Genomic DNA, 60,948 nt, shown 5'->3' on the forward strand with positions numbered 1-60,948 from the left:
GTAAACCTTGCCCAGTAATGAATCCAAAATAATAACCTGTAGTGGAAATAATGGTATCAATAACAAAATATTGTGTTTTAATCTATGTATGAATATATGTCTATATTTATAATATAGGCATGGGTCTACTTTTTTGTCTTATGATGAACAATCACAATTATTAATATATTCATTTGACCAAACCAAACAGATCTGACATCGCCATGTTTGATTGAACACATGCAGTGGTGAAGTATTGTTTGTTGATTTAATAGTCATAGTTTCTTGGTAATAAGGAGACCACATTTTTACATCTGCATCATTACTGACACAAATACAACTAAACCTAGTTTGAAATGTGAACCAGTTTTATTATCTTGTAAATTTCCCCACGCTCACAGCTGCAATAGTAAAAGAATCACACTGTTAAACCATAAACAAGGGTTCTGTGGGTGGCGGAATCAAATTGATTGTTCCCTATTAATCTACCAGCTATTACCAAATGTTTCACAAGAAAACAAAAATCACCTTTTGACTCTTTTGAGCTAAGAACTCAAGCTGTTAAACACACCCTCTGCTCTCAGGAGATACTTCTCCTGTCAACCTCTCATTGTTCCTCTTGACCTCAAAGACATTCCCACAGCTTCTTCACTGACTTCATTCAGTGACTCACATAGACTCGAGCTCTTCGGCCACGGGGAACCTATGTATCTATGATAGAAAGAAAGCAGAAGATCAAAGCGTAGTACATAGCACTCCAGAGAGCTTCGCTTTTCTCTGCAACGCATTCTGCTCATCAATGACGGGCTGTGACTTCAAACACTGTCAAAGAAAGACATGCAGGAAAACAAAGCACCGCTTAGGGATTTTTGATCCTGACACAGTTTTTCCACTTGGTTCAGAGTGACAAAAGCTTCAAAAGTGTTGGTTTAGTCCGAAGCAAACAACCAACACCTGAAAATTAAGGATGTCCAACAACACTGGTAATTTACTGTGGTTTTACTTCAGCCAAGTCATACTTCTTTTCTGCAGGGGAAATAGCATTAAACATGCTTTAGTCAAAATCCAGCATGAATGAATGGAAATGTTTGATTTCATTCCTGAGTAATTATCCTATTGGTAAGAAAATTACTGTGTTTAATCGCAGGAGAAAACCTATTGAGACAGGATTAGTTTCTCCTCCAAACCTCCCCCCAGATACGTGCATTTACACTGTCTACTTGTTCAACAAAGTCTATTTAATATCCTTCTGATTTTTGCCATCCCCTTGGCAGCTTGGCTTATCTAGGCTCATATTTTCCACTGTTCAGCTTCAATTTCAACAACCCCAGTACCAAACCAAAGCCATAGCACTAAAAAACACAAACAGCAATAGGAGCATTCAGATTGCACCCGATGGCAGCGTTAGAGTAAACATTTCCTCCTGTTATCTGCTTCAGTTTGATTGTCATTTCTCTACAGGGCGAGAATCAGCCCATTCGCCAGCATGGAAGATCACTTCTGGTGCTTTGCTCGGCATTAATGTGGAACTGATTCAGGAAGCAGAGCGATATGGTGGTTGACTGGTGGTGGCGTCACATTTGTGAAAGAGCCCATGGGTCTTGCGTCTGCCAACGAATCAGCCAATTAGACAAATCCAAAATAATGCTATATTAACCCTCAAAGGCCAGAACCGAATATCTGCTTCACTGTAAAATACCTGTTGAACCTCTAATCATATCAGTGCACTTTATGCAGTCAGGTCAAGTAGAGTTTATCTGCTTTTTGTCTCATTTGGATTTTCAGAGGCTCTGTGATGAATATGCATAATTTATGGAAAACATTCTGATTGATAATATAACTCTTTTTGTGCACATGTACATGGTGAATTAATAAATATAAACAAATGCCCTGAAAAGCAACCACAAAATAGTAGAATTAAAGGTATTAAGTTGCTTATGTTGCTCCATTGGAAGGTGAGAACATTGACTTTCTAGATTTAAAAAATAAAAAATTCCTGAGGTTCTGTGGGAATTTACAATGAAAACATTTTATTTTATAGATTCTTGGGGGAAATTTCACCAAAATTGTCCATTCTCAGACAAAGAAAATGACTAATGTGGACTTTAAAAGAGCCAGATGAAACATTGAGTTCACACCTTATGCTGAGTGATGCAAAATTTTTAGAAAAACAGAATAAATGCATGAGAGGCAGATGTCTGAAACATTGCTCTGGACCTGTGAGGGTTGAAAACATATTTACCAAGAATGAATATTAAACATGATGTACTTACAAGGGAAATGGTATTGTGCTTCTGTATAGCGGTAATAATGTTGTTTTTCTTTCTTTTTTGTTTCCCATATAATGCTACAAGTTAATAATAAAACAAATGAGACTCAAAATTGCTGAGTTTATTTAATGCTAATATGCCTGGACTGTCTCCATTTGAGATCTATAGTGCACTCTGTTTGCACTTACAGTATTGCACATAGAAAAATGTATCAGTGAAACAAAAGCCTACACTTAAGAAAGGTTACTGGACTTAAAAGTTATGAATGAGAAAAATAACTTTTAATGTACTTACTTGTGGATTTATCAGCAGCATCTGCCTGCTTCTGAGAGAAAACCAGAATGTGTCAGCAAATTTTGCATTCCTTTCAAGTATATGCCAGACAATATGTCAAATTAATTCAGTTTCTGCTTTCATGAAAAATGACTAAACTGCAAAATCGATATAATTGCTACCTCTGGAAAGTCTCATTTGACAAATTTCTGAGGTTTTCAGAGGTGCTTTATATTATTTGGAATTATTATTTATAACAAATAATGTGCTGATTTTTTGCTATTGCTCTTGTTTATTAATATTTCACATATACTGCATTTAGTTTTAGTAAACAATTTTTTAAATCACATTTAACCCATAAAGACCCAAACATCCACCATCAACCAAAATCATCTACTGATCTAAAATGTTTAATACCTGTTGATCCATTAATCCTATCAATCCTTGTAAATAACTGGTGTAAAATACAAGTATTCATCTTTTCATGGTCATCAGATATGACCCATTTGGACGTTTAGAGGCTTCGTAGTTACCATAGAAACACCGTCATCTTCTACAACATTGAGTGACCAGTAAAATCCATGGAGTTGGATCAATGACAGTGGATGGACACACTGGGTTTATGTTCAATTATTGATAGGTTTGACTGAAAATGTCATTTTTTTCTCAGTTTTTTTCTGTTTCTGATATAACAACCCTCAACTTTAATCTGAGCTTTTATGAACAGCTACATGATCAGAAAATTAAATGTAGGAAAATACATGATTGTTGCTGAAAAGATGCAAAGCAAAGAGGATAATATTACAATAAATGGTGATAAATCACTTAAGAAAGACAAAATATAGAGAAAAATTTGTTTGGGAATCAACACAAAAGCAGCATTGGGTCTTTATGGGTTAATATAGTATTTGCAGTTACCAATAAACTTTATTAATGCTGGGTGTGATTCCAATAATTCCATAATATTTATGTAAACAGAAAAAAGTGAATCATCCACCAGAGTGAAAAAAAAATCCATTCACCCAGCTCTACAACTATGTCTCAGAATCTACTGGTTGATATCCATTCTTTGAAATTTAAGTTTGTAAGTGAAACACCTCAGCCACCCTCTTTCCTTTAGATGCATTTGTAAGGTAATGCATGCAAATTCCATTAAAAATATTTTAAGTTTACTGACAACTTTCCAGCAACTTACTATTGACCCTGCTATATTTTTTGAGTTATTTTTTCTGTCCAACTTGCTGAAGAACCTAGAAGACAAGGCTAGAACTAAACCTGTCATTAAAAACCCACTGACACTATGTCCTGAATCAGTAATTCTCAAGCTCAGCAAGGGGGACATACTACTGATTCCACGCATGCCTTCTCTCCAGGACACCTCCTTTCACATCACTATTCCCCCTCTCGCTCTCTCTCACTAATTTAATGTTGTGTTTTGTTTTTTCTTGCCCTCTGAGAGCTTGTCTAAACGGCTGACGTTGATGAATGCATGAAAAGGATACGCTGCAGGTAGGATACGGTTACAAGCTAAGCTGTGAGGGAGGGAGGGATGAAGGGATAAGAGGGAGGAATAGAGGGAGGGATAGTTTATAGATGAGCCTGGGGGAGTGATGGGGGTGGGTGGAGGGTCAGGATGTTTGTCTTCCAATGAGCCGTGACTCTGAGAGAAAGACGAGGGAAGAGTGGGATGAGAGGAGATGAAGGCAGTGAGATTAACGGAGTTCCACAGCATCATCATCACTGACGAGACATGGAGAGGTGAGAAGTTATGAATTGAAATCTAGTGCTATATTGCATATTTACACAGTTCTAATCTTTCTGGCCATATGAGCAAAGCTTATTCCTCAATTTTCCTCTAGTTTCCGTTTTATTGTTTAGTCTCAGTTTCCTTAAGAACCTTGATAGTGAGTGATAGAAATCAACAGAAAACAGAAATAAATGAACAGCAGGAGGAAAACTTAATGTGCTGAAGGTATGTGCTGCAGCCCGGTGCAACTGTGGACATCTGTTTATTTGTTTTTCTAGATGGTTCATGAAGCACGTGCTCGTGTGAGTGCGTGCGGTGCGTGTTTCTCAGAGGGCACACACAGGGCAAAGGGAGTTCGTCCCTGTAGGTGTGTAAACAAGAGCACACCATGTTGACACACACACAAAGACATGGCCCCGTGCTGAGGTGTTTATGTAAGGGTAGAGACTGCGATCTGGTAGGATCGGCGATTTTACCAGTAGAGACTCCGATCGTAGTCTCTACTTGTAGAAACTCCGATCCTGCCAGTAGAAGGGTTAGGGTTAGGGTTAGGGTTCGGATCGGAGTTTCTACCAGTAGAGACTCTGATCGGAGTTTCTACTGGTAGAGACTACGATCGGAGTCTCTACTGGTAGAATCGCCGATCCTACCAGATCGCAGTCTCTACCCTGACATTTAAATGGCCTAAAAGTGGAGATTCCCTTTGCACCCCAAGGGCAATCTGAATAAAGACAAACTTCACATAAACCACCACTAGTGTGACACTTAATTAGGAATTGACCATTTATAATCAGCTTTGTTCATATTTTCAAGGAATCTGAGCAGTGTTGAGGATTCTGCTGAGAAAGCCTACACTATAAAACCTCTAAAACAACTTCACAGTACAACTGGAAAATATGCCAAAGACGAATTCAGCCCATTGCAGAGGCAGACCGATTTAAATAATGCATTTAAGCATTAGCAACAATAAAGTAAAACCACAACAAATTAACTCATTCATTAAACTTAATCTTCCAAAACATCCAGTGCGAATGAATACGCACACTGCAGATAAATATGCAGATTCGCTGTAGGAACAGTAAATTGAGCAATAAACAGCACATCATAACTGGCAAGCATGCAGAAACCATAAATGTCAATAATTCATGCTCATGACAAATGACTCTTAACCGCAGATTAGCAATGATAGCAAACAGCTATTGAGAAATACCATGGCTAGCTTAGTGGCATTACCAAGCACACAAACTGCTCTGGAGTAAATACCACATGTACAAAACAGCACAGCAGCAGGTACAGGCCCCTGACGAGGACCTTTAACACCAAACACAGAAAAAACTGAGATCTGAACCCAGCTGGACACCAACTCTGGCAGAGCATCATGATTATTTATTTGTTATTCAAGCCTTCTGAAATAAGATCAGATTGTCTGAAGCTGAAGCAAAGACAGCGCAAGAACAAGTGAGAGAATTAGTGGGTTTCACATCTGTGCTGTGCAGCTGTATGAGCTGAATGTATAATTATTATGGAGCATACTGCAAAAAATATCAGATGATGCCAATGAAAAATACTCAAGAGTGAAATAAATAAATTGCTCTGCCTCAACTAACATTAGGCACATCATTGAGAATACAACATACCATTAAAGAAAACAGCCGGCAAAATTTCCACACAAGACACAGAGGTTTTAAATGAGGTTTAAATGATATTGTCATCATGTCGGCTGGCAATGTTAATAGTTCTATTACCAAATTTTAAAATTTATGTGGCACATTTTGTTAATTTACAAGCAGTTACAGGGTTCACCTGTGTTAAGTAGCTGCTGCCATCATTCCACATCATGATCCCCACCTTTTCCTCTGTCCCTGTGACAGGAGAGATAACTTCATCTGAGCTTAAAAGCCTATAACACTGAAAAGCTCAGGTCCATATTTATCCTGTGTTTGGTATTGGCCTAAAACATCAGAGACGTACAGCAGCGTATGGCAGCAATTTGTATTACTTCTTGTTATATTTTTATTCATGTATTTATGTGTCTGTTGATGCAACTTGAACACATGAGGAAGAAAGTTCTTCTTTGACTAGTAGAGATAATTAGACACTGATAATATAAAGTTTGTAAATGAAGATTTATTAGAACTGTTTTGCATTGAAAATGTGAATGCGTGCAGTTGAGCTTTTGGTACTTATTTGATGATAGAAAACAGATTAATAGGTTGGAAGGAAAAGTATTTGACTTGTTTGTTTGTAAATCAAATGTTTGTAGTTAAAAATGTCTTTTAGTTGATTTGCATTGAAAACATGAGAGCATTCAAAGCTTCAGCTGCTGCAATCACAGGAAAAAATCACCAGAAAATGACGATCTTCCTTCTGCAGTTCTTGCTGAAAAATATCAATATACAGTTATGTTTTTAAGTTTACATATCCTGACAGAATGCACATGGGACGGTCTTGGATGTTCCAACATGACAATGACCCAAAACACAAGGCCAAGTCCACCTGTCATTGGCTACAGCAGAAAAAAAGTGAAGGTGAAGGAGCGGCCATCTCAGTCTCCTGACCTCAGTATCATTGAGCCACTTTGGGGAGGTCTCAAACATGCAGTTCATGCAAGAAAACCCAAAATCTTAAAGGAACTGAAGGTGTTTTGCCAAGAAGAATGGGCAGCTTTACCATCTGAGAAAATGAAGTGCCTCATCCACAACTACCGTAAAAGACTTGAAGCTGTCATTGATGTTAAAGGGGCCAATACAGAGGATTAAGAACTAGGATATGGAAACTTTAGAGCAGGGTCATTTGGATAGTTTCTTTTATCAGTATGATTTAAAAAGAGCAAGCACATTTGTTTGATAATAAATGGCTTCTCCACCCACTAGCCACAAGTGAAAGAAAAGTTTTTGTATTATCATTCATATTGTAAGGCTCAGAAATTAAAGTAATTTATGTTGAAGAAGGTTTAACAGTGAAATAAATTACAGGGAATAAGTTGATTCATATATTTGTTAAAAAAATATATTGACAGTGTTTACCCAATTAACTATTTACATTTATGTTTGCAGAATTATTATTTACACATTTAAGTATTAGCATTTGTAGTGTACAAGCAGCTAAAATAATCTACTGAATCTGCCTTTCTAAATCACTTACATTTACCAATCTAAGTACTGGTAGCTCCCAAGGGAGTAGGTTTGATTCTGACATTGGTGGGGACACAAAAGTGCTCCACAGCAGCACTCCTGAAAGTTGATGTTTTTTTTTGCATTTGCGATCATAATTTCACATCATGTAGAGCTGATCAAACAAGCAAACAATCATAGTCAGTCGGTTCTAGCCATTTTGGCACCCTAGGCGAGATATGAATTTGGTGACACCCCCCACCCCGCCCCCCTAAAAAACACACACATGCACACCAACACATACACACATACACACACACACACACACCTACACGGGGGGGGGGGGGGGGGCATGAAGAGGAGATACATGAAGCATGAGAGGAGATGCCCAACACAGCCAGCAGCAAACCATATAGAAACATAAGTAAATCAGATAGAAACATTTATAAACCACATAGAAACATATATCAAACAGCCAACTAGTAGTAAACCACATAGAAACATATACAAACCATATAGAAACATATACAAACCAAATAGAAACATATGTAAACCAGCAAACCAGCAGTAAACCTTATAGGAACATATTTAAACCACATAGAAACATATTTAAACCACATAGAAACATATATAAACCACATAGAAACATATATAAACCAGCCAACCAGCAGTAAACCAGATAGAAACATACTTAAATCGCATAGAAACATATATAAACCACATAGAAACATATATAAATCATTCAGCAGCAGTAAACCAGATAGAAACATATATAAACCACATAGAAACATTTAAACCACATAGAAATATAAATATAAACCACATAGAAACATATTTAAACCACATAGAAACATATATAAACCAGCCAACCAGCAGTAAACCAGATAGAAACATATTTAAATCGCATAGAAACATATATAAACCAGATAGAAACATATATAACCCAGTTCAGCAGCAGTGAACCAGATAGAAACATGTGTAAACCAGTTCAGCAGCAGTAAACCACACCTTAGCAGATATCTCATATCTTAATCATCTACAGTTCTATTATTAGCCAACTTTGCTTCATTTCAGTTCAGCTAGCTGTTGCTAGTAACATCAAATGTTTTTTTTATCATTATAAAAGGTTACATACCTGTATAACTGGATTACTTTTCTGCCTCCTCTTCTCTCCTCTCCTAAACTGTGCAGTTAAGGCCTTGGAAGGCCTTTTCATGGTGATAAATTCTCCATCCTTTACCTGGATGTTTAGTTCAACTGTCTGTCATTCAGCTCCACTCTGTCTCTGTCACTCACACACACAGTGAGCACCGGTCTGGGAGAGCTCACCTGAGAAGTTACAGGGGGGTTGTTGTTTTTTTCCCTCTCATTTCTTTATTTTTAAGACAATTAATGAGAAACTATGATGTTATCAGTTATCAGCCTATGCTGCAAACCGGCCCTGCACGCACGGACACACATACGCACGCGCATGCAGGCAAACAGACACATGTACAAATGTACATGTAAATGACACCTCTGATATTCAAATCCATCTAGCTGACATGACCCAGGCAGAACAAATGCAAACATGTTGACAACTTACGGTAAGTGGTTGGAGATACGAACTGCCTCCTGTCCGGTCCCACTTTTTTTTTTTTTTTTTTTCCTGTCCTGTCCAACAAGCGGGTAACTGTAGCTTTTACAAGTAGATGAAGTAACAGTGGGGTCAGCCAATCACATGTACGATAGCAAAACCGCAGAGCCAATCAGAGAGTGATAATTAGGTTAGAGGCGGGACTTCTAGCAGAGAATGACTATTAACCCTTTGTGTGCCATAATCATTGACTAAACAGTCCGAACAGTGGTTGTATTGATAGGGACAAAATAGTAGTGGCTGGATATTGGTAGGGATGTGTCCCTAGCGTCCCTTCACAGTTCTATGCCCCTGCTAGCTCCTGATTGGTTAGTTCAGTCACATGAGGAGATGTTTCAGGAAGTGTTGTGGCAGTAGCTGCCGTGTGTGAAAAGTAAAGCACTGTTTGAGAAGAAATCCGTCTCTGTCCTGGTGTCTCATTATATAAAGTATGAACCAGTAACTACCATCAAACCCTCATGTTACAATATTCTCTGAAAAATGGCTAAAGAATCACAAATTCTGCTAGGGTATGTAAACTTATGAGCAGTGGTGTAGTGGTCCCTGGAGAAGTGGGTATACTTTCAGTTTTGGGGTTCTTTTTTTTTTTTTTTTTTTTGAAGTCCAGAGAAACGCCATTTTAGAAACAGCAACATATAAAGACTACTCTAGTTTCCCCAAAAATCCATCAGTAGTATTTGCTCACTATTTTAAAATCATCATGACTTGATCTGGAGCAGTTTGTGGGTTTTACTGGTCACACAAGCAGCTGCATGAATGTAAACGTATTCAATATGAGGCAAACACAGGATAACGTTAACCTTTCACAACATTAGCCTTTCATAACATTAGCCTACTCACACAGTTGAACTATTGGCGACAAAATCTCTTCTCTAAATGTGCAGTCATATGACCAGTAGTTTAAAACAGGGACTCATTTGGAAACCACGTTAAAACTTACCTCAGAAAGTATGTTCTCTTGATATGTGTCACTCATACGAAAGACGTTTTTTCTGCCTTTCTCGTTTGTATTTCCAATAATCACACATCTCTCAAAGAGATGTGCAGTGACCTGTCAATCAACTGGGGTGGCACTGCCACCTGAGGTGTCCAATCAGGTTCCAGAGGTGGCCAGTGCGACTTAGCAATAGTTTCCTCAGCATGACCCACCCTCCTCTGCCTCTGATTGGCTCATCAGTTCTCATGTCTGATGTTAACCAATCTAATCAGTGAAGGCGCTGAGTACTAGCCAATTAGAGGCAGAGTAGGGCGGGTCATGGCTTCACCATTCTAGGGGAAAAAACGGGCAATATCGCTCAGATACTACTGAATGGTGCACATCAGGGGGATTTAGAAGTGGGTATGGTATTTGCAATACTGACTGAAAAATAAGTAGGCATACTCCGTACACCCCCGTATACCCTGGACTACACCACTGCTTATGAGCACAACTGTATATGAACTGATGCTATTTCAAAAGAATACACTTTACCAAGCTTCTATGTCAAGTCACAGAGCAGTAGCATCACATCTGACTGAATCTGCTGTCAGTCACATATAGTATTAACCCCCCCCCCCCCCCTTGTCTGGAAAAATCTGTGGTCAAAATCTGCATCATGACTTAGATTTTCTACAGCCTGATTCCACAGAAGTGAGTTCTTGCTTCTTCTAAACCACTTGAATTACAATATGCTGAACAGTAATTATGGACTTTTCGCTCAGTGATGCCAAAAATAATCAAGCAACGCTATATTTCAATATTTGCGTTTAATCACTATAGTAATCCTTAAGCTGAAAAACTGTTTTGGATAGTTTTGCCAAAGCATCCTGGCACATGTTATTAAAAAAACCCACACATTTGTTTTAGTGTATTTGTTTACCCAGTTGCTGATGAAAACACCATTGGGATATTCTTCTGCACTATGACTCCAGACTTATTTACTACAGCAGGTTTTCTTCCAAGTGTGCATTCATTCTCCGTGTGTGTTCTTGCCCGCATAGCTATAGGGTGTTAAGAATAAGATTTATGGACTAATATTCCTGTTCGGAGTTGTACTGATACAGCTGTAAAGGAAAAAGACAGAAGATAAATTGATACCAAAATAGAAACAGGATGGAGAGACAAGCCTGACAGATAAATAGAAACCCTGATGGAGGTAAAACGTGACCCAAAGCTGTCAGTCTCATCCACACTGCTCCGCTTTGTGCTGGATTCAACAAGGCTGTGTTTTTCCGTTCTCATGCAACACCTCTCTACACACCCATAAATCTCCACTACTTAACTACCAGCACTAAAACATCTCTGATTAGATATATGGAAGACAACTCCTCATACTGCAGACTGAGTGGGGATCTGTCTTTATGGCCTGTCTTTTCATAGATTTTTATCAGCCTGGATCTTGATATGATGATTATTTCTAAAAAGCTTCCTCCAAAATAACTTTGCTTGGGTCGGTTACTATGTGACGTACTAGGTTGTCGTCACTCATGTCAGAATACAAGGACTTTGTGGGTGTTGTTCTACGTGCAGAAAAATGCAGTTTCATCTTCTACATTCCTTTAGTCTCTCTAAGCTTTCTCCTGCTTTTTCTCTCCGCTTGTGTCATTCATTAAACTTTAGTAAAGTCGCAGTTTTGGAATCCAAAATGATTCAGATTTTGTGTCTTACTGTAAACTGTGAATATTAACTCAGTGGAACAACTTTTTATGACGTCTAAATACCCCAAATGGTTTATGTTTAAAAATTCCAACCTTTTAGCTGCGAGTTTTAAATAATAACTATCATCATTGGCAATGTGCAGCGATTTCACAATGAAAATAACAAATTACATCTAGGGTTTTGGTTTTGTTTTCTTTTTCACATAGAGCCATATTTGGTGTGAAAAAATCTTATTCAAACAAAAATAAAATGAGGCATCTGTACTTTACTTCAGCATTTCCATTGTATGTGTCTTTATAGTTTTACTTCACCACTTCCAAGGGTTGAATTTTTTTTTTTTTTTTACTCCACCACATTTATCTGGCAGTTTTAGTTAGTGTTTATATTTTTTTCATCCCCTCCCTGTCCAAAAAGCATGTTCCTCCACATAATGTTTAAAGGGCTCATATTTTGCTAAACCCACTTTTATTAGTCTTTGGTTCATTTATTTGTGTATTTGGACCCTGATAGTTCAAAAAGTTTGAATTTGAACCCTCCAGGTGCTGCAAAGCTATCTTTATATTCATTTTGGCAAAAATCGAGTGGATTTCTACAGCCCTTTGTAATTCCTGCTTAATTTGTAATATCTGTAACTAATTACATTGTGACATTTGCACATATAAGGTCAAGACTTCCAACAAACATTTCTTAGAGTATGACATAATTGTTTGTCAGCAGCAGCGGTTGTAGTCCATACTGAAACTATGTCCAAACTTCGAGCCGATTACCTAAAATGTTCAGTCATTGGCTAAACGGGACAGAGCAGCACAGTCAACAACCTGGAGGAGGTGGGGCGTGAAGTGGCTCATTTGCATTTAAAGGGCCAGCGCTCAAAATTACCTTTCTGGTGTCATTACTCAGAAATAGGGTTTAACATGGACCAGTGGAGTTGAATTAATGAAGAATTCAGACCCAAGCAGAGCATTTACAGTTTATGTAGACCACAGTGAAATGTTTTAAAATGAATAATTCCATTTTTAAAAAAGTAAAATATCACTCCTTTAAAGACTAACTTACTTTCTTATCCCTGTAGAAAATTCAGCCAGTGTTTTACCTATCCCCATTCCACGCAGCACATAGCATTAGCATTAGCAGCCATTGAAGGTGTTCATCATCTCCAGATCTTCATCAGTACCTGAGTGAAGGACAGTGACAAAGTGAAGAAGCGACCTATTTTTCTGAAGGTGGGAGAAACTGGAGGACCTGAGGGAAACCTGCACAGTGTAGAGAGAACAGTCTGACTGGGAATCGAACAGAGCACAGGAAGCATTACTCCACCATCTAAAAACTTTTCTGTGTGTGTGTGTGTGTGTGTGTGTGTGTGTGTGTGTGTGTGTGTGTGTGTGAGTATGTGTAGGAAATGTGGACATTCTGAATAATTATGTGTTTAGAATAAACTGAAGGAGTGTAGAAGTGTTTCTTCAAGGCTTGAGAAATTTCTAGCCCTTCATAGACTAAATAAACCCCTTTAAAACCCTCTTGGATTAACTGGAAAAAAGAATTTCCACAAAGCTGAAAACAGGTCTTTTTTTGTTTTTTTTGCTCATAAAAAGTCAGCCTTTGCGAGATAAATATTTCTCACAGGATGGTGACTCTTCAAACATATTTTGATTTTACAGAGTATGATGTAGTAGACTGAACTAGCCAACTAAATGGGCTTATACCTTAGAGTTGTAATACCTCTGATGGCTACAGGTGGCCTCATATTGTCCTGGCTCCCTAAAACATACACTGAACTTCTTTAAAAATAGTCAGTATTTTTAAGGACTCCTTTCAGAATAATCTGTTTCATTTGGAGCCTCTAATAAGTGAACTGGTCCATCTTTAAATTACTCCTCCATTATGTAGAGCTTAGGTCAATTAGAAGGAGTTGACATCTACGTGTCAAACCTCTGCAGTTGCTATTTATTTAATAAGGCAGTTCCACAATAATTATTTGCAAAAGCTTCCATTAATAAGACTGAAAAGTGTCTTTGCTACACAATGTATGATGGGGATGCATGAGTAAGCTAGAGCTTAGCATCAGTACATTCATAAATCCTCATACATGGCTCCACCCCTTTTGTCCAAATATAGGCACTTCCTGCTCCAAAAACGCCAAGACAAAGATGACCAAATCAGAAAACTATTGTGGCACAAATTTATAGATCTACAGCACAAAATACAACAAGCACATTGACACAGCAGTAATATTAATCTGAGAACTGCGTTTTACTGCCTAGTGAGAACTTTTATATTTTATACTTTAAGAAAAAGTTTTTGTTTTATTTGTAGTGGAGAATTTTCACATTATCATATTAGTATGCTCATCTAAGTAAAGTATACATACTTGGATTTGTACTTCTTTCACCGCTGCAAATTGCTGTAAATCTGTTTAGAAGCCACTGTGAAGGCAACAGACCATAGGGGCCATAAATTCTTCTTGGCAGAAAGCACAGATGGAGAAAATGTTTTTATCTCCCACAACCAAACATACACAACACGACAGCAGCAGGGAACCAAGTCTCTCGTCTAGTCTTGTAAAAAAAAATGATTATAGCCTAATAACTTTGATTTAACACCTTATAACAAACACATGAATCAACCAGTTCAGTCTCAGCCACAGCTGCTGGCAGCTATTTGTTCAGCAATTTGTTTTCGTTAAATGATAGATTGTTATGGTGCAAAACACTACTCGCCACTTTCAAGTCCTTCAAAAAATTATAGTGTGGGTTTCGTAGTGGAATGTGATCATGTAGAAAAAAAGAGAGCAGTGTCCAAAGATGAGAAGTTCTCTGGGGTTTTCACTGATATCACTGTAGTCCATCTGAGAGTGATACCGTACACATGCACTACAGAAAACAGCATCAGTTGTCTTTCAATACTGTCTCTACTATTTTGAGCAAGGTTATGTTTGTATACATATATATATTCCACATGTCATATAATATCCTTGTAAAGTGTAAGCCACAGCTTGTGTGTCCTAAACCTCATCCTGTACTTGGTTCAATAGGTCACACACACTCACAACCACACAACATTTGTGTCTTCACCACCTGTTGGTGATTAGAAATTCCAGTAAGTTTCACAGTGAAATGACAGTGAGTCATCTATTGTGGAGAGGGGTGATAGTCGCCATACTATGTGTGGGAGGGAAGGAAGGAAGGGGGCGGGGATGGGCTCATTTGACCCCATTTGACTTCGGCTTTGGGTTAAATTGTTTAGAATATGTTTATCCAAGTATACTGTACATGTTTTTGAGCATTTAAAAAATAACTAAGAAAACAAAAAAATAGCAAACCCCACCCCTCGCACATATTATAGCTTATTTTAGCATAGATCCAGCTGATGTCATCATGTCTATGTGGGAGGTGATGTCAGCATATCAATTGCTGGTATAAATGTGCCAAGTCTGAAGTAAAATGAAACAAAACTGATGTTTTTTAGACATTTGAAATTTTGTCCATTATAAGTAAATGGGAGACGAAAAAATATTTTAAAAATTCAGAAGAAGTTTGAACTTTGACCTATTTTTCCCAAAATGTAACCACATATATTCTGGATCACTGGCAATCTCTAAACCCAATTTGGTACGAATTCAATCAATAGTTTTGCTGCTAGAGACGTGTGAAATGTCACCCATTTAAAGTGAATGAGGGAAAAAAAAAAAGATTTTGAAAATTCAAAAAAAAAAATTTTAACTTTGACCTACTGTTCTCAAAATGTAATCAGATCTATTGTGTGTCACTTGCAATCTATAAACCCAATCTGGTATGAATTGAAGTTTTGCTGCTAGAGTGCTAACAAAGAAACAAACAAACAAACAAACAAACCAAACCAAAAACAAGACCCCTTGCCACCCCTTTGGGGGCGCAGGGTAATAAATAACCAGTAAATAATGCAGAGAATTCTTTATATACAAATGAATAAACTGTTATATACTATGAAAAGGAATACTAAGAAGTGTAGGACTTTAACAAAATGCATACATTGCTCTATAAGTGAGTGATATTTCCTGGTGTGAACCATCAGAGCCAACTCATTTAAGTCTTGATCAAAAATGGGAATATGGGCTGCCAAACAAATCATCCAAGTACAACAAACCTGCCCATATCACACGCATCCAAGCGCAATCCCTCAGCACACGAAATCTGTGCTGCATTATCCTTTCCATCATCCAATCCTACGCCGGATGTCTGTCCTTGTCCAGAGAAGTTTGCTCTTTGACCTGTGTGAGAGTTCTTCTAAGGACAGCGCCCCTAATTCCACAAAAGTCCACTGATTGAAATAACCACGTATGCCAAGGTTTCATAAATACGTTTTTCGTCTTAGAGCCCAATCACAGTAAAGTAAGCCTCATCTTGGCTCGACTCTTCATTAAAACACATTTATGTCTTGTGGGGACGGAGCAGAAACATTTCTAGGCCTCAACCAGAAGTTTAGGACTCATTCAAAATAAACATAACTGTCATACAGTGCTGTCTAACCCCTGCTGATGATTGTAATAGCAATCAGTAAAGTTATTCACCTTTGGGAGCATATCCTTTTCATTAAAAACTCCTTTGGAACACAACCTTGCATTAGTACTATCTGGATCTGGCTGCAATGGGATCCTCATTGCATGATCCTGCTCTGTCTTCTCTCATGTAATTACAGAAATGAAAACAATTGAAACTCAGGAAGATGAGTGTGTTTTCCGGATGGCGAAGTTTGTTTTGTATGTGGACAGAGTTCAGCTGGCTAGGGAAAATTGAATCTTGGGATGTCATGACATGCTGTGCTAGGCAATTTATAATAACAGTGAAAAACAAGTGATCCAAAACTTAATAATCAGTAAATGATAAAATGCAGTGTTTTTTGGGGGGTTTTTTGTTTTCAGGAGACCACAGCTACCAGTTGGAATCATGTTTTAGTCAAAAAGGTATTTCAGTGGATCTGTGGAACTTTTGGGGTACTTTGATTCAAACTAACCATATTTACCTCTGTTTCTGTCTCCATATACACAACCAACCAACTTTTGTTAGTCTCTTGATTGATCCATAAGATGTGAAATAAAATGAAACAAAACAGAAAATGAGTGAATGGGAATGTCACACTGTCCAATGAACCGTGTGGTTACAATTATGTACACCACCAGAGGAATCAAAAGTGCACTCAGTGTTTGCTCTCAATAACCCTTTATGGGGCACTCATAGAAATACTCTGAAATTCAAAATTTCAACCTTAATGTGTTATTGGGGAACATAACAAGACTTTATAACATTTGTGAAATTTTTCTAATTTTTTTTGTTATCATGTGAAAATCAAGGTCAGTGAAGTTACCATATTTGGTTCCTTACCCATAAATGGAAAAAAATAAATAAAATCCAGGAAGTAAATATAAAAAATACAAGAAAAACAATTTAAGGTGAAAACAACATGTATTTTAGAACATTACACCAACATAAGTGCTGATCCAGACTGTCCACATCCACATTTCCCCTTTGAACATCATTCCTTACATTAGTACCATTACTTCATGGTACCTAACAAAGCAGGTACACTCACTGTTCATGCAGAGGTGGATCTTACAGACCCTGGAGACCACACTGGACCTGAGATTGTTGACTCACTGTCCTCACTTTCACTGTATAATTACCAAAAATAGTCACTTGCCCAATAAAGGATTAAAGTACAGACACTGAATTTTGTTACTCGAGTAAAAGTAGAAAAGTACAGGCTATGAAAAGTATAAAAATAAAAAGAAGCTTTTGACAAACAGCTGTTTTGTGCAAAGCTGTGTGATTCTTACACATTAATGTTGTCTGTAAATGATCCCATTTTAACTTCAAACAGAAAAAAAAAAAAAAAAAAAAACAGTATAAAAAAGGAAAATATCAGAAACATGACTGCAAACATGAGGCATTTTCTCCACCATCCCATCTGCCTCTGTTGTCTGTTTTTTGTTTTTTATGACTTTGGCATTGCCTTTGTCCTATGTGATGTGGATCATCTATTATATGTGTTATTGTCTCTCCATTAAAGGCTAATGTAAAACGATGCAGTAGTATACAAAGCAGACAACAGTATTAAGTAATTATCCATCTGACATGTGACATTAAACCATGTTTTAAAGGCCTAAACACAAACCGTGCTTTAATCACGCCTCAGTAGACATTGCATCATGCACCGTAATTTACTAAACAACTGCCCAGTGTCACAAACTCACCAGCATAATTAGGCTACTGTTGCTTTTATATGGAGGCTATTATCACTAGCTATAAACAGCCACTGTAGTCTGTCGCCCCACTCTTTTGGTCATATGGATCATTCAAGTTTTACTGGCCTCATGTGCTTCACATATGTGTGCTGTCCAACTACACATGCTTTAGAAGATAAATACTGTACGTATATTTCACAAACAGAAAAAATGAAGAGCTGTATCTTAGCATATGGGGTGACTCTGAATAGAAAACCTTCATACATATATTCCAGTGGAATATAAAAATCCGTTTTAGAGTAGAATACATTCAGCGTTGGTTAATAAATCCTTGCTGCACAAACTGTTGAGGAAATCAGCATTGCAGGAAAACTGCCCTTCATAACTTACTTTTTAATCCTTCTGTTGTTCTATTTTATTTTTTACTGTTGCTGCAGAGTGGAGTGCACATGTACTGTCCTTGGTAAATGCTCCCTCTCTGGTCATTAGCAGGAATAAGCTTTGGCTTTAATTATAAAAACACCAGCTCTTGAATCCTGCTGTTTTATGAGTCCTGGGTATTTTTATATGACTGGTTTTCAAACATGAAATGGATTGCTTGTGTGAGAATAATCAAACACTTGTTATTCTTTTTAAAGCCTCCGGCCTCTGGGAGGAGATATTCTTGCTTTTTTGTTGGTCACTATAATAATGTGTGACTAACATTAAACAGAGTTGTGACAGATAATTGATTTTTTTTTATACCGATTATGGACTGTTTGTTTTTTGGTTTTGTTATTATTTTTGGAAACATGTTATGTAAACTTTTATTGAACTGACCAGTTGTGCAGGATGGCAAGGAAAAACTCACACAGTTGTTGGTTTACTCTACTTAAAAAAAAAAAACCTTAAAAATCTACAAAAAGACTCCAAGTTGTTTTTTCACAAGAATAATTCAGTATGTTGCTGTTTTCTTTTTGCAAGACAATAGGTGTTTGTCTGATTGATTAGTTCAATATGGGACAGTTAGCTTCTGAATAGCCATGTATTTAACTTTACCATAAATTGCCTTTTCAATAATATGCTTGAATCTACTCAAAATCCTCTAGAAACAAGTAACAATCAGGACCTTCATTGCAGAAATGTTCCAGTATGATATAACATGTTGCTTTTGTCAACTTTTAAAAACCACAGTGTCTCAACAGTTCCTGAAATCAACAACTTAACATTAGCCACTGGTGAAAAGAGAACAGATGTGGCCAACACTTTTGGAGGAGGGAAAGGCGCTATTTCTTTTTTTTTACTGGATGGAAAAACGTCTGCATTAATTTGCTTTAGTAAAAAGACAAATTCTCTTTTCAGCTTGGTTCGCTGAGGTCGTTCAGCCTGAGTGAGAAACGAAGGGGTAAATTGTACTTTCACACATGTTTTAATTCAGGGTCTTTCCATTAGAACCCCTTAGATTGAGAGGAAATTGTTCGCTAGAAAAATAAAGCTCAGGCCATCTGCCTTCTTTCAACTTTCTTTAGCGAGTAATCTTGGAGTTTCTCGAGGGCTGTTCCTTGTCCATGTGTTTTGTAAAAATCAACAAAAATGATTTACGGTATTATTTGCATGAAAAAAATAGATTTTCCAGGGAGATGCTGCTTGGCAAGGTTTCCGTGTGGATTTTCAGTGTTCAGCATCTCTCACACCTACTTGCACACTGGTCTTCTTTGAGGGGGATGCCTGACACAGGTCCCTGCAGAGCTGAATGATCACAGGACAAAAGTAGAGGGCAGACAGGCCGCTTGTTATGAAGAAAGAGCAGAAAGGGGCTTTATCAGGGAAAAAAGAAAAGACTCCCCATGCAGATTAATAAAATAACCCCGAGGTTCTTCTATACACACCCTAATATGCACCTCCTCCTATTCCCCCCCATTAGAAATACCCCACACACATACGCAAGAATACCTGGGGTCTCCCTCACCTGTTGCCTGGCAACAACTGATGGGAAAAAAAAGCTGGTGGTGTGCAATGATTAAAATTTCCTGGGTAGCAGTGTTTGATCCCTAGTATGCTGTCATTGTCTCTCCACGGCTTCATAAGAAACCCAACACTGGGGTAGCCAGAGACTGAAGAGAATATATAAACTTTCTCACTCTTGTCAAGAGGTGGCTGGCTTTGCTCACTGACTTTTCCTCCAATTTTTCTAGGATAAAGAAGCCCCCCCACCACCAACTCCACTGAAGTCAGGACTTTCTTTACTTTTCCCCCCCATCCTGTCATACTAGTCACTTTGACAATTCGCTGGGCAGTCACGTTTTTCAAAGAGAGGATAAAAATAAGCGGAAATTCATCAAATGAGGTTGTGGTGAGGGTCAGACACAGAAAGTGGTGGCTTTTCTTGACAATACGGGGCTCAGTTTATTTAAAGTGTTTCTGTTGAGAGCAAGAGGGAAGTGGAGACACTACTTCGGAAGGAATGTGTAGTTAATGCCATGCTCATGGCCAAATTAGTCAGGCTTGTGGAGGGGAGTCCTCCTGGGGTCACTTCCATGGCAAAAGACACACATGTATATTCTTCAGTACATTCACATAACACATACACAGACTTCTATACCCACACATACACACCTATAATACAGTATAGAAAAAAACACACACGCAAACAATGCTGTACTAACATGCATGAGAAATCCTGATGCACAATAAGGTTATGCCTGAGTTCTAGCAGTGTAATGTTACATAAAAGACATTTGACTAAGGGTGTATTGGCAAGAATCTGGCAATATGATAACATCATGATACAGGGGTAAAGCATAGCAACATATACAGAATATATACTGTATATAGTTTCATCTAATTATGTATCATAGTATAAAATGCACACTACCATATACATCTGAGTCACAGCTATTCATATTCAATGTAACAACAAACACTGTTCCCATGTATTTGAGGGTTTAACAAAAGACAAAATGAACCCTGAGTTGTATTTTTCATTTAAATGTATTGCAATTTTAAAACCAAATCTTAGGAAAATCAGCCAAAGAAAATATTAATTTATGCATATTTCTTTAAATACTGTTAATAATAAGAGTTGTTTCATATCATGGTTCAAATTTTTTTCCACCTAGATTGAATACTTCATGCAATAATGCAGCTGTTAATCACCAAAGATAGCTGTGATAAGTGTTTTTTGCTAGAAAAAAGAAAGGTAATTTTTGACCAAGCCACTGGATTGGATCATGTAATTTTGTTTTAAAGTCAAAGCCTTTGTCTAAAATGTATTTCTGCAGCTTCTCATACATGGTGGCACTTGTTCATTTAATTAAACCAGTGATCATGACAGTCTACTCCTTGGTTCATACGTGCACACACATGATTCCAGTGCACTTACATTTGCATTTCCATTCAGGTGTATTTTGCATAAAACTGAAAACGAATATGAAAACCAGGATGGAAATGCAATTTAACAGCTACAAATCTTTCCATATAACCCTGATACAGTGACTCTGAGACCTGATGCAATATATATTATCACCCAAGTGTATCTATATTGAATCTGAACACGTATAGTATCTAAACATGAATCTGGAGCATGTGGTGTTTTTTTGTTATTTTGCCCTGTTGTCTGAGGGGCGTACAGGTCACTATGGCTCCGCTCACATTTTATACAGTCTCCTTCTCTTTTGACCTTCTCTACACAAATCTGACCTGCTTTCCCTCTGTGTGTACAGCTGACAGCTCTCTCTCCAGGCGATTATCTGTCCTTGACTACCTTCTCAATCCCTATTACTACGAAATGATCCCCTCAATCACCCAAGCATACACATACCGACACAACCACACACAAGCACGTTTCTTCCACCTTTTTGCCCAATAACACATGCAATTGTTTTATCCTTATTTATATTAATCTAATCCTCCCCATCTGTGTTCAATAGAATTTCAGGAACCAACTATAATTTATTAGAACTTCTAGCAGCTATATTTATGTAATGTGTGTGAGCTCATTCATGTTAATTTACATAACATTTGGACACCCTCTGATCATTGTGTCTGTCTGCTTGCCTCATCCTGAGAGAATGCACAGGATTGCCACTGGGATTTTCTCAGCTTTAACCGACGCAATGTCAAAAAAACCTGCTTATAGGGCCACGGACTAAGCCACTTTGTTTTGACAGACCCCAAGAGCCACGCGCTATCAATTGCTGTCCACACTGAGCCCGGCCTAATTCATAAGCTGATGACAGGACAGTGGATCAAAATTGTCACTGACATCTGGGAATTTTATGAGTCATAGTCCAGGGAATGAACAGTTTGAAGATCATGGGCATGCACTACATGGTATGGTCGGGGATTATATGTATTGCTCTTTTTGATTAGGTCGAGGTAAATGGATTTGAGCAATGTCATATTAATTTATAAACAAGTGCTCAGCTTAACATAGTGTTAGTCATACTATAGTGATATAGCTGAGGTGCACGTGTAATATGGTGACATATTGACGCTATAATTACAATGACAGCATCTTTTGGCCTTTGAAAACCAGTGTCCCCCATAACTTGCACTTAAATGACACAACCATCAGTTCTACTACAAGCTAACATGACTTCAGTTATTACAGTTATTTACAAAGAAAGAAAGTTACCTTTGTATACATACAATGTACCACATTGTATGTATTATCTCCTACTAGATGTCTCTCAATCACAAGAATAGCAAAAGATATAGCTGTAGATGATGTGTTCCATTACAGTGGGATCATGGGAATTGGAGTTTTCAAGACTATTGCTGATGATAAGCTATGTGACTTAAAGGGGTCATATTTTGCTAAACCCACTTTTATCAGTCTTTGGTTCATTTATTTGTGTATTTGGACCCTAATAGTTCATAAAGTTTTAATTTGAATCCCTCAGGTGCTGCAAAGCTATCTTTATTTAATTTTGCCAAAAATCGAGTGGGTTTCTACAACCCGTTTGAATTCCTGCTTAATTTTTTTACGTCCATAATTAGTTACATCACGATATTTGCACATATAAGGTCAATACTTCCAGTGAACATTTCTCCGAGTATTGACATAATGGTTTGTCAGCAGCAGCGGTTGTAGTCCATACTGAAAATATGTCCAAACTTCAAGCCGATTACCTAAAATGTTCAGTTGTTGGTTGAACGGGACAGAGCAGCACAGCCAACAACCTGGAGGGGGCAGGGCATGAAATGGCTCATTTGCATTTAAAGGGCCAGCGCTCAAAACAACCTTTCTGGTGTCATTACTCAGAAATAGGGTTGAAGATGGACCTGTGGAGTTGAATTAATGAAGAATTCAGACCCAAGTAACATTTACAGTTTATGTAGACCACAGGGAAATGTTTTAAAATGCATAATTCCATTCTTTAAAAAAGCAAAATATCACTCCTTTAACACAAAGCTAAATGTTTCTTGACTATCTTTACCACAAACAGCAACTTTCTTGGCTGCGAATAGGATCAAACAGGATCAAAAAATGATTTGTCTCCTCCCCTTGACCACTGTTAAACCTTTCTTCTCAAGTTACATCATATGAGGCACACAGAAAGGGGCGGGACATCAGCTGTCATGCAATCAATCAATCAATCAAATTTTATTCATATAACGCCAAGTCATAACAAAAGTTGTCTCATGACATTTTACATATAGAGTGGGTCGAAACCAGACTCTCAAGCCATATCACAGAAACCCAACAGAATCTGCACTTCCTGCTGCAGCTCTTTTCTCTCAGTCCATATCAAACAACTAAATATAGATACTTTTGACCTGATATTGTTGTATTCTGTTCATGGAAAAGTGACACCACTTTCCCAAGCTCCCATGTCATGACAGAAAATAGAATCACACCCAGGTCAAGGAATCTGATCAGCAATCGGTTATTACACCTTATAATCTCATATTACCCTTCCTACCTGTCTGAAAATGAAAGTGATTAGCCAAAATCTGCATCACGAGGTACATTTTCTGCAACTGAAAAAAAAAAAGCATATATACATATATAGAAATCCCATGTCCGCTCAGAAAACATGAATTACAGTATGCTGAAAGATATGATGGAATTTTTGCCAATGATATAATCACAATGGGATTAAATGCAACACACTGTTCAGTTGAATAAAACTGCACATTTCACAGAATTTTGCCAATGCAGGAAACCTTTGATATACTACAACCGGTAAGAAAACTGGCATCAACATGAGTTTTAGATATTTTAATACAGAAATTCCATATTAAAACCTCAAAACACCATGAAACCAGACTTGATTGCAATGTACTGAATCAGACAGGAATTCATACTCTTCATCTGCCATGTGGAATTTTCCTTTTCTGATGAGATTTATGTCCAACAATATTTAAGAACACACATATTGACTTTAATTTCTCTCAACAAAATGATGTCATGAAACCTAATGTCATTTAAATCAAGTACTAAATTGGATTAAAGCTAAAATAGGACTAAATGTGATATTAAAAAGAACAGAAAAAAACTTGTAGTGTGCATCCACCCTTGGTTGGGAGGGTTTATGCACCTGCCCGACTTCATTTACAGGTGTCGACTGATTCTCTCACTGGACGGTCACAGGGACTGACCAAGTGACCTTAACCTTCCGCACCCCAATCCCACATACACACACTCACACACACACACACACACAAACACACACTTACGCCTGCCTGCAGGGGATAGTGTGGCTAGTTTAGACTGGGACACAAAGACATGCATTATTCCCTTACATCCCTTACACCAATCTGATGGGCCTGAGGAGACTGTGGGGGAAACTGCAAGATTTCAATATTTTTCATAGTAACATTTCAGGATTACATTTTTTTGCATATACATAAATTACTCTTATATAGTATTTGATGTTCTGATCTAGTTTCTTATGGACATTACAGAGGATTTGTCAAATCTAAGAAAATGTAATATTCAAATGATGTTATTTTTGTCATCATTTATTTAAACTAATGACTTCATTTTAATACTGATATTATGTTAAGCCTCATAGACCTAAACAGCCACCAGTAATCAAAAGTTTCTACATACATAAAATGTTGATGAATTTTTGCATCTCTAATCTAATTCTACATTTAAATAATTCAGGCAAAATGCAGTTTCTAAGCTTTTCAGCAGCATCATATATGATTCATTTGGACATTAAGAGGCTCTGTATATTACAAAGAAGCACCATCACTGTTTGCAGCATTCACCGTTAACACCCATGTAATTTAATAAATGACATTTGCTGCACATGCTTGTTTAACCCATAAAGACCCAAACAGCCACTGTTGGTCCACTAATCCTATCAATATATGTAAATAATTGGTGTAAAATACAGTTTGTCATCTTTTCATGGTCATAAGATATGACCCATTTGGATGTTGGAGCAATGACAGTGGATGGACACGCTGGGTTTATGTTCAGTTAATGATAGATTTGACTGAAAAAGTCACTTTTTCCTTTGGTTTTCTCCATTTTGATATTATAACCTTTGAATTTACTCTGAGCTTTTATGAGCATCTACATGATCAGTGAATTAAATATAGGAAAATATATGATTTACACCTAAAAAAATTTAAATAAAGAGGATAATATTATAATAAATGGTGACGAAACACTTAAGATAGGTTAAATACAGAGGAAAATTCATTTGGGAATGACTACAAAAATACCACTGGATCTTTATTGGTTAAAGGTTGAGTTTAAAAAAAAAAAGTCACTTTTGCTTCAGTTTAACTTTAAATGAACAATGAAGTTTTATAAATATCTACATGATCAGTAAAGAAAATATGGGAAATATGTGCGTTTCATTAAAAAATGCAAAAAGCTGTTGGAAATGTTTGCACAAATTAAGATTAATCACTTAGGAAAACATAAAAGTAAAGAAAAATTCATTTGGAAAATGCTAAAAAAAATATGTAGTTGTAGGTCTTTAGGGGTTAACATAAGCCTCCAAACTGTAGTAAAATAAGATTTATATATAGTCTGTACAGTATTCTAACAGGTTTTGATGAAATGGAAAATTGGTGTTGAAAAAAATAATTAGGACCCAATATCATTATTGATTTTTTTTTTTTTTAACAATATACCACCTTAAATATAAATCTAAAAATGATGTGACAGTTGACATGGATAACTACAGGGGATTATTTGATGTCCTGGTTTGAATTCAGCAGTGTGCTTCAGTGGAGGTGAAAGAGTTTAAAACAATGGATCAATCCTTGTTATGTCTCACTGTCCCGGTCCTGAGTTAGTACAGGACAACAGGGAAGTGTTCCCATAAAGAAAGGGCCCACAGTGTGTTTGCATTGCTCTCCTCAGCCCAGTGACTGATGGAGGAGCAGAAGCCACAGTGAGGAGGAGCACTGGACCAGTGCATAGTGTTCCCCCTAAACATCAACACACTGGTCAGACAAATGAGGCTTCAGGCCCGTCTACGCCGCTCTGCTCTGCTCTCCAGAGGCTGCAGATCTCCATTTGTCAATTTGCAAAGTCTTTGAATATAACATTTATCACCAAACTTCCTAAACCAGCGCAGGCTTACTGTAGTTCTGGTGAAAAATAGAGCAGTGAGTGATGTTCAACAAGACATTAATATTATTTGCTCTGAGTTTTGAAGTGAATTCAATATAATACTAGGTTTTTTGTGAGTTTCTCAAGTAGAGCTTTTCACATTCATATTGGATGTCTGTCTATTAATCATTTCTTTTTTATCGCACCAATGCAGAGAGAACCACATTTTCTCTCAGTAGGAGAAGGAGAAGGTCAAGTGCCAGAGTTTACCACTACTGACTGATAACCATACATGTCTGTCTTGACAATGTGCCTCAAGCTTTTATGGAACTAACTCCCTCTAGAGGTAATAAAATGAGATGCTTCAGCTCTTCATATTCCTTCCACAAACTTTCATCTGAAATTTAAGAAAACTGTTTATTAAGATGGAGAAAATTTCACCTTATCGACTGAGACTCAAAGACAGTACATGTCCCTTTGTGTCTCCTCAAAACTGGAACATGAAACTATCAGGTGTGCAGCTGAGTCTTAAATGTGAGCGAAAACACAATGCACACCTACAATGTGCTGACTTTAGTTAAAATTACTATAAGACTTCAATATCTTTTTAAAATGTCATTTCAGGAAAACATGTTCATATATAGAATAAAAAATAAAAAAAAATCCAGAATAATAGTCAAAAACATTGATGCCACATTTAATTTTCGCAGTTAAAGCAGTTAAAATATCAGGCATAATACGAACTGATTTTTGTCAGAGAAAGAGAAAGGAGGAGTCTGTGTGTGACATTTTCTATTATAATTAGATTCATTCTGAAGGAACACAACAATTTTAAACAGCTTAAGAGATTATTCTAAAACAATGACACCACTGTTGATTTGGAAGAGGATTTTTTTTTTAAGAATTGAACTTGGAAATGCTCTTTTTCTGTGCTCGATGTGTACATGAGTTCTGCATTAAAGCATCAGTGGGTGCAGACAGGTATCATGGTGCAGTTACAGAACATACCCCCCCCCCCCCCTCTCTCTCTCTCTCTCTCTCTCTCTCTCTCCCCCTATGAGCTCCAAAGTTTATTTAGAGGGCAAGCCCCCCGCGTTAGAGAGAGAGAGAGAGAGAGAGAGAGAGAGAGAGAGAGAGAGAGAGAGAGAGAGAGAGAGAGAGAGAACAGCGCTGGGCTGAAGTCATCAGGGGCCGACAGTTGAATAGGTCCTGCACGCAAAGCAGAAAAGCGCTGAAACTGCGGAGATTTAGTTTGGCTCAGTGGCCCGCCGCCGACTACGAGAGAGGAGGTGTGTCTTTGACAAGCAAAAGGACTAGCCTACAACTTAGACATTATTTTGTGATTACTAGTGTTAGTCCTGTTTCTTTGACTTCACTTTCACTTCGGCTGATGCTCAGATGAAGCCCACCTCCTCAGTAGCCTGACGCATTAGGGTTATCCATCCACGCGCACCAGGACGCACGGCGCATCTTCTCTGACAAAGACCGGAGTTGGACAGAGTATCAGTTTGGAGTGCTACAAATGGATGGAATATCTCAAACTTTCCCAGAATCATGTTCTCAGTAACTAATCATTCCTTTCATCATTTTTAACCCACACAAATGATTGATTCTGCTCTGATCCTGCGCGCAACGGATGAACATCGAGTTTTTTGCTGTGGTTGTTTGTATTTTGGTTTGGAGGGGGATGCTCTTTATCACAGCACGGATACCGGATCCTTGACTCTGTCTGGCTTTCTTGGCACATATGAAGACACTATCCAGGATGATACAGTCTAAGCGGCCCAGGCATTATTGGGCCTATGTGCACTGTCACCATCACATATCACCACATTGCTGGGGGTCCTGCTGTGTGTAGGAATTATCCACTTTTTAACTTCTGCCTCCGTCTGGAGAAAGAATACGGAATCTTACCCAAAAAGTGTTTTGGTGAACATTGACATTGGCTTTACGAGTCTCATCTCTGTGGGCTACTATGCAATTACAACTGATCTCCTTTGTTTTGATCATCTTGCACTGCATGGATTACACTGGTTGTCAGCAGCACAGCAGCTCCAGGCACCGGCAACATAAACGTGAGTAAGGTCAAAGGAAAGTACTGATCACGGTTATTACATTTTAGGATGATTATTTTATTGCATTTGTAAAGCTCTAACACAATATTCTTCATCTAAAGTAAGAGTCCTAAAACCCGTTTGGTGTATTTTATATTCCTGATTATACCAAAATACTACTGACAGACACATTTATTGTTAGTGTTGTAAAATACGAGATAAATAAACTACCTTAGACAGACGCACAAAGGGGAATATTGGGTTCCCATTTTACACAGATGTGAGTTTATCTAATTATTACACTGCAAATTATGATTTAAGTTTGTTGAGATGTTTTATCTTGATTTATTCAAAACAATATTATATTTAATATACACTTGTGCCCAGACTGGAAAAAAAAAAGACAAAACTCCCACATTTCCAGCCTTATGTTCAGCATGTGAACACTGAGGTTGGCACTTGAGTTGCTTAATTGATTTAATAAGACTGCTGTAATAAACTGGGAAGCAATTATTTAGTGTTATTACAGTTCTGTTCTTAACAACTGCAATAATTGTAAGCTGTTTGCTGTTCTTTTTCTTTCAAACTTAATTGGATTAATTATCCTCATTGTTTTGCCTATCCGAATGCTGCGGTCGCGTCTCTTCGCACCCCGTCCCCTGGTTCCCGTCGCTCTCTAGCGGTCAGAGCTGCAGACCGCACCTCAGCACCCCAGTCTGGAGCAGCTTATGGCATCACTGTTCAAACACATATTCACTGCTTCACTTCCCTTATTTGGTGATGCAGCTACCATGTCCAGCTTATTTCCCAACACTGCAACAGTTAGTAATCAGAAATTGAAAAAAAAAAAAAAGAAAAGAAAGAAAGAAATTAAAAAAAAAAGAAGAGAAAAGAAAGAAAAATCCTCTTTTGGCCCATGTCTTATAAAGTGGACACGGAATTTACTTTTCTGCCAGTTAGAAATTTAACTTGACCATAAAGATTGAAATCTTACATCCCATCTTGACCTCATTATCTAAATCTTAGCAAAATAGGTTCCATCAAAACAGCGTAGATGTTCCAGTAGTGAAACACTTTTCAGTCTAGTATCTGTTTCCACATTGTTATTTTGCCTCATCTTATGAGCTATGACCAGCATTTTTCCAAGACGCTATGAAATAACTATCAATAAGGTATATTTTTCTATTCTTCCTTTACACATTTTATCACTGAGGGTCTCCAGATGTGCTCTCTAAGTCCAGTAGACAAGAGTGATGATAACTGGAATATTCCATGCATCACTTGCAGGCATGGCCCAAAACTGTCTGTGATCTACAATAATAGGCCTTTAGAGGACTTTTGTTCATCCCCGTTACCTGTGGCTGACATTTCTCTGTGCATCTTTTTCTCTTTATATTTAATCAGATAGCTCTGTTTTGTGCTTCACACCAAAAAGAAGATAAGTCTTGTTGTTATATTTCCCATATGTCACTTTTTACAACCACCAAAGCAGATTTTAAAAAGAAAAAAAATTGCAGACAGTTGCTGTATCTGAGGTTATATCTTCATGATGTTGTTTAAGAGGTTCTGGGATTATTTCTGCTTTTGGCAGCTCTGCTCAGTGGAGTTCAGCTCATCCCTGAGGAGTTCAGTTCTGGATTGTTTGTCTGTGTAGAGGGGTGAAAGGGTTAAATAAGAGCTTATTTAAATGACAGCAAAGTAATGCACATCAGACTTCAGCCTTAAAAATGAGCAACAAAGAGAAATTTACCCCATATACTGAATCAGCATGGGGTAAAAATCTCAAGTTCTGCCTTTAGATGTTTATTTCCCTCTAAATAGTGTGAATGAACCTTTCAACACACACAGAGTGAGATTTACAGCTTATCTGCATCCAAACACATCTGTCTAAAGAAAATTAAAGTGTTGTTCACATTCTCCAGTGAGAAGTAAGGCAGATCTTTTCAGATTGAATCAGTGCCCATTAATTGAGTTGTGCTTGAAGTATCTAAACTTCCTCCAGATATGCAGATATGCAGCCTACACTTCCCCAGATATCAGGGAGGATGGAGGGATTAGTTGGTGAAGGGGTGAATGAGTACAGACTTCAGATGGAAATAAGGGGGTAAGAGTGAGTTGGGAGTCAATGGCCGTTGAGTCAACAAGACAAAATTACCGTGCAGAGGCTGAACCCAAGCTCCGAGCTTCCTGTCTGTGATGATGCATTCAGAAATGAAGGCATGCCAGGGATCGGAAGCTCACATTAAGTACATATTTAATGAAATCACATGGACTTGATGCACGATAAAGACGGCTGAAAGATTTATAAGTACATGTGCAATAAAAATTCATGAATAATGAGATAGAGGTGAATGTTCAACCTCTGTCTGCTCTTATCTGTTTTCTCCATGAACCATCTGTTTCATTGTGTTTATTCATAAGTGACTTTGTTGGTATGTTTTTCAAGATACCACTGCCTAACTGAGGTTTTGTCGGTGAAAGTACGAGGGCAAGGCCAAATTCCTGGGTCTTAAGTCTTCTGTGAATCAGAGCTGCTTGGCAGGAACACATGTGGGCAAATGGACAGCAATTGTAAAGATTACTGAGATATTTCAAACAAAGTATCCATGATCTATGGTAAACTGGCAGCTCAACTCAGGGCTTAGAAAAGAAGGAAGGGGGGCAACTTAAGCCAATAGCGTGAAATGCCAAGGCTAAAGAGGAAAAAAAAATAAATATATATATATATATATATATATATATATATATATATATATATATATATATATATATATATATATATATATATATATATATATATATACACACACACACATATATACATATATTCCCTGGGCACTAACAGAAGTTGGCTATGATTTGTCTTTCATGTTTGACTGGTGTGAGATTTCCCAAACATTTGCAAGAATGGAGCATGAATACAGTTTAAGAGCAGAATATGTGAAACAATGTGTCTTAATGATTATGCTACTGGTAAATATAGTTAATTGATTTGTCCTGAATTGATTTTCTATGATAACAGTCATACTCACAAATTTGGAGGAAAAGTCATGTACTTGGTAGTTTCCCAGCATATTTTAATCCAAATTAAAATTATTCAATAATATCTGTTGTTATTTTTGGCCATTATATACCATCAAATACTAAGAAATATGATATACAGGCTTTTAGGGGAAATTATACAAAATAAACTCCTCCATCTTTGGAAACCATCATTCTTGATAATTTGCTAATGGCATTTTGTATAACTATGTGGTTTCATTTATGAACTCAAACCCACTCTCTAACTTTGAAATACATGTGCAGTAACTTAAAAGGCATTAAAATCTATGTGTGTAACAGGGCTGTCAACATACAATTAAAATGATTAAAACCTAAAAGCCCAGGCTTTTATCTACGGAAGACAAAGTCTGGTGAATCATGCCACAAATTAGGGACAAGTGGGGGATGAAAACCTTAATGTGAAATATATCAATTTAAACTAAACACAGCAGTACTTATGTACATAAACAGGGCTGTAAACATGGTGAAAATGCCTGTCATTGAAACTGTCATCAGTCACTGCTGCGGGAGGTGATTAGTCCTCTATGATCCTGTAACACTTGATGCTCTTTGGTAGAGTTAACCCTGTGTTTTTTCTAATTGTTGGGAAATGGATTAAACCATCCCCTGCCTTAAATAATACAAATGTTTATTTATCATATACAGTGCAGCTTTGAATTGTTTCTTCAGTTTTGCGCTCTCCATACTGTATTTGTTTCCTTATTTCTCATTTTTTCTTTTGTTTCTACTGGGTAAACTGCCGGTATTCCAGAGCCAGACATACGGTGTAGCACACAAAGTGGCTCTATGATGGAAAAGAATTGTTTTTTTCCTACTGATCTGATCTGACAGCTGAATTGAAATTACAGCGTTTGAGTTGGCCAGACCCCCCTGACTCTACACTTAAGTACTGTTCTAACTGGTTAAGTGCTGTATTCTGCACAAATAACATTTATACAACATGACACATCTTCTGAAGTGTCTGTCAAAACTTCAAATATGTTTGGGGAGAATTTGAAGGCACAGAGCTATTTTCTTTCCCAAAGGTTATGTAGCTTGAATGCTTTTGTCTTTTAAAGCAAAAAGATCAGTTTTGAAGTCTTTACAAATCTATAAATAGTAAACTGGCTGGTTTTGATTGAAACAGAGCTAGAAAAGTAAGATAAGCAGTGCATGTGAAAGGTTTCGGGGCTTGTTTGAATTACTTTAAACCCTACTTGTTGCATGACTTGGTTTTTCATTGTCCAGAGCCTAGGGTGGTTTTACATTTGACTTCCTGTCTGAAATATGAAGACATCGGGTATATGTTCGCCTGGGTTAATAAATGTAGAACTAAATGCTGAAAGTTTTGCATAAACCCTTCATCAGTTCTTTCTCTGGGGAGCAATGAGTGATCCATATTCCACATTTTAATACAGTTTAAAAAATCAGAACATGTCTGTTCAGTTATGAAATGTGCTTAAACATCCCTGTATTTACATCAACAGCAATTTCTAGTGTGAGCTCAGGGTGCCAGCAAGGTGGCTGTCTGACCTGCTCTGACTACAATGGCTGCCTGTCCTGCAAACCACGCTTCTTCATGCATTTGGAGAGGATTGGGATGAAGCAGATCGGAGTGTGCATGACGTCTTGTCCTCCAGGCTTTTACGGTACTCGCTCCCCAGAAAGAAACACCTGCACAAGTAAGCCACTAAATGTTTCTATACAGTTCAACCTACAGAAAATAAATACAAATCACAGAAACATTTGTTTCATGCAAAAAAAAATACTGATTTAATTGTCAGTCTATAATGGGACAGTAAATAGGCATTAGAAACAGTATACTATTCCCTCTTTTGCATGCACATAGCCATATATCTCAAACTGGTATTTAGTTAAACATGGCTTAACAGTTGATTTTACTTTTTAGTTCCAGGACACCATCAAAAAAAAAAAAAAAAAAAAAAAAAAAAAAAAAAAAAAAAATATATATATATATATATATATATATATATATATATATATATATATATATATATATATATATATATATATATATATATATATATCCTTTCTCCATATACAGTATTTTACAAGCACTAGTTTCAAGACTTGCTTGTGACATATGGTGTTATATATACATACATGAGCCTATATTTGAAGAAGAATAACTTGTAGTCCATCTATTAAAAATATTTCTCATTTTTGACATGAAATTAAATCTGATGTTTGCTCAACTTAGATTCATCCTTCACCTGCCACCCTGTAAGGCATCATTCAGCTTATAGTGCCTTATATTCCTGACTGTACCCTGAGTCGGACGTGCACACATGAACACACACACACACACACACTGACACCCTGTATATTTAACAGGCAGGACACACGATAACTTGGATGGTTTAAATAAACGCCAGCGGTGGGTCTGTGTTTCCTTGTCAGAGTGCAGGTCGGAGTGCGACTCCTGCTTTAACAAGAACTTCTGCACGCGCTGCCGAGCAGGATTCTACCTTCACCTGGGAAAGTGCCAGGAGAACTGCCCTGAGGGGTTGGTCCGCAGCGACACTCAGAGGGAGTGTGTTTCCAGTGAGTACATACTTTAATCAAGGACAAAAACACACAGGCCTCAATTTTATGAAAAACAGATCAATCTAAAGTAGAGTAGCTTGTATTCATCCCTGAGTAGACTTCATAACATGTAATCCCCAAGCATTGCTAGTACATAAAAATGAAATTATCCCCTATACTCACAGACATTTCTGTGGTTTTGTCATTGCAGAGTGCCCTGCAGAGTGTGAGTTGTGTGTGAACAGTGAGATGTGTACACGCTGCCGGCCGGGCCTGTACCAGCACAACGGGAGGTGCCACCATGTCTGTCCAGAGGACTACGAACCCAATGACAAACTCATGGAGTGTACCCCACAAGGTCAGACGCAATAGATAACGCACAGGTCAAAGATGCAGCCCTGTGATTAAAGAGCCTGTTCTGTTAGAGGGAGGCCTCTGACAAACCAGGCTATAACTTACAAATGAACTCTAACGTAAACTAAAAAAAAAAAAAAAAAGCAGTTCTTACCGTAAATGCTTCTAATGGTTTTTCAAATACCCGCTTACCTCTACTTATCTTTGTCCTGGCTTTTTTTCCTGTCAGTGCACTGTGAGGTGGGGGAGTGGAGTGAGTGGAGCCCCTGTTCTCGATCTGGTAGGACCTGTGGCTTCAAGCGGGGCCAGGAGACCCGAACACGGCTGGTCCTTCAATACCCGTCGCCTTTTGGCCAACCCTGCCCTGAGATCTCTGAAATCAAAGAGTGTCTGGTCAAGAGGAGAAAATGTCCAGGTTAGTCAAGTAAAATCAAACAGTGTTACAGTTCATTTATTTTATCATCTGACTCATTTTAATCCACATTTTACCCTTGTAGCCACAACTATAGAGCATGCATGATAGAAAAATTAAGTACTTGTATATGAATTATCATTTCTGAGTTCTGCAGCTTGATGGAGGCAGGAAGAGACAACAGGTTCAGATGATTTGATTTACATATAGAGCATAGTGATGATAAAGAAGAAAAGATGAAGAAGAAAGACACTGTATACTGTATGAGTGTAACAATGCTATCTTTTTAACAGCAGGCATTTTGGGTGTAATTGATATCAATAACAATGACTGCATTTAGTTGCATCAGATTCAAGGTCTATGAATCGCATGCATTGTTCATTGGAATGGCTTCTCATGACACTTAAATGGAACAGACCGTTTAACTATTATTACAGTAATATTATCAATAAAACCTGTTCTTTTCCTGCTGTCATAAGCAAAAATGCCTGCTGAAAAAACCCTCTGTTATTTGCTGTGTTCCAGCTATGTGTCAAATGTTGCTTCCAGGTTTTTCTGTTCCGGTATGTAAACGTAATTAAAAAACAAAAAAACAAAAAACTAAATATAAAAATAAGCCTATACTATTCATTGTCTATTGTAGCGGCTGCTGACCCATCAAGTTCACTGCCAACATTGTGTTTGTGACATATGGCACGATTTCTACTCTCTATGAATTCCAGACCTTGCCGCTTCAGCTTGTACAATCAGAGCTAGTCGTTCTTCCGCTCAGGACTATGTCTGTTTACTCAGAGGATTGTCATTGTGGTTAGAGTGAGGACAGTGGGGGGAACACATGTGTGATGTTGCAATGGGTATGTTGTGTGTTTTCCCACGAGACCTCTTTGGATTTTTAAACAGTAAAACCGCTTTCTCTGCTCCTAGTAAACAGGGAATAGCGTGATCATTTCTAATGAATAGGGTGAAAACTGCTTTCAGACGGATCTGTCTTTATAAAACTCAGTGCTCTGTGAATTTACGGTCGCTTTGTGTTATGCACATACTGTGTGTGTGGTTACTGAGGTGGTTGGCGGCTACGGCTGGTTGTTTTTTAGCCTGGGCTCTGTAGTGTTAAATGACAGATCGCAGACAGGGTAGGAGGCTGAGATCCAGCCCCCCGGGGCCTCACACTTACAGAACAAACTCTGTGTGTATGTGTGCGCATGTGTGTGTTTCTGTTCATGTTTGTGTGCGTGTGTCTGTGTGTGATGTGTGTGTGTGATGCAGCAGAAAAGCAGTTGACTCTGGAGCAGAAACAGCCAGCTCAACATCAACATCCTCCCCTTGGGAGGCATGCGGCGACCAGGGGATCAGTATTGGTTTATCCCCACAGCTGCCAATACACACACTCACACACACACATACTCACACACAAGCAAACATGCACTATATTCCAGATACACCCTCTCCATTTCAAACAAGTCAGACAAATGCACAAAACTGTACTCACACACTTGCTTGGGCACATGAAAAACACACACTAACACACACATGTACAAACGCTTGTCTTACTAAAATAACTACACAGCCGTTGTTCTCGGTGGTAATTTGTGAAGAGAGTCAACAGGGTCGATGCGATTTGTAAGGCAGACTGTGAAATGTGCCCTCCATCACCTCAGCTTTTGCTCTCTCCCTCACTTTCTATATTCATTCCCCCATCGTCATCCCCTCCACACACACACACACACACACTCTAACACACCAATGAAAACACTGCCCCCCATATAAGCTCCCTGTTGGCGCTCTCAGTCAGTTGGGTCGGGGCCTAGACTTTAGTGTGGAGTCGACAGCTCTGTTGATCTAGCCTGAGCCTGGTGAAGGGAAGGGTGGGGTTACCGAAAGATGGGATGAGGATGATAGAGGAAAGAAAGACAGAAAGTAAGAACGAGCACTGTGGCGTGTTTATTGCCATTCCCCAGTTCCCCTGGTCCAAGAGTATCCCCGGCGAATGAGAGCTAATTATCTGCTTCGGCGCGTCCTCTCTATGCTGTTTACGTTCTGCACACGCTAGAGGGTCAGTGGTCCGACCTCACAGAGCCCCCGGTAATCCTCCAGCAGCCCTCAGACACTGATACATCCTCCTACTCCTCCTCCTCTTCCTTTCCTCCTCTTTTGCACTTTCTGCCTTTGCCTTCTCCTCCCCTCTGTCCTACCCCCTCCTCTTCCTCTCCTCTCCTGCTCCTTGCTATATCACCTTCTACTCCTCCACATGAGTCTGCCAGCTCTTTGCTCATATTTACTCATTTCATCCTCTTTCACCATCCTGCTCCTCCTGCTCCAGCTTTTTCAGCCTTTTAATACTTTCCTCATCCTTACCCCAAATCCTTTCCATTCATGTTTATCCTATTCATCAAATTCCCTCCATCTATGACCATAATCTTCATGTCTTTGTCAATTCCCCATAAGACTTTCAGATGTATACATAACCTTGTTTGTAAAAAGGAGGAAATAATTAAAATTTTGACTCTTCCTTTACTGCTTAGTGCAAAAGCATGAGCTGCTTCTAAATACAAACAATGGAAATTTCACTTGTGCGCAAAACTTATTTAACTTTCCTACATTTTTTTCCTACATTTTATCATACAGATTGGATGGCTCTGTCCACTGATATCCATTCTTTATTTTGGAAACATTCAAGCCTCCATTTCTGCAGAAGCATTGCAAAATCATAGCCAGTTGCAACCGATCTTATTTAATGTTTTAAATCATAGATATTACATCAGGAAAGTGCGGCTGATTATTCAGACTGAATGTGTTGAGAAAACTTGGCTCAGTTCCTCTCTTATCCATAACTAAAGATTGTGAATGTTTACACACACATCCTCATCCACCAGTGAGTCTCTCGAGTTAATATTGGCTAATTTGCCCTTCAATTGACCTGTTGCTCACCTCCAGAGCACGTGTCATCAGCAAAAGGAGCCCCCTTTAATTCCCCATACACAGACTGCTATTACAACTTTCAAACTTAAAGGGAGACACGTGTAATTAAATTAAATTAGGTCGTACCAAACAGTCATAGAGGGGGGAATGTCTCGCCAGCAGACCTCCCCCACCCCCACCCCCACCCCACTCCAAATACCCCTCATGACATCCTGGCGACCATGCGGCAAGCATTCCACTAGTGGGACAGCCCATAGCCTTTAATCCCAGCCTGGCTCCCGCCAAAAGCTCCCCGGACGACACAACGCCTGCCACGGAGGATATGCCATCGTAAAAACACACATTGCTCCTCCAACCACACTCACAAACACATGCAAGCATTCATTTCCTGCAGACTGAATTAACCTTGAACAAAACCACAGCATCCCTAAACCTAACCCTTAGTCTTTGTTAAAACGTGACTACAAGCCCCAAATTTTACACTATGATGGAAAAGGAGCTAACTTCTCATATGTGACTGTGTAAACAGATTTATGTCTCCTGTGAAGGCTGACCTGCACCTTTAACCTCTGTAGTATGTAATAATCCTCTGCATACACATACTTTTGTCTCATTTCAAATCTGTTGTCTTCACTCATCTTTCATAAATAAAATGTATATTAAAGTAATTTCATTCCTTTACTTCTGTTTAACTTTCCTATCCTTCCAGCAGCAGTTACAGATTACAACATTCTTTATTGTACTGGTGACAAATACTTTGTGTAATAACTTTAGCACTAAGTGAACACAGAACTTGGGAGTAATTAGACTGAATTTTGATCCAGTCCAGATTTAGGATATTTTAATCCATGACATAACATTTGTTGCATTAAACTGAGTTCACAGAGGCAATATTTTATTAAACCCTTGAAGCCACAATTACCTAACATCATGCAATAAAATAAAGTGTCCAAATAAAATGTTTTAAAATGCAATTTTACTAAATGTTTATCATGCTTAACATTCAAGTGGTGCAATAGGAAGAAATATTCAAGGAACAAACAAACAAACAAAAAAACATTCTTTTAGAAAAGAAAAAAACGGTACCAAATCCTGAGAAATCTGTTTCCATTTTGGATTGCTTTCAGTTGCAGACATGTGGATTCCCCAAAACAATTAGGGCTTATTTTGTTCATAAAATGTTCAGTATACTGTCCATGTGTTTGCTAAAACAGAGTAATTACTGATGTTGTCAACAATGCTCTGTTTGGAGCAGTGGAGCTCCAATAAAAACAAACTTGAACCTTTATATTTAAATAGGCATTTAACCACAGGTTCACATTAGTGGATTTCAGTGGATTGTCCCCAGAGGTAATCACTCATTCATTCCTAAACTAAAACGCCTGATGAAATTATTCATTAAAACTTGGCTTTTGGGATCATGTTAATGTCTGATGAAAGCGTTCCAAAACCTCTAAAGGTGTCTCATTCGGGATCCATTATACACTTGTCAACACACAGTTTACAAAACCCTTCAGAAAATGTTCCAACAAGCTAAACGTATGTTGGTTTGATAAACACTCTCCTAATCATCTCAACACTGGCATGGATTAGGTTTCTCCTCTGGCTATACAAAAGCACGGGGGCTACAGTATGACTAATCCACTGAAGTTGTAAATAGTTATGGTGTCAGGATAGAGAAAACAATGAGAGCAAAGGGGACTTCCTGTGTTTATAGAGGACAGGGGGCAGACCCCGAGTGAGTCAGTGCACCAGATTACTGCATCCATCCATCCTTCCATCCATCCATCCAATCTTTACAATCAGATTCGGCTGAACTTCCCTCTCACTGTCACTTCTGTCTTCTTTTAAATTTCACACATGCTCATTGAAGTGATGTCCCTTTCCTGTCCTCTTGCCGTGTCATTATTTCTAAAAGAAGACTAAACACATAGAGCAGGTACAGACTAGAATAAGCAACCCTGGTAAGATTGACCAAGAAGAAAGTTGGACCCCTTGATCCAACCAGACTTCTTTCTGGTTTGATTAACGAACAGACAGACAGGGGAGAGGGTGAGTGTAGGGGGGAACATGAAGCTGACAGTAGAGAGATCTCTTTCTCTCTCTTGCTTTATCTCTCTTTCTCTCTCTGTCTGCGTCTGTGCCTACTGCCTAGTTCAGCAGTTTCACAATCCCCAACCAGCCAGCCAACCAGCCAAGCAGGCCGTGCTGCTCCGTTCCACTCACACATGAACAGCAGCAGTACAACAACAGGAAAGGGCCTCTGCTTTCACTTGCAGTCCTGTCTCCAACCTCCCTGGGGGTGGATCTTATTATTATCATTAATAACTGTATCTCAAGCAGAGATAAACCTTAGCATACCAAAACTCTTGGTTTTGTTTATGAGATGGTGTTGCAAGAACAGATAAATTAGGGGTTTATTTAAAGGCTTTCTATTTTGGACAAAGGTCTGCTCATCACGGGGAGGGGGCTGCAACAGCTGACAGTGTGGCTGCAGTCTGTGGTTAAAGACTGACACCCAGTGGTTACGCAGAATATTGCAACAACTAGTTCAACCAATAAAGTGAAACTGGATCCTGTACTGCTCTGAAACAGACTGATCATGTGTGGTTGAGGTTTACTTAAAAGAACGGGTGGGTTTTGTTATTACAGGTTGAATTATGAAAATTACTTGAGGATCATAAAACCCTATAAATCAGAGGTTTACAACAAAAGAATACAGTAACAATAACAGCTGGTTCTATTTGACGAGTAAAATGACATTTGGGCATATTCACTGGTTGTGGTAAATGTATTTTGCATGCTACCAAGTGATTTATTTCATCTTTGATCAACATCTCCCATTTTTATAAGGAAGTATGAATTTACATCATTGAGTCAGTGTGTAGAATGGTATGCAGTGTAAATAGTTTTGGGTGTGTTTGATGACTCACCTGGTAAAGCATTTACACCATAGACTGAGGCATTAATGTGGCATTCTGGGTTCAGCCTAAGGCCATTTACTGGATGTCATTCCCATCTTCTCTTCCTACGTTTCCTGTTTCTTTCCACTACACCCATCAAATAGAAGTATAAAATACCAAAAATATACCCTAATATTTTGAACTGACTATAAAATGTTCAAAATATATAAAAGCATATAAATCAGTCTATTATCTGGTCCTACACATATATCTTATATGATCAGGTACATAGTTTGTTTCTGCTTTAACTTTATTTGGTTTTCAATTAGATTTTTAACTTGTTGTTTTATGCCAGATATAGCTACACATGTCTTTATACCAGTGGTTCCCAACCTTTTTTGGCTCATGACCCCATTTTAACATCACAAATTTCTGGCAACCCCAGACATTCAAAACGGAGACTTTTTTTTTTTTTTTTTTTGCCAGAATTAATTTATTTTTGATCATGTAAAAGTTTGCTATACTATGTTGCAAATAAACATTAATTTTAGATGACATTTAGTCTATATAATGTATATTATTATGAATAGAGGCAGAAAAGCCAGGTGTAGATTACTGCACAAAGTGAGAATTTTATTGTCCTTGGTCAGGATATGTACAGTCAGTCCAGCTTGGATTTAAAAGGCTGACAATTAAAACTGAACAAACAATAACTCAAACTATGAATTATGAAAGAGCTGCAGCATCTGAAACCGAACACAATGAACATTTGAAAGATAAACAGTACCATAGTGCTTCAGTTTCAGCTTCACAGTTTGTCATGTCTTTTATGGATTGGGATTGTCTCTGTCAACTCACCATATATTTTTTATTAGTAAGTTTTTATTTTTATTTTTATCAATTACTAGAAATTTCAGGTGACCCCATTTGAATTCCAGGTGACCCCACGTGGGTCCCGATCCCAAGGTTGAAAAACACTGCTTTATACTATTTCACATTGTTCGGATTACTGTCTTGTTTTTATCATTGTAATGGATTTTATTGTGAACTATAAAGCAGTTTAACTGTAATAACAATGAACAACAGCATCATACCCTGCCTTCACTTTTTTTTTTTTCTTTTCTTTCCCCCTCAGCTGGACGGAGGAAGAATGAGCGAAAAGACAGAAGGAATCGTAACAACCGGAAAGATAAGGAGAACCAAGAGGGGCGACGAGAGAGGAAGAGAGAAAGAGAACGAGAAAGGGAAAGAGACACAGGTGAACGTGAAAACTCTGATAACAGGAATAAAACAGAGCACAGGCATCGCAGAGGCCACGACACAGATCCGGTCTCCCCTGAAGAAGGCCTTGTCCAGTAGTGCTCTGCAGGGGACACAAAGTCTAAAGCCTCCCCATCATCCTCCTGTTATCCTCCCATTCTTCTTCCTCCAAAACTATCCCCATCCTCACCCACTGTCTGCCCACCCCCAACCCCTCTCTGCAGGGGTGTTGCTGCTACCTGTATGATTTGAAAATACTGTTTATGCACAGGCAGGATGGGGCACATTCAGCCACAAGGCTCGGGCCACTATGAGGTGAAAAGCTTGTTTTCTACCCTGTAGCCTCTACTTTTTCACTTCACCAAGAGGGTGTCTCTGCTAAGCGAAACAAAAAGAAAGAGACACTACTGAGACTGCTGTCGGGACTGAAGAAAAAGTATAAAAAAATGTCTGTGACTGTGTGAAAGAGGCAGGCAAATGGACAGAGAGAGACAAAGAAGTTATACTATGTGCTTGTTGATATGGTTATTTAATGGGGCCCTAATACAACATTGCGCATCTTGGTTTTTGAATGTAGATTTTGCAACATTATGTAGAACAATTGTTTATTATTGTTGTTCCTGTTCATTAGATCTCTTTACTTTATTTTGGTGCAAATTTTGTAAAGAAAAAAAATAACTTGAGTTTGCTCTTGCCATCTTGTGACACCTTATACTCACACTTAACAGATGTAGGACACCCTGCATGCTGTGAATCAAAGATGACTGAACAGTTTGGATTACAGTCAGAAACTGAAACCCATTACCATGTGCTCTGTACGTGTTGGACAAAACTAGTTTTACTCAGATAAGTGTTAAATCTTATCTACCACTGGTTTTTCTTTGTGTAAATGGAATCTGTGCTCTCAGTAAAAGCTCCTTGACTAAAAACCAAAAGCACCTGTATGTCAAATAAAACTATAATGGGTTTGTACTTGTGTCTGGTAGATTTTTTCAGCTCTAACATCATGTGCAGTTCATCTGAATATCTTAAGTCTATTCAGGGAAGATAAAAACTGACATTTTGCATAGTGTGTTGTGATCAGATGCAGTTGATTCAAAGGTTCATGTGGCTCCAAAGTCACTTCAGTCACCTCAAAAATGTTGGCAACAGTGAGCTAGCTTACCAACTTTCAGCACATTTTGTGAATTCTTAAGCGGACAGTTTAAATATATCAGATTACTTGAATTCCTCCAAATGGAACTTAAAATCAGTTAAAGGAGTATTTCCTTATCTTCCTTTTTCCTTTTTTGCGATTGAGCAACAATAACTATTTAATATCAGATGATAAACAAAACAGCAACTTTAGGTTTTTCAGTGTTTTTTTTTTTTTTTTTTGAACATTAATTAATTTTCAAATCCACTTCTTCCTTTAGAGGGTCACATGGGTGCTGGAGCCTATCCCGGCTACCAACAGGTGAAGGTGGGGTTGATATATACAGACGAATAACCAGTTACTCTCACTTTCACAAACAGGACATTTAGATTGACCATTTAACCCATTAAGTGCATATTTTTGAATGGGGAGAGGATTCTAGGGTACTCCGAGAGAACCCGCAGAGACATGAGGAGAACATGGACACAGACAGGCCTCAACCCAGGACCTTCTTTTGTCATATGTTTCACCTCATCTTTAATATTCAATTAAATGGAACAATTTAGAAATGAACTAACTTAAAACTTAAATTCCTCAAGAGTTTGAGTGAGCCAGATTTAACCAAGTACTCTGATTTTTTTTTAACTAAATAGAGGAATACACTGATCAAAGTTGAAGTCCTACTCAAAATATTACTCAAGTATAGGCCCAGACAATCCAATAAGTCATGACATGATTTATGTGGACAGTGTTGTAACTGAGATAAATAAATGCATCATGAGCATACCTGTTTGGTTATCAAGCACATTGTAACTGAACCAAAACACCATCATACATCCTGTTTGTTTGGGGGTTTTTTTGGCCTCCATTTCAGCATCGATCTGCTCATTTGTATCTCTTTCACTTGCTTTACACACCAGACCTTCTAGTGTCCACCCACTACATGAGCTACACTGCATAAATGCAGACTATCATTTTTTTGTAGGACTAGATATTAAACTAGTTGCACATTAACAGACACTAAGAAATGCATTACTTCATAAATACATGGATTGGCTGTTGTCTATTAATGTACATGGCTTGGTTTGATAGTAATCAATTTCAGAATTTTTTAGTCAAATTAAATATTTTTTAGTTGTGAATAGGACATTTCTGGATGTCATCTTGAGTATTGTGAGTGTTCACAATTTTATAACCCTAAAATTGAATTGCCAAGATAAACAGATTGACATGGAAATTAATTAGTTGTAGTTTAATATTATTTAATGCAAATACAGCCCTTTGAAAAAATATCACAGACTGATACAGCATGACTGGATTAACTGTGCAGGTTCAATTAACGATAAAATTATATATTACCAGACTTGGCCCATTGTATTAAAGCTGCAGATTGTAACACTGGGGCTTATTTCCTGTAGATGCTTCTGCTTATCTCAACCTAGGATAAGACAGTCATCTAGATTGGTGTTGTCATCTACTTCAACACAATTATGTAAGTCCATGTACATTATTACAGTAATAAAGCAATTAAAATTACCACAAGTATAGTAAAATTACAGTTTTGTTCTCTGCTGGGTTGTAGAGTAGAGTTAGTGTTAATTACAAGTACCTTAAATATTGCACTCTAGTACAGTACTTGAGTAAAAGTGCTTGGTTACATTCCAGATTTGACAAAGCACTTGAAATTCTGTGAATCTTTGTTTCCACTGATCTCTGTTGTGCAACATATCAATGACCTCAAACATCCAGTGTTTCAGGCACTAAGGCCCAATCTATTGTGTGTTAAAGAAATAAAGAATCACTTTTTTTCAAGCTAATCTGTTTATTAGTGGAGAGTTGCTCATCAAGAAACATCTAGAAGCATCAGGTATGAGACAGTATTTCCTCCTCATTCATTCAGCAGACAAATTCTCCCTTACAGACTGTACATGAAAATATGAGTTTTTCTTTAAATTTGACATTTGTAAAATGTAGATAAGTCACAGTACAGTATTTACATAAATTATGAGTGCAAGATAAAGCTCTGTTTCAAGAGACATGGTAAATAATTAATAGGAAGAGGAATCAAGGTGAGAACCGAGTTTTCTGAATAAAGCTCACTGCTAAAACAAAACCAAAAGAGGAAACACTGTGACAGATCTTGGGATGTACCCAAATGCCTTTAAGACGAAACAAATCATCGATCACACATACTGCTTTCAACTATGTCAATGCCCCCTGTTCACTTCATGTTAGCCACAAAATCCTCGCCCTTCTTAATTGAGCCCTTGAGTTCACCCATGGCATCAGCCACCAGCTTCTCCTCAAAGGCAGACAGCCTGCCCAGACCAAGGTTCTTCTCAATGCCATTCTTCCCCAGGAGAAGAGGTGTGGAGAAGTACTTGCACTCTGTCTCCTCAGACCTTACATAAGCGCACTCCACCACACCTTCCTTTCCATTCATGGCATCCAGGACTGAGAAGGTGAAACGGGCACCAGCGTATGCCATGGAGAGGGTAGCAGATCCAGCTCCGGCCTTGGCCTTCACCACCTCTGTGCCAGCCTCCTGGATCCTGCCAGTCAGGGCAGCCAGCTGGTCAGCAGGGAACTCAACCTTTGGTGTGCACTGAGAAATGAGTGGGATGATGGTCTTTCCAGCATGACCTCCAACGACTGGGACATTGACTCTAGCAGGGTCAAGACCTTTAAGCTCTGCCACAAAGGCGTTTGCTCTGACAATGTCCAAGGTTGTGACTCCAAACACTCTGTTGGGGTTGTACACACCATGCTTCTTCATGACCTCTGATGTAATGGGGATGGTGGAGTTGACGGGATTGGCGATGATACAGATCATAGCTTCGGGGCAGTTGCGGGCGCAGGCATCGGCCAAGGTGGCTACAATGGTAGCGTTGGTGTTGAAGAGGTCGTCACGTGTCATACCGGGTTTTCTGGGTACACCGGCAGGAATCACGACCACATCGCAGCCCTGCAGAGCCGCATCTAGCTGGTCGGGACCCATGTGGCCGGTCACCTGGGCTCTGGTCTCGATGTGGCTCAGGTCTGCAGCCACGCCGGGGGTGTGGGCGATATCGTACAAGGAGAGTTGACTCACCAGCGGGCTGTTCTTGAGCAGCAGAGACAGCGGCTGGCCTATACCGCCTGACGCTCCCAGCACTGCTACCTTAGCATTGTTCTGCGCAGAGGTGGACAAGCAGCGGGCCAGGCTGACGGTAGGTCTTACGGCTCGTGAAAACATCTTGATTGTGTTTGTTATTTCCTCAGTTTAGCAGGTAAAAGTAGACCAAAGAGCCCCTCTCCTCTGTGACACCAACGTCCTCTAGCCACAAGCGAACAGGAAGACTCGTGAACTGACATGCGTCGAAGATAAGGGTCGTGCGATGTTACGTCAACTTGCGTCATCACGTAAGCGTACGTAGTTGCCTTTATCCTTTGGCTTCTTCTTTCGGAGGAAAACAAAGCCAGTTAACGTCGGGAGTCACAAAATTTGCATTGGAAATTAGTGTCGTAATATTAATTATAACTATACACAATACCAGCACTGCAGAATCTTAAGGTACGCGGCGTACTTATTCGTTTCACTGTCTGTGTCGTGAGAAAATGCTTCCCCTTGCTGTTTATGTCACCCCGCTAAAGCTAAAATAAGCTAACGTTAGCGTCGTCAAATGAACTCCGTCTATTTGCTGGAGTCAGTCTTCATAGCGTTTACCCCTTTACACGAGGTCTTTTATTGTTATGATAGCTTTGTCAGTCTAGAGAACCATCAGTACTGTTTGACTTGTATGTGTACTTGTAATTGTCACAGTAAACGTATTGATTTTGAGCAGCTGTTGAGTAGCTAAACGTTAACTAGTTGGGTTGAACACTGTCACCCGTGAGAGAAAGTGAATCGTTAGCAGTCGATTTTTGTAGATTAATGTGAACTGTGTTGATCATTGTTAAAGATTCCAGTTTGGCTGTTATGTAACAGTAAGCTGAAAAAGCAGACAGCTTGGCGATAAATTACATTTAACAGAGCAGCCCTTTGTTCCGCAGAGTCAAGTGACCCCTAACGTAGTTAACGTATTACACGTCAAACATAGCAGAGAGAATTATCATTAACGTAACCATTATGTTTTAAGATCAGACTTACAACTTGTTTGTTACGAAGTTTGAATACAATACCATACATTAATTGCATAAAGTAACTGATTTATGTATAAATTTACTTATTTTCTGGATATACGTAAGAAAATTATCACCAATTGTCTATTTTTTCTCTTTGACAGTGGCAAGTTTGAAGTCCTATTAGCACTACTAATGATACAGCGGCATTAAGAGAACCTCCAGTGAGTATTAATTGGCCTATGTGTCACTCTTTATATGAGGTCACAGGTGACCTAAGTTACTGTTATATTCACTATTATCAATTACATACAGGCACTTCTACAATCATTAGTTTTATTTTAACTTGAAAGTCATACCAGTTTTCAGTTGACAGTTCACAAGTTGTGTGACTGTAGAAACAACACTAAATGTCCTTGTTTTGTAATCTGTGTTATCTTAGCATTCCTTACTGTTTTAAGCCTGTAAATGCTACTGATGTATAGTTCTAAGCCTTGTCCACTTGGGCATGCACTTAAAAAATTAAACAGATTGTTTTTTCTGTAGCTGATAATGGAAATGGTTGAAGAGTGAGTTATTTTGCTTCCTTTTCACCTTTGCCGAGGCTTTCACATACACGTTAAATTTAAATTAATAAATATTTGTATAGGGGGCAAGGAAATTATACTTTGAATGTCGAATTCTGCCTTGTAGCCTTACAACAATACAAAATAATTCCCATGCCTAAAATGACCACCTCTTGCGTTTTTCCTTTTCCTCAGTACTTCCTAAGGATGGCTAGTTGTGGCGAGGTAGACCACACTGTTAGCTCCCTTCCATCCAGTAAGAAGGGCAGCAATAGCAGTGGTGGAAGTGGGAACAATGCAGAATCATCATGCTCTGGTTCCAGCAACTCATCTCCTGCCCTGTCTGTACCAGAGTGTGCCATCTGTCTGCAGAGCTGTATCCACCCTGTCCAGCTGCCATGCCATCATGTCTTCTGTTTCCTGTGTGTGAAGGGAGCATCCTGGCAGAGTAAACGCTGTGCACTCTGCAGACAGGAAGTACCGGACGACTTTTTGGAAAGGCCTACACTCCTCTCTCCAGAGGAGCTGAAAGCATCAGCAGGGGGTCGGGGTGGGACGGCAAGTGATCACGCCTGGTATTATGAGGGTCGGAATGGTTGGTGGCAGTATGATGAGCGAACCAGCCGTGAGCTGGAGGACGCTTTCTCCAAGGGCAAGAAGACAGCTGAAATGCTCATTGCAGGGTTTTTGTATGTAGCTGACTTGGAGAATATGGTGCAGTATAGGCGCAATGAGCATGGTCGTCGACGCAAGATGAAGAGAGACATTTTGGATATCCCAAAGAAGGGAGTGGCAGGACTGCGTTTGGACACTGATGGTGTTACTGGGGCCATTGGGGCTGCAGGGAGAGAAAACTCAGCTGACGGGGCAGATACCTCTATATCAGGTGCACAGCAGCAGGTTACAGGTAACTCTTCCACTGTTGCAGCGCCTCCATCCAGTGCCAGACCACCCACTTCCCTCGGGGGCCAGCCTGGGAGCAACAGTAGTACCTCTCTGGAGGATGCTCTCTCACAGATGCAAATTAGCCCCCGGCCCACACCTTCTCATGAGCGCTCTGAAGCTGGGGAGGGAGAAGAAGAAGATGAGGAGGATGAGGCCTCACCCTCAAGGTCCTCTGACCCTCACACATCAGTGGACGAATCTGGCTCTGGAGACTGGAGCGATGATGAAGAAGAGGAGGATGAAGAAGAGGAGGGGGGAGATGGAGAGCATGTGGATCCATGGGAGGACAGGTCGCGCAGACAAAGACTGAATCCAGAGGACAGAGTTCCTCCTGGTGCAGAGTCTGCCTCTACCCCTTCCTCAACAAGTAGCAGTGGAAGGTCCAGAATGCCTGATGGCCAATGTACAGTGACTGAAGTGTAAAGTTATTGCTGATACCTTCATTGACAAATGGCTATGTTCCATTCCATTAATTTATTCCTTATTTTATGCTGTTAAACACTCTGTCACAGATCAAATGTGGGTGGAATGCTCATTAACATAGTAGAGGGGCAGTACACACTTGAGTTTGTCTTTTTTTCCCTTCTTTCTTGTTTGTTAAAACTTAACAGTGAAAGTGAAGTGATTCTAGTCATGACAGAGTTACAAGTTGGCACACAGATGGGTACAGTGTGTTGTAATGAGCTGTGAACTCTTTTATTTATAATTCTATATCAACCAGTCCATCATGTGAGGTGGGTGTAACAGACTTGTTGTGACAACTGTACAATCATTCTGCAAACTTAAAACCATTTGGTTGTAGGCATATCAAATCTGTTCTTTTAGCTTGCCATCCTGCCTCTGCTAATCATCTTGTCTTTAAATTAATAAGCAAAATGCCCAGAGGGATTCTGGGAGTCCCAGACAGACCTGTGACATGCAGTGAGAAATAGTATAAATCAGGATTTTATTCCTGGAAGTGGAACTCTTTCATTATCATAATTGTGAATGGCTGCATTCTAATAAACACCTTAACTCTCTCAGCTAACATAGCACAGAAAAATGGGCTTCTCCGAGCTCAGGTCATCTGATTGCTCTAGCAAATAATTTAATTCCTTGACAACGTGTTCCCAGTCTCTACCCCACCTGAATATGTCCCTGCTTCAGGTTTAAATGATTGTGAAGCTTTTCCTTCCAAGTTCTGAAACTAATCCATTAACTGAAGCTGTTTGGAGCTGGTTGTGCCGGTTTGAAGAAATTTTAATCATTGTTTATCCTGAAGAAGAAAACAGAAATAGTAAATGAAGCTCTGGAACCATGTGGGTGTTTCACGTTCACACTAAGTGTTTTATAACATAGTAATGTCATTCAGGAGCCCACATGAGTACAAGGCTCTCATGTCATTTCAATTAACCTGCAGCTTCTGAAACTGTAAAATCTAAGATGAAGAAATCTTGTTAAACAATGTGCTAATGGAATTACATTATCAACTGTGTTTTAACATTTCCAGCTTGAAAGACTTGGCTTTTAATGTGAAGTATATCCATGTTTACCTTTTAAAGTTGTTGAGGTGTCTGTTGCCTCATTAAATTCTTCTTGTCCCTGATTAAGGTATTTTCAATTGGTGTGTTTCCAAAGTTTTGGGCTTTGTGCGTGTTTGAAGAGAGAGTTATTTAAACACTACTGGTTGGCAGGATGTCGAGAATTTATATTTTTGGATTCAGTTTGAGTAAATGTTTTTAATTTGTGTATCTTGCGTTCCTGGTTGTAAATCCTGTTTTAGGTATGATATCTGAGGCAGAAAGTGAACAACACACCATTTGCTTTCGGCCATACTGCAGAAATTTGAAGTTCTGTTTTTATTTCTATGTCTTACATGCTTACATCATAAGCTCAGTTAGACTTCTCATTCTGACAAATAAAGTTTGTGTAACGGTTTTTGCTTGGCTACTTTTTTGTTACATGGTTTGTAATTTAAGAATAAATTGTGTCATTTCATCATCCTAAAACAGTCAGATTGTTGCGCACTTGTCTCTGAATCTTCATCCTTTATAATAAACTGCATGATAGGGTGTGTGTTAGTGATTTTATGTAAGCAGGTCTATCAAGGAGGCCTTTGTGAGCAGGATTTCACACCCTTTTTTTCCACACTATCACCTGTATTAAGTCTGTGTATTGAAAAGAAAGCCAGACTTGAGTAGGAAGTAAAACATAATATCTATACTTCCTTTGGCAAGATTTTGTTACGAAAAAAGGGTGTGAATTATAAAAAAAAATAATAACCTTATTGTCATTAACCATTTAAAATTCTAAAGCGCCTTATAATGAGATCAGTTCTTGATATAATCTCTTGTCTTGGTTCACCTTGTGGTGGTTTAATTATCCTGACTGCAGTGGTTATTGGTGCTGCAGCTCCGTCTCTGGCCAGGAAACATGACCTCTGGGAAAGGAACTGGAGCTAAAGGCCTCATATCCCCCAGAGACCTGCCTCATTTTTTGCCATTTCAGTCAGTACAGCCTGTTTCTAAAGTGAAGCGAATTTTTACTAAATGAAATAAAGTGAAATATGAACTGACGAGCTTCAAACAGGCAGAAAGTCTGTGTTTTAGATTTTCAGCAAAATGTTTCTTCCCTGCACAACGATGAGAGTAGTGATAATCCAGATAATGTTCCCTCTGCTGAAAATAGACAGCACAGAGAGAATAATCACACAAAGGAATCAGATCAGCTGACCTACAAAACGGCGGCGAAGCGGTCGGACTGAAGCAGCACTACTTTCAATCTACCAGACAGATGCTGATACTTCATGCTTGTTCTGTCTCATCAGTGTCTATCTGTACACTGCTACTATCCATCTGCCTGGGTTAGACTCAGCCCGATGCGGTCTAATCATTACCATAATCACATTTTCAGGAGACTTTGAGGAGAGGCAGCCTTCACTTCTATGAGTGATAGGGACAGCAGGGACATAAAGATGAACAACCTAGTCCTGAAAGTCTTTATCATGCCTTTGTCCCATTTGCATTGACTGAATATCGCAGGAGCGCCTTAACCCATAACGACTCAATATCTACTGTGGCCAAAAGCATCTAATGATCTATAATGTTTAATAACCTGAAAACCACAAATCCTATCAATACATGTAAATAACTGGTGTAAAATACAGTTTGTTATCTTTAATGGTCATCAGATATGACCCATTTGGACATTCAGAGACTCTGTAGTTACCGTGGAAACACTATCATCTTCTACAACATTGATTCACCAGTAAAACCCATGGAGTTGGATCAATGACAGTGGACGGAAATGCTTGGTTTACGTTCAGTTAATGATATATTTAACTGAAAAAGTCACTTATTCTGCAGTTTTCTCTGCTTTTGACACCATAACCTTCAACTTTAATCTGAGCTTTAATGAACATCTATATGATCAGTGAATTAAATATAGGAAAATACCTGATTTATACTGATAAAATACAAAATAGAGAAGATAATATTACAAATAAATGGTGATAAATCATTCAAGAAAGGTTAGATATAGAGAAAATTTCAGTTGGGGACTCATAAAAGTAGCACTGGGTCTTTTTGGGTTAAGGAGGTTTCTTTAAATTTGTGAAATATGTTCACTTGGATTCAAGGATGACCAGATTAATATTTCAGGGTCAAAGGTCAAGATCACTGTGTTTTATGCCATAATTTAAGGATTCATACACTATCGATTAGAATATTTTAAATGAATATTTACTGGAGATAATGACATTTATATCCAATCTGTCAATTTCACGCCAATATTTTTTCAGAGCTGAAATCTTATCTTGTAAAATCAAGCACCACTGATATTACTGACATTAATAATGGGTCTGTTCTATTCAGACCAGACTCCAAGGCCAGAAAGTGATAAATATAAATGAGATGCAGCCATTTTAACCATACCTTTTTCATCTGTGTTTTCTACCTCAACAAATCAAAATGTCTTCTGTGAAAGTGAAAAGGTCTATTCAATACCCTAACACTCAGGAAGGAAAGGGAAGATGACAACCATATTTCACATTCCGTTGACACTAAATTGAATTCCATCTGTTCAGTGATTTTCATTGGTTTTAGAAATTGTCGCTTTTTTCATCCATATTTCAAGTATTATCTACTGTCAAGGTTCCATTTTTTTTTAGAATCAACTTTAATACTCTGTTTTGTTTTTTTTTTCAATGATTTTTATGTAATAATGTAGTAGACGAAGAGCACAGGTGTCAAACTCATTTTAGTTCAGGGGTCGCATACATCCCATTATGATCTCACATGTATACCAGTATAATAATAACCTCTAACAATGACAGCTCCACTTTTCCCTGTTTTAGAGTGAAACAAGTCAAATTACTTGATGAAAATGTTTACATCTACAAACTATCCTGTAAAAAATGTGAACCTGAAATTTCTTAAGCAAAATAAGTCAAATTTTAACAATAGTCTCAGCTTATCCTTTACGCAACTGCAATTTACAGATCACAGTGGATCAACCAAACTAATTTCCCAGTTTGGGATAAATCAAGTACAGCTATCTATCTATAAAAGGCACAAAACATTCAGTAACAGGCATAATATTGTTAAAATTGCACTTATTTCTCTTAAGACATTTCAAGTTGATCATATTTGTTCAGAGTATTTGCATTTTTTGTGAAAGGATAGTTTATAAACGCAAATATTTTCATGCAAGTTTACTTTTTTACACTTAAAGAGAAAATGTTGAGTTTTTAATTATTTATAGGTTATTTCAGTAGTATTTTACTGGTCTGACCCACTTTAGATTGAATTGGTCTGTACGTGGACCCTCAACTAAAATAATTTTGACACCCTTTATTGTTAGTTTTTGCATTTCACAAATTCATCCCACGGGCCAGATTGGATCCTCTGGTGGGCCATTTTTGGCCTGCGGGCCATATGTTTTACACCCCTGACCTCGAGGATGTTTCACGCTGGAATTTATTCACTGGAGCCATTTACATCAGTGTAGTTATAATGTAAATTTGTCTTAAAAATACACTTAATATCTTAAAGGAGTGATATTTTCCTTTTTTAAATGGAATTATTCATTTTAAAACACTTCCCTGTGGTCTACATAAACTATAAATGCTCTGCTTGGGTCTGAATTCTTCATTAATTCAACTCCACAGGTCCGTCTTCAACCCTATTTCTGAGTAATGACACCAGAAAGGTCGTTTTGAGCGCTGGCCCTTTAAATGCAAATGAACCACTTCACGCCCCACCCCCTCCAGGATGTTGGCTGTGCTGCTCTGTCCTGTTCAACCAGAAACTGAACATTTTAGGTAATCTGCTCGAAGTTTGGACATATTTACCTCCGCCAAGGAGGTTATGTTTTTGCCGGCGTTGGTTTGTCTATCTGTCCGTGTGCAAGATGACTCAAAAAGTTATGGATGGATTTGGATGAAAATTTCAGGAAATGTTGACACTGGCACAAGGAACAAATGATTACATTTTGGTGGTGATCGGGGGGCGGGGGCACTGATCTGCCTAAGCGGAGATCTGCACTCTCTGAGTGCTTTTCTACAGGGTGTCCCATAAGTCTCCATACATAGGAGACATAATACATTCCATACATATATGGTTCTAACATGTATTTCTTTACATTTCTTTTTTATAGTTCTTCAGCAGACACGCATTGAAATGTGTTCCAGACAAAATGGCAGTCATAGAGAGCATATTATATACATAAAAATGGTTTATGTCAAGAAACGTTTATTTTTCCCATGTATGGAGACTTATGGGACACCCTGTAGTTTCAGTAAGGACTACAACTGCTGCTGCTGACAATTATGTCGTACTCAGAGAAATGTTCATCAGAAATCTTGACCTTTTATGTGCAAATGTTGTGAAGTAACTAGTTATAGAGGTAACAAATTCAGCAGGAATTAAAACAGGTTGTAGAAATCCACTCTTTTTGCCAAAATGAATATAAAGATAGTTTTGCAGCACCTGGAGGGTTCAAATTCAAACTTTATGAACTGTTAGGGTCCAAATACACAAATAAATGAACCAAAGACTAATAAAAGTGGATTTAGCAAAATATGACCCCTTTAATATCATTTATTTAATTCCTTCAGGTCCTCCAAGTTGTCACGACATTAGACTTTTTTTTACAGATATATTTATGTCAAAGGAATACATGTAAACAACAAGAAAACTTAAAATCACTCTCACACAGTCTCAACACACTCTGCATTTCTGAAACTTCCAGGTCTTTGAAGGAAGGGCAGATTTGTCCAACATGTAGCAGCCTTTAACCAGAAGTAGGCGGATTCAGAAATGTCATGTAAATGTCCATCTGTCAAGTGAGACGCACAAACACGTAAAAATACAGTCGGAAAAGTGCTTCTACCTCATTTGTGTTTCGGTTTGCCTTCCAGGGCCTGCAGGTTGGCCGGTCCACCCCACACAGTCCCAAACACGTCCTTCTCAGTCCTCAGAGCGTCAGACAGAGGAAGCTCTCTCCCTGACAACACTACCTTTTTAACAGCCTGGATCACCGCTGCAGGGCCCTTGGTGTAGCGGCTCAGCCAGTTCTCCGCCTGCTGTAGGACCGTCTCTGTCCCCTCCCCTACCTGAGGGACCTCTAGGACTCCATCTACCAGTCCGATCTGCGAGCCTAGTTCTGGGTCCACTTTAAGAGCGCCGCCAAGAAGCTTTAGTGCATTCTGGTTTCCGACAATGCGCACAAGTCTTGCGGCACCACCCCAGCCTGGGACCAGACCCATGTGTTTATGAACATACTGGATGACGCTGCCTGTCACCATTAATCTAAGAGTGAGAGGGACAAATAAGAGTTTACTTACAGCATTGTGGGGTCACATAAAAGCAAAACGCATACAATGTTTGGACAGATTTTTACCAATATATGGACATGAGTGAACGTCTGTGTGTAAATGTAAAATACAAATAAAAATAAATGTCAAAATTTACTAAAGTATATAAAGAAAATGACAAAATATGAAAATCAGCATTATTTAGCATGGCCTCTGGGCACAGTCAAGGTAAAAAAAAACTTTAAGATAGACTTATTTTGTCATTTGTAGCTGATACATAACTGTTTGGGAGTCCTAAAATCAACTTTATTGTTTCTAAATGATGTCTTTAAAAAAACAAAGAAAAAAAGAGCTGATTGATTTTCATTGTTTTCAAAGACTATATTTGATGTCCACATTTACATTTTTGTCTCATACTTTATTTGCCCTAGACAGTACTGGATTATAAAATATATCTCAACCTTAATGATTATAGGTTTTAAACATTATTTATACTTTTTCACTCCAAGCATGATATCAGTGTGATTTTTTTTCCTTGAAAAACGTGATGTATACAATTAGATACATGCAATACACAAATAATCCACCAGGGGGGAGGAATTCATTCACCAGAGGCTTTTTCAATGACACTACAAGACTGTCAATAATGAGAAAGGAGGTAGAACTTTGTCTAACCAATTTGTTAGACATGTTTATGTTATATTATGCTTTTGTTTGTTCAAAAATAATATTTGAGCATTGAGACCCGATGTATCAAATATGATACAAAATTTAAACTCATACATGGAAATGATAGTTGAAAAAAAAAAATGCTGGGGTTGTTCCGAAGGACCAATAAAGGCTCCAGTTTCAAAGAACTGGAATTTTCTGTCAATGATTTAATAGTTCAGGCTTTACAGGGTTAAGTGTCAGAAATGCCAAACAATGTTAAGAATGAGCTGATCTGATGTATATAAGGAGTTGTAAAAATCAACAGGATGTTCAACTTTACCTGAAATCACAGGCAGTGGTAAGTTCTGCACCTCCACCCAGCGCCCTCCCTTCCACCACAGCGACTGAGATCAGAGGTAACCTGCGCTAAGAAAACAGTTCTGTCAGAACACTGTGAAGTTGTAAGTGTGTAAGGGATAGAATTCAGAGGTATTTTATTTACCTGAGCAGTCTTGTAAGAGCGTTCTGCATGAACATACACATCTTCATCCCATCCTAAAAGGCACAGACATACATTTTAGATAAAGCCATGTAGTGAATCTGACACAGAAGTAGGTCTGATTCATATTATTTCTCCACTTTCTCACCTGTGGGTTAGATATGGCCCGGACAGCGTTCAGGTCTGACCCAGAACAGAAGGTCCCGGCAGCCCCGAGGACAATAATGCCTTTACCATCCGTCCAGTTCTCCAGCTGAGTCACCCTCTCCTCCAGGTCCACCATCATGCTGCCTAAAAGCAAACAAGGACTCTGTTTATTTTGTCAACAACTCAATTCTTCTTCCATGTTCGTACAGTTGAATGAGTGCAGTGTTATTGTCACCTCACCAGAGAAAGCGTTCATTCGTGAGGGGTTGTTAATGGTCATCACAGCGATCCCAGACTCCTGTTTGTGCAGATCAATGGATCCTCCTGGAAAAGCCTGCAGCTTCTCTCTGATCTCCTCCGGGTTGAAGCCATGGATGCTGGAGTAAACGCCACCGCTGCTTTGTCTCTGCAACAGTCTGAAAGGAGTCATATGCAACTGATCAAAATCCAAAGTAGGGAAAGAAACAGGGTTCCTACAGGTTTCTACAAGTTAAATTTAAGACTTTTTAAAACTACTTAGAGGAACTGATCCCCCTAGAATATCTTATGGATATCATACATGACAGTGTAGATCATTTCTACAGAGTATGGCGGCCATTTTGGACTACACTGGACTGGACCTCTCTTCTACCCTGTTAAAAGGACTGTTGTGCATTTAAATGATATTCATAAGTGTGACTCCTGTACATTGTAAGTCTGATCTACCATCTTCTGTGTTAAGCTATGTTTTTGTGTGTTTTTTTAAATCATTATTTCTCGTGCAAGAGCTGTTGTGTATGTTTTGTTTTGTGTCCAGTCTTTTGAAGACAGTTTTGCTGAATGAAAAACAAAAAACTGCCATAAAAATAATAAGAAAAAAAACTACTTAGAACAGATTTTAATGCCCATTTCACACCCTATTTCATGTCCATACTGGCAAAAACTCGTGACTGTATTTAAAATGTATTTATTTACTCCAACACCTTGATTCCCACCGTTCTGAGTCATTTCTCACTGGGGGCTGCAAAGTTAGCAATAACTGGTTACTAATTTCAATATAAATTGTCGGGTTGGAACAGGTGGAACTGAGTCAACTAACGTTAGTTTCTTTGCAGCTTGGACATTTAAGAAACACATTTAAACACAAAACAAAACATCAAGTTTATGGTAACAGAACTTAAGACCTACCATATCAAATGTAATACATTTCAAAGACTTTTTTTAAGGTGTTAAATGCAGATTTGTAAATTCAAGACTTTTAAGACTTTTTAAGACCCCACTGGAACCCTGAATAGTATGTTTGTGTTGGGCATGAACAACAGTCACAAGAGGACAGTTGCTTTATCAACTAGTTTTGTTACTGTATGAGTGTCTGTTGTCTTTACACTGTATTTTTAACAGGATTATAATTTACAGCTAAATTTAACAGTGTGCTCTCTCACAATAGCACGAGGGATATTTCAATGCATTCCTTTATCTATAAAATACAGTACAAACCAACTGTAAACAACTTAACCCCTGAAATGTATTTATTCTTGATTCTGATTCTACTGAGATGTACTTTAAAGATTTTATTCTATTTATTCTGTATGTTGTGTGTACATTGTAGGCTTGTGTTATGTGGGCTTGTGTCTGCAATAAAGTTCATTATTTTATTATTATTTACCCCTAAAAAGTGCTTTTTGGCTGATATATATGTGCTTGTGATTTTAGAGTTTCAACATCTGGCTTTGTCCACTTATTTCTGCATTATTTAAGTCTTGATTTTTAGTTAATCTGCACATTATTGGATCAAGAACTCCAGCAGTTCTTGTCATATAGAACAACTGCATTCCACTCTAAAGTTCAACCAATGCATTTCAGCTCGTGGCCTCCATCAGGGTTCATGAGCTTCATCATGATCAAACCATGTTGATCTAGGGTTACATTGTTCTACATGACAAGTGAAGCTGGACTTTTTGACCTGCTGCAAGTTATTCTCCTTCATTCATTTTGGAAGTAGGTTGAGTTCTGCCGGAACTTTCTGCTTAAGTTTAAATTATCAATTATCATTTTCTATTAAAGCAACACAAAACTGGAACTCACTTCCCCCCCACATCAAAGATATGCATACATACTCCACTTTTATAGCCAAACTAAAAACGTGGTTTGCCTACAACTACACCTGCACACACTAACATATGGCTCTGTGTCATGTGTGTGTCATGATCATGGATACTGTCTGTCCATATGTGATGTCTGTTTACATCCCTGTCTGTGTGTTGATGTATTGTGTGTGATATTGTATGTGCTGCTTTTGTATGTTTGGATTATATGTGCTGTCTCTGTATGATTGTACTGATGTTTCACTGTTCTTTTATCTTTTCATCTTTATTGATTTATCTTGTCTCTTACCTGTCTTAACTCTCTCTTTTTAATTAATGTGGTGTAATATATTGCTTTTTTTAGGGTACCTATTACCATCAGGCCGGGGACTACAGCAGGATACTAGCCATGTCGGCTAAAGCTGCCCCTTTTTACTGTTATTGATACAGTTAATTAATTGGAATTGTCCACGATACAATTAACTAATAAACTAAACTAAATCAGCACAACCATCGTTGTCCAGGTTTCTTTACCTGACCCAGGATCCACAGCTTCTGCTCCTCAGGAGGTGTCGTCTCACTGCACAGAGAACCATCCTGCCTCTGCATAGAAAGGAATAAAGTATCTGTTTGTACCCTTATACAAGTATATATCTAGACCACAGGTGTAAAAACATGTGGCCCGGGGGCCAAATCCGGCCCGCCAAAGGGTCCAGTCCGGCCCTTGGGATGAATTTGTGAAATGCAAAAATTACACTGAAGATATTAACAGTCCTTTTAGTTCAGGTTCCACATCAGAACAATTCAATCTCAAGTGGGCAGGACCAGTAAAATACTATCATAATAATACATAAATAATGACAACCTCAAATTTTTCTCTTTGAAAATGTAAATATTTTCATGCATAATTTTGCAAAAAATGTGAATAACCTGATATGTCTTCAGAGAAGTACGTAAAATTTTAACAATATTCTGCCTGTTACTCAATGTTTTGTGTATTTGTAGATCCACTGTGATCTGTAAGTTATAATGTACATGTGTAAATGATAAACTGAGGCAGAATATTGTTAAAATTATACTTATTTTTTTAGTTTGTCCATGTGTTTCACATCTTTTGAAAGGATAATTTGTAGATGTAAACCTGTTCATAATATAAATTAACTTTTTTCGCTCTAAAACATAGAGAAAAGTTTGGAGTTGACATTATTTATTGTATAATTATGTTGTTATTTTACCAGTTCGGCCCACTTCAGATCAAATTTAGCTGAATCTGGCCCGTGAACTAAAATAAGTTTGACACCCCTAATCTAAACCATTCTATGAATAAAACCTGTAGACACTTAGAGGAATGAATTCACAGCAGCTAGACAAAAGCTTTGAAACTAAATCAACTCCATCCACATATTAGAGAAATTTCTTTGTCAAATAATTAGAATAACCTGTCAAAGCTGAAATTAAGCATAGCACTTTCTCTGGTGGTTATACATTAGTTAAAAAGTAGCAAGAGCTGTATGATAAATCACACCTGAGTTCCATAAAGATGCTTTTACTGCTGACTTGGACCCACTAGCATGACATAAATAATACTGACAATGAATAAAGCCACAGAAGTGCTTTGCTTCATACTATAAATTTCCTGGTGGAACCGCTGTAGTTTGCTGTTCTGACATGCAAACCTCTGCATTTATCACCAAAAAAAAAAAAAGTCTTTCCTTAAGTTGATGACTGAATAAACCGTGACACTGAACGTTACATGTAAAGGATTAAGTTGCTTTTTAACTGAAATATCTACAAATACAACCATCTACAGAAAACATACTATGCAAAACAACTGTGGTGATTATTCTTAGTTTAATTGTGAAGAAAAAAAGAACACTGAGCAAAAAAATTACAAACACTAACCTTAATGATAGGAGAACCGTGTGGTGCTACTCTGAAATCTGTCCGTGCGGAAACAAGGACGGCATAGAAATTGAAATGTCTTCGACTGCAAAACAGTATTCAACTCCACCACCAGGGGGCGTAATAATACAGTCACACAGCAATTAAGATGTGGATTCATTTATGCACCATCACCTCCTGCGAGGGAAAACATTAGTTGTGCAACAGTGGTGTTTGGCCACATGCATTTTTCTCCACACAGCAGGTATTGTTCAGTATAATTTGCAGCATAATTCA

General features: G+C 38.4%; 4 protein-coding genes across 4 annotated transcripts; 2 read left to right on the forward strand and 2 right to left on the reverse strand.

Moving 5' to 3' along the window:
- The first annotated feature begins 27,581 nt into the window (after nt 1–27,581).
- On the forward strand, nt 27,582–42,309 carry rspo3 (R-spondin 3). The gene is made up of 6 exons (XM_030156978.1): nt 27,582–28,454; nt 32,963–33,157; nt 33,897–34,040; nt 34,234–34,380; nt 34,606–34,791; nt 41,746–42,309. Exons 1-6 carry the CDS (start codon nt 28,355–28,357, stop codon nt 41,967–41,969), a joined length of 996 nt encoding a protein of 331 aa, XP_030012838.1. The 5' UTR covers nt 27,582–28,354; the 3' UTR covers nt 41,970–42,309.
- Nucleotides 42,310–45,095: 2,786 nt separating this feature from the next.
- mdh2 (malate dehydrogenase 2, NAD (mitochondrial)) lies at nt 45,096–46,365 on the reverse strand. The gene has a single exon (XM_030157223.1). The coding sequence runs from the start codon at nt 46,238–46,240 to the stop codon at nt 45,227–45,229; it is 1,014 nt and encodes a 337-aa protein (XP_030013083.1). The 5' UTR covers nt 46,241–46,365; the 3' UTR covers nt 45,096–45,226.
- Nucleotides 46,366–46,409: 44 nt separating this feature from the next.
- Nucleotides 46,410–50,611, forward strand: LOC115435046 (E3 ubiquitin-protein ligase rnf146-like). Its single transcript, XM_030157222.1, has 3 exons — nt 46,410–46,558; nt 47,271–47,330; nt 47,868–50,611. Exon 3 carries the CDS (start codon nt 47,880–47,882, stop codon nt 49,038–49,040), a length of 1,161 nt encoding a protein of 386 aa, XP_030013082.1. The 5' UTR covers nt 46,410–46,558; nt 47,271–47,330; nt 47,868–47,879; the 3' UTR covers nt 49,041–50,611.
- Nucleotides 50,612–54,660: 4,049 nt separating this feature from the next.
- echdc1 (enoyl CoA hydratase domain containing 1) lies at nt 54,661–60,719 on the reverse strand. The gene is made up of 7 exons (XM_030157224.1): nt 60,673–60,719; nt 59,305–59,373; nt 56,948–57,123; nt 56,709–56,851; nt 56,564–56,616; nt 56,402–56,482; nt 54,661–55,405 (listed from the first exon to the last, which is right to left on the reverse strand). Exons 2-7 carry the CDS (start codon nt 59,364–59,366, stop codon nt 54,988–54,990), a joined length of 933 nt encoding a protein of 310 aa, XP_030013084.1. The 5' UTR covers nt 59,367–59,373; nt 60,673–60,719; the 3' UTR covers nt 54,661–54,987.
- Nucleotides 60,720–60,948: the final 229 nt, after the last annotated feature.

The sequence above is a fragment of the Sphaeramia orbicularis genome, chromosome 16 (assembly GCF_902148855.1).
Source record: "Sphaeramia orbicularis chromosome 16, fSphaOr1.1, whole genome shotgun sequence".
Taxonomy (NCBI): Eukaryota; Metazoa; Chordata; class Actinopteri; order Kurtiformes; family Apogonidae; genus Sphaeramia; species Sphaeramia orbicularis.

Excerpts from the sequence above, each read along its gene's own strand:
- rspo3 (XM_030156978.1), top strand. The coding sequence starts at position 28,355 with ATGCAATTACAACTGATCTCCTTTGTTTTGATCATCTTGCACTGCATG. Across the intron at positions 28,455-32,962 it reads CAGGCACCGGCAACATAAAC|CAATTTCTAGTGTGAGCTCA; the intron begins GTGAGTAAGGTC and ends TTACATCAACAG. Across the intron at positions 33,158-33,896 it reads AGAAAGAAACACCTGCACAA|AGTGCAGGTCGGAGTGCGAC; the intron begins GTAAGCCACTAA and ends TTTCCTTGTCAG.
- echdc1 (XM_030157224.1), bottom strand. The coding sequence starts at position 59,366 with ATGGTTCTCTGTGCAGTGAGACGACACCTCCTGAGGAGCAGAAGCTGT. Across the intron at positions 56,852-56,947 it reads ACGAATGAACGCTTTCTCTG|GCAGCATGATGGTGGACCTG; the intron begins GTGAGGTGACAA and ends GTTTGCTTTTAG. Across the intron at positions 56,483-56,563 it reads GCTCTTACAAGACTGCTCAG|GTTACCTCTGATCTCAGTCG; the intron begins GTAAATAAAATA and ends TTCTTAGCGCAG.
- mdh2 (XM_030157223.1), bottom strand. The coding sequence starts at position 46,240 with ATGTTTTCACGAGCCGTAAGACCTACCGTCAGCCTGGCCCGCTGCTTG.
- LOC115435046 (XM_030157222.1), top strand. The coding sequence starts at position 47,880 with ATGGCTAGTTGTGGCGAGGTAGACCACACTGTTAGCTCCCTTCCATCC.